The 72,089-nt window shown below is 34.4% G+C and overlaps 1 protein-coding gene across 1 annotated transcript; it reads right to left on the minus strand.

Moving 5' to 3' along the window:
* Positions 1–9,031: 9,031 nt before the first annotated feature.
* Positions 9,032–33,611, minus strand: LOC132556920 (cytochrome P450 3A12-like). The gene is made up of 13 exons (XM_060221376.1): positions 33,559–33,611; positions 29,104–29,200; positions 19,246–19,298; positions 17,676–17,772; positions 16,959–17,078; positions 15,516–15,607; positions 15,021–15,172; positions 14,569–14,681; positions 13,273–13,551; positions 12,894–12,982; positions 12,196–12,333; positions 9,636–9,798; positions 9,032–9,136 (listed from the first exon to the last, which is right to left on the minus strand). The coding sequence occupies exons 1-13, from the start codon at positions 33,609–33,611 to the stop codon at positions 9,032–9,034; spliced, it is 1,551 nt and encodes a 516-aa protein (XP_060077359.1).
* Positions 33,612–72,089: the final 38,478 nt, after the last annotated feature.

A 72,089-nucleotide genomic window follows, 5' to 3' on the forward strand; every position in this document is an offset into this window, starting at 1 on the left:
AGGACTTAAGGAATTTCACAAAATTCCTGTATCACAGAAATTAATAGTAAAAAAAGTAATGATAAAAATAAAAATAAAACAAACAAAAATTAATTCACGAATGTTGAAAATAGCAAATGAGGATTTATTTCACTAACCCCTATGGCATTCCTGTATTTTCATTGCAAAACATGGGAATATGATGATTATTCTAATACGAAGACAACTGAATGTTTTCCTCTGGTTATAAGGCAAATTCAATATCAGGTATCTTCTGTCATCGTCTTGTCGCGAAGAGTGAACAGAAAACTGCGAATTTACTTCATTCACGTTCAGATATTGCGTTAACCTCAGATTTGTAAATTTAATGTATACTGTTCGTGGATTTAAAGTGCTTCATCAAACATGTTAGAGAATTATTACAGATAATTTAAATTTCCGAAAGGTCTTTACAAAGACCGAAGTTTCAGACTGATTTCTAATTCTAAGTTTTTATTTTCTTTACAAATGTATTCATATTTTGTCCTAGTTTTATTAAATGCAAGTTTGAATGAAGAATCTGTTGACATGTCGGTATTTTTTCTTTGTTGTTTTAGTTATGTAGTTGACACAATATCTGTTTCTGAATCTGTATGCTGTTTGGATTTGTCATTTAACACAACATAATAATTCATTGGATTTTTACTTTTGTCAAAGACATGATTCAAACTCTTTATCTTTAATAAAATCAGGGATGGTTTGTTATATTTCAGTTTAAACAAATTGCATAGCATACATCCAATTGAATATCTGTAAAGGCATAATTACATGACGTCATACTATTGTCGAGTAATTGAAAAGCATTGTACGTCGAAGATATATACTTTCTATTCTATTTATAGCATCATCATCAGGATTTCCTGTTCTACCTAATATATCTTAATATTATACTGAAAGTGACGCGCACCTTGCAGAAGGATGCCAATGTTGGCAGTTGAGATTTAACAGATAAATTGTAATGTGGCCCTGTTTCCTTGATCTGCATCTTATCATCTCCAACAAAGAGAATTTGTAAACATATATAAATGAATCAACAGGAAAGACTCTAAGTAATGATAATAATTTGAAAAATCATACATAATCTTGTGATTGAAATATCGTGATCCAATATTTTTTATAAATTTGTGTTGGGCTTTTTTCTTCCTGGACTTATTGTATATGTACAATTACAACGACTTTACTGAACTATGGATTCATATTCGATAGCTGACAGCTAAATAATTCCTACAGGTGATTCCTTGATAAGTTTCACTCACAATCTCAGCGAAAATAGATAGCCAAAGTATCTTACATTTACAAACCCTCTATAACACCATATCTTCCTCTATTTTACAAAATATGTTTCGATATATTTCATTACATCCAAGTAGCTGTACTAATACCTGCAAAATGTCATAACGCAGGGTTTCTTGAGATGCTGGTAGATTATGAAGTTTAAAGAGGAAGTTTTACGATCGCCATAACGAAACAATTGGGCGGTACACTATTTCGTTGTAGAATATGACATGAGATGTGTTTGATGCTCGTTTTTATACTTTGAGTTCAGTTGTTGTTTACCGTGTTCTCATTTCGTAATGCGACATGTATGTCTTGGATTTATGCAGTTTTTTTTATTATGAAACAGACGACGCCTGTCATTCCGGTACACCTGTCTAAATCTGTTCTGTTGACATATTGGTATTTTCTTCATTATTAGCATACTTTTCGAATTCATTACTTATCTTTCAAAAAACTCTCAAAATAAAAAAATCTGATTAAAACTTTCGTTAGTTTTAGAGTTTTGAGGAAAGAAGGAAATCGCGAATAGACATGCATAGCTCGTATGATATGTCGTTGAAAAATTCATTATTTTTCTTGTAAGATTTTGAAAAACCGTGTAAAATGCATTATTTTTTCCTTCAAAATTTTGAAAAGCAGCGAAAATTTGAATCACGGAGAAGAAACATTGCATCATTGTTAGAAATAACAATACAACATATCAAAGTTTTATATATTTTTATTTTACATAGCTGGACAGTACCGAACAAAAAGGTTGACATTGGCATTTTTCTATTCAGTTTACCTTTCTACATGTATACAACAAATTATTCGAACCGTTTATTTACACAAGAATTAAACATATTGATATGTTTCAACATAAAAATGAAATACTGGTCAATCAAGAAAACAATTCAGTATTAATTTGTATTAAATATCTGCAGATCACATCAGGACTGGCCAGTAACTTTGGTTTATTTTTTAATACAAAAATATATCTTTGTCAATATTTCCACTGTATGTAATAAAAGCAATATATCGAATTTATAACAGAATTTTGTAACGTATACACACGTCCTCCGCACTACAGCAGGAAAGTGCGAAAATCATATATTTTATAAGTTTCAATGATTAAAGTGTTTTAAATACCAAAAACTGTAATTTAACATTCGTAAAAATGTACTATTGCTTTGGAATTTATAAGATAAAGATAAAAATGGAACTACTAGGCAGGCATAGGGGGGATGCTTAACATTGCTTGATGATGTAATATAAGAAGTTTAATTTTTGTTTTATTTCATGCAAAAGTTCTAATACAAAAATTGCAAGAGGACCTTAACATGAATTAAAGCACGAAATATGTAGCAAAATTGAGTGAACATTATATGTAGTGTGCTTTCATCTTATACATTGCAGAAACAAGCTGTTAAGAAAAACCACTAAGCTAATTTCGACAAAAGTTAATGTTTTATATATATATGTATATAAACTCATAAACGTACCATATGACCTTGTCTGAACAATCACAGCCAAAATTAATTGTAAAAATTAATAACACTTTCATGTATTTCGTAAATATGTAAAACATGTTTATATCAAAGATATCATACCAATGCATTCCAAAGCAATAAACACGATTAAAGAAACAAGGATCAGTTATTGCTATTTCCTGTTTCTGTCAACGCTTGGCTTAATGTGTAAGAGTTTGATGGGCAAGGTTCTTTGTTTTGTATACATTGTTTACACACATAGGTAAGAAGAATACGGGTTAACATACACGAGAATGCACTTGGCGTCCTTTGTGATGATACTACCTGTTGACGTCATACCTTGCTTGTCTACATGTAATTACATACCAGGACTGACCTGACATTTTTCAGTTCGGATTGTTATATTGACTAAAAAGAAAACAAACAGCATGCATTTTTGAAATATGATTTTGCTAACACAAGAGGAGAATGACTTGCCATTCTCCTCCACTAATTTGACAGCTAATTCAATTTTTCATTATGTTTGACAAATTCTAGTTTTTCTTTTGATAATTTTGTGTGTTTTCGCTTTTTATGTACTTCCTTAACCACTAAGATTTAAAACCTTTTTTTTTGTATAAACAGCAAACAGAACGATCTTTTCAGCACAGATCTGATTGGGTGGTATATGTACTTTATACCTGTGAATTAAATTATGTCAATATATATAAAAAATGATTTGCGTTCAAACCATGTAGTGAAAAAGGGACGGATAGTTCTGTATGAACCATGTCACAAATGTATGTATACTTTGACCATTCATAATATTTCCCATCAGTTTCAGTCTTTCTGTAATGGGTAAACTCATTTTTTCAAAAGGATTTTTACAGAACACATTCAAAAGCAAGGAGTGAATTCATTGTTTATTTTTCATTAAAATGGTTTATTGACACTCAACGTTCAAATTATAACACGAGAGTCAGACGTACAAGAAGTCCAGAATCTCAAAACGTGTTCTTTAAAATAAGGCTGAATGCATTCTTGATGTGTGGTAAAGTTCGTTATTGGGTCTACAGTGTACATATGAATGGATACTCATATCAAAGAGGGATGTATTTTCATTATACATTCTTTTTTATCAAAACTGCATTAATATTGTGTAAATAATTTCATTCAAAATATTTTTACGGAGGACAAACGTGAGAACATTCCAGATGCTAAAATAAAGGGTGTTACTATCCTTCTGTGGTTAGGGGCCTGCTAGAAAAAAATATAACGACTTTAGGCCTTGTTATTAACAAATGGTTTAGGGTATGCAGGAACAAAAATATAAAGCTCTTCGTAATTAAATGGCTCGAATTAAAATGTCGACAAAGAAAGTGAAACGTCATTCGAGTACTAGTGTATCCCTTTAACACTGATCCACTCCTGTCTAGTAGAATTAATCCAAATCCTTATAAACTTAGGACTATTTTAGCTCCAGTCTATCGTTTAATTTCAACAACATGAAAGTGAATATAATTATAAGAGCTTTTTTTATTAATTTTCGAACAAATTCAGTTTAATTATAGGCATTACATTCAAATCGGCGTTACTGTTTAATTTGTTCATGCTAAGATTTCAGCGAGTCATCACTACATTGAATTCTGAATATAAATGGTAGCTGTTTAAAATCAATACTAGCATGATAATATTTCTCCCAAATCGACGAGAATTAAGGTGTTGTATTAAGCCGCATTAGACTGGTTTTGATGAGTCAAATGGATTCTAGATTATTGGCTGGAGGGACACACTATTTACTTACAAAGTATTTCGTACTCAATAGTCATCAATGTTCAAATGTCGCGACAGGAAATTGCTGCTATGAAAAAAATACTACTATCCATATGGAATATATATCAACATGCGACAAATGAGGAAAAACTAACCAATTTAATGACACGTTTTTCAAAATAGTCACGTTGATTAAAATAGATATAGTACAGTCGAACATCGATATCTCGAAGCCGGTCGGACCATTGGAAAACTTATCCTATTATTAGATTTAAATCATATAGAATGTTTAGTGTTCAGACTGGCCGGGATCGACAAATGTTCGAGATAATGAGATTTTAATTATTATTTTTTTTTTTTTCAAAGAAAAAAAAAAAAAAAGTTATCTGACCTTGGCCATTTTGACGTCATACAATAATTAGGACATGGAAGTTTGCAGTATTGATTTGCAATTTAATGCGTCAATCTCGTGACATCAATCACGATATGATGTTCCGTTATATACAAGACAGAATTTTCTATCGGAGTTATTTCATGATTATTGGACACAGTAGTCTACGAAACCATTCGATAAAATGATTATAGAAGGATAAGAAAAATTGAATTCAAAATATGTATATGTTCGCATTAAAAGATAATTAAAAATCAAACAATAGAAAATGTATGTTAATATCAAAATACTTTGAAAATTGAAAACATCATTAATAAAAATATCGGAATGAATGCATATTGTTTCGTTTTATTTTAATTTTGTTTTATTATTTTTTCGAGTAACGAAATTACAGTTACTACAATTGACGGAAAAAGAATAGATATTTAAGTTCGTAAAACTTTACAAAGTTAACTCCGAACTTTTTTGCGTGAAAATCGTTCTTTTTACGAATTTTTATATAATATGAAGTATTTAGATATAAACACGGTTAAAAAGTAAAACTAATGCCTAATATATATTATTATATAAAACATTGACTGTTATTGCACAAGTAAAGAGATTGAGTAAGACAGTGATAGGCTTGTTTTACTATTATCCCGCACAGTTTCCGGAATCATGTCCTTTATATTAGAATACCATTATCGTTCCCGATTAATGGAAAACAAAACAAAAGTATATTACTTATTATCATTTTTGATTAAATTATTATACTTCAAACGGAATGTAATATCGAGCCTTATGTTTAACATTTATTGTATATTTGCCATGGAACCATGTTCTGGAATCCCGTTTTCCGAATTTCTAATGCATCACCATGATGATTTGAAAGTTTTCAGGTATATAATCACAATTCAGATTCTGATTATAAAAGGACAGACTCCAGTAACTGTTGGAAAGATAGATATATTATATTTCTTATCAGTCGTTAAATAGAAAAGGACATGAACGGCTTTATAGATGATCGAATAACGACAGACTATCGCTTGTATGGAAACTACAGTCCAGTGTCTTCATATCATATTTTATGTAAAAATATTATAAACTTAAAGAATATTATTAAAATGTAAAAATAAAAGTTCACAGCTAAATCAAATAGCCGATTGTTTAAAAAGAACACGTATTGATAATCAAGTAGGATATGATTGATACGTCTTATCGATATAGTCTTTATTCTTAACAAAATCCTGCCTTTTCTTAACTTAATATAAAAGGTAGTCGTTTATAAAATTCAAATACGGTCTTTATGTGAAGTGAGAAGAATGGTTACATGAAGAAACTAAATATGTCGTGTGTTGACGTAGAGAGAGAGAGAGAGAGAGAGAGAGAGAGAGAGAGAGAGAGAGAGAGAGAGAGAGAGAGAGAGAGAGAGAGAGAGAGAGAGAGAGAGAGGGGAGGAGGAGGAGAAAACACATTGATGAAGCAAATAACCAAAGATGAAAAGTGTGCAACATGTTTGAGTCGATATAACATCTAAGGGATATATATGTCTTGACAATATAACAAACCCACACCAATTATACCTACTACAATGCATCATAAACATTTTAATACCTCGTTATCTCGAAGTCGGTGGGACCTTGGGAAAACTTCGATTTATCCAATTATTATATTTGAAAGATGTAAACTGTTTAGTGTAATGTTGGAATTATACATGGTCTTCGAGTTAAGAGTTCGAGATAACGAGGTTTCATTGTACATATATTACATAATTACGATAAGTTAATTAACCAAAGCGTGATACAGCACGCTTCCTTGTGTTATTACGCCGAATTTTGAGATCGGCAACACCGATCTAATGCTAACGCAAAAAAGGCTAGGGTTAATTTTCATGTCTATACACATTACGCAGTATTTCGTCAGTATATGACTTTTGTATCATAAAAATCTATCAAATAGTTAAATGTTAAAAAAACAACAATGGTAGACATAAAGCAGTGTTATTCGGTAGATTGTGTACAATACTGTTATAGAAAATAGTTAAGGCTAACAAGAGTTTATTTCTAAGGCTCTCACCTTAACGGGCACCTGTTTCTTCACATCGAGATATTAGTGTAAAATTGTGTATTTTTTACGAAAATCTTAATAGATTTCTTATCCATATCCTCACATTCTAAAAAAAACAAACAAAAAAAAAACGAGAATCCGTACTCTGTCTTCGACCATGGACGTTTAAGTTAGGCTTCATGATAAAAAGTTTCACCATTTACTTTATCATTTCGTCATATTTTGAAACTTGTTTCTGGATGGTTTCATGGGATCAAAGGTTACTCGAAATAATGTCATTCTCGAGGTGTTTTATAAGATAAACCCTCGGAAAATTGACACCTTTAAAATATAATTTTTAAAGAAAAAAAAAAGTTCATTTTAAGGATTCTGTGAAAGATATACCCATCTGATATCAAGCATCTGGTCAAATCGTGAACATTGGAATTATCAAAAAACAAGTTTTACAACAGTCATAGTAGTGAAATCGAATATGGAAAATGGCAAAATAAAAACAGATTGTTTTTCGTAAAGAAAATTAAATTCACACAAGAAGAAACAAGTGCCCGATAAATCACATTACTTTGAAATTCGGTAGATCATATCATAAAAAAGGTTTAATACACATAAAAGATATATATACATATATTGACGATACATGGAATAATTGTAATGAAATAAAACAGAGAATTGCCATGTTGTCACGTAAAGCGACCAATGGCAAAGCCCCCTCCAAACAGCAATATTTTGCTTTGATTCAGTGAAAATAACTTTTGCTGAATCCATGTCTAAATGTTTGCTGTATAAGGCAGACATATTTAGACCTTCTTTGGAGATATCCATGATTTAAGTTGTCTGCAATTTCCGCTTACTTGCAAAGTGAATTCTAATTTCTACATTACATTTCTATTGAATAAAACCATGTGTATTACGTAATACCTGAATTAGTAATGCCTAACCAATGTTAAAGATTCCAAATCGTATAAATTTACATGTCATCTTTTACATTTAACTTTGTCTCAAACTCGGTGTATTTTAGTGTATACAAATACAATATCATATGACAAGCATAGTTTACGTATTTCTCTATTTTTATTTCCAAATCAATAACAATGTTCTCTAGGTAGGGTTGTGATTCTACGGCAAAATTCATTACATACCGTGATATTAATTTCCCGTTTAGAACATTCATTATAAACTCTTATCCTTATTCAACTTTCCCTCGCGAATTCAATTTCAACAGAAAACAGTAATTATCAAAACGTTTCAAATATTAACAGTTAAGAACAAACAATAATTTTACTTAATTTTACTTGGTACATGAAGGGCTGTCCACTTTTTCTCTTATACCAGTCTGAGGACAACCATACAAGGAGACAGATGACGTCGTAGTGACGTAACATACGTATATAGGGATATGTAAATATGATTCGGTAGATTTGAAAAAACAAAATGCTGATTGTACGACAAAGACAATAAGCCAATTCAACATCAATTAAGTCTTATTCAAACCAGCAAACGCAATACTGAACATTGTCCGAACATAGTAATGTTCAGTTCTGCTGACCACGACACCAATCAGTACCAACCAAGCCCTCTATGTCAGCTGGTGTACATAGCAGACACGTTTGGTCCTATAGAACAGTTTCTTTGTAACATTCAAATCGGTAATCCGATCAATAATGATACCCGCCCTCCTCATGAACGGCTGGTGGTAAATGAATGCTCCCCTTATAACGCAAATACGATGCAGTCCATATAGCCTTTTTCTAGTATTGCCTCCCATCTCACAATACTCATTTCGGTAGTTACATAATACAAAATAGCTGATAATTACTGAAGAATAAATGATTACAATGCTCAATACGATTAAACATTTATGCTGATATAATATATCCAGGTATTATTCTGCCTGTTCTACTCGGCTATAGGACATATTCATAAGCAGGTTTTGCCTACAATATGTACCCTACATAGGCCGGACGGACAGTCCGTCCTCTGTCGGTCCGCTATCGGAGCGTGCGTGACTGGGCCTGTCACGTGGGTTCAGAGCGTCAAGAACATCAGTAGTATGTGCTGACGTCATTTCCTATCTGATTTAACCCTGTGATATAACAGGCGGTCCAGTCCGGCGCGGCAAAAGCTTGACGAACACGCCATGACGTGGCGCCAGCATTGGTCGAAGAACAGATGGCAGAGGGTCCTGAAAGGTAAAAGGTGGTGACTGGTTAGGTATATCAGGGCCATAAAGCAGCTAAAATAAAATTGTTATCATCAACGGGATTATACTGCAAAATACACTTGAGATAACACCGCCAACAACACAAAATTTAGGAGACAAGATCTAATGCGGCCAACAAAAATGTTAAAATATTCGTTTTTAAAGTGAACTTTTCTCTTATTTCAATAAATTTCAAATATCTTATATAGCCATCTTATCTTTCGTTATTTGACAATGCTTGATTATGAAATGGATGTGTCAATATATCAGAGAACATGTCGAATTAAGTCTGTTTATCTTTGGCAATGATTTAGTACAATTATACTTCTGTGTTTTAGTCATAGGTATTTGGAATGGTCCCTGATTTTTAAAGAATGAATTGACTTACATGCAATGGCATTTTAGTGTTTCTTTAGTGTAAGTATTTAACGAAAACTGATGTTTTTGTTGAAAGTGGTACTAAAATAATAGTTTTGTTTACCTCTGTTTTGCTGCATGGAACGATGACGTATTTCTGCAGAATTTTCACCAGGGCTAGTTTTACGAGAATAATACCATACTTCATGCCTACACAGATCCTTGGCCCCTGACCAAAGGGGATAAACGTATAGGGGTGCCTTTCCTTTCTGGCGGCGCTGCTGAACCTGCAATGTAATTAATCACAAGTTTGTAATATGCAATTATGTTACATAAATAATGTTTAAATTGTGTGTTTTGCTGGTTTTATTGCCCCGTGAACATCAGGAATCAGATGAGACGGGTTCTCCTCTTAGTGTGTATGCAATCCACAGCAAGTAGGGTAAATTTCTTGCCGAAGGCCACAACCACTATAATACAGGCTATTAAATTTATCAACTTTCTGTGAAACACATAGTTCGACTGAGGAGCGTCAAATGGTGAACGACAAAAAAGAAAAGCAGAACGGAAGATATTTGTAAGATATGAGTGCCCACGCAAAGCAAAACCTGATTTGATGTATGACTAGAGGTCATAATACTATGGGGTAATATTAACCAAATCTGGTGAGAGGTTGTCACGATATGACGTCGTGACGGGATTAAAAGTGATGTGACACGCCGGAACAGGACGGATGGAAAATGCCCATCCATAAAATAGGGATAGGGAAGAGGGCATGGAAAACATAACATTTCAAGCTGTATATGTTATCGGTTTGATTGGTGAGTACTTATTTTGCATCATGACAAAATGGCACCATCTTAAACGAGGCCAACTAAGGGGCAGTTTTTACAGTTCCATTTTAATGTAATATTATGTCACAGGTCCACTGGCCTTGACTTTCCTAATACATGGTGACGGATGTTTTACTAGAAATCCCATTTTACGCTTCACGTTAAGCGTGGTACATCAAATACCAGGTGGTATCCACTTGTGTGTCTGTAACCTTCACCGCATGTTCTATTGATGGCGAAAATTGATTGGATGTCAAGAAGAGGGCTCCATTTAGAGCACAGAAAATGTCGATGAAGAAGAAAGGGCAAAGATACCGATTTTAATTATCTCTCATAATAATGTAATGGGACAACAAGAACAATTCTTATGACCTAGATTAACTGAACAGTTTCATGTTCTCAAGTTATGGAGAGGTGTATATGAGGGAATGTTTACTGTATGTAGGTACTTTTAAACTGGAAACGAGATAAGCTTAATTCTAAAAGGATACACTAATACATCTGGTGAACTAAACGTGTACTTTTACTTATATACAAGATATTCTATTAATAGAACCAAACTTTGTTTGCACTTTATGTAATTATTGTATAGTGTACGTGCTAATTTGCAAAAACGATCGACCGAAATTCTACCTGACTATACTAATGTGTGTAGTGGATGTTGCAAATCAGCAAATAAGTGAGTTCCCGATAACATTGTCTATCGTATCTTATGAATTCACGTGTATCTCACGTGCAGTCTTTGATAAAAAGGACTTTCGTGTTTGTAAACGAAATGATAACGTCTGCGTTAGAAAGCTATGCACTTTTCTTGATAATAAGATAATAAGGAAGTTCTTTTATCATTTATTTACAGACAGTCTTCAAACAAACTCCGAACCAGAGGGTCAATCCCGGCCATGTTACTATTAGAATGGTACTAAAGACAAGCATGAGAATAGCACCTTGCAATACACATTTAGAAATCGGTACAGTAGGGCCGAATTATGAAGTTAACTGTATCATACAGCTGTTTCATTTTTCTTGGACTTGTCAATGATGCTAAGGATCTTCGTATCTTGAAATATGCTTATGTAGATTTGAGCTAAATATCCATGACTGAGAATTTTGATTGCTTTTTTGTTGCTGTTTTGTTTTCTTTTAATTTTTTTCCGTTCTTTTTTCGAAAAGCTAATCAAACCTCCTTGAAATAAATTCGTTTGAATATTATCGTTTTGTTTTCCGTTTGTGTAATTTAGTTCGAAAAATTAGTTTCTTTACACCTGAATAATTCTCTATTCCCTTTACAGTACATGCGGGGATAACATTAAATGAATTCAGCCACGCAGAACCTAGAATGTAAATTCTTTGTAGAATTACTCTATGCATTGTTGCTTAAACTTAATGCGTTGTTACCGAAATATATAGTATATTATGATAGTTTTGTAAATACTTTGACCACCAAACTGTGAAAACTTGACAATTTTGGGTACCTCAAATATCCATTATAAAAAGGGACATTCTCTAAAAATAGCCTATAAATCCTCATTTAATCCAGCAACATGCGCTTTTCCGTGACAGCATCGATGAACAGAAGTGTGATGTGCGTGGTCGCTTTAATATGCATGTATATCTATCTCCTTCCAGAGACAGCAATATTATACAATTGAAGCCTGATGTCGCTGTTTTTAAAAACTGTGATAAATACAAAATGTATCTGGGTCGTACATTAGATAGACAAATAAAGCACGACGTCGTTATTTAGCAATTTTTAATTACATCCGGCTCTTTTCAAGGATAGGAGTCTTCTGCCAATTAAGCATGGGGTCGCTAATTTCAACCGTCAGAATGTGATAAATGACTGAAACTGACCTTTCAGGCATAAACTTTTGAGGCTGTGGAAAGTATTCTTCGTCCTCGTACAGAGTATACGCCATAACTCGAATCATCATGCCCTCTTTAAATTCCACACCATTTATCGTGCAATCCTTTGTACACATCCGGGCAGTTCTGTAAGAGAAGTCGGTCATACACTTAGTCTGATATGTAGTATTATAGCTGTTTTTGATGGATATCCAGTAAAACTCTGAATTCATCTTTCATCTTTTTGTGATAAGTGATTTTTCGTTTTATTTTTATTTTGGTGGTGCATTGGATAAGCCTATTGTGCTATTATCAACAGCATTCTACAACGTTGTGTTCAGCTGAAAGCATCGCATATACACAACGGAAAGTTTTGAATGTTGCTTGACTTTTGGTGTTTGTTAGCCTGGAATGATAGGTATGGCGTAGGTAATTACATTCCATAGATTAAACTACCAGGACGCCGAAATCAGAACGATGTGTCATGATGATGGTACCGTAAGCAGACCAAACGCTCACAGACCAAATAAGAAGATACATTGCATTTTTGTCAGTATTGTACAAATCTTAAAATGATTTTCGGAAAAAGGAACATTAACCTGGTCAAATATTAGCCATTACTTCCTGTACTACATCATGAGTGTCTACTACGTCAATGTATTGTATTTACTACGTCACTGTTCAGTGTTTTACGTCATCATGCTTACCCTGGTGCACACGGATAGAGTCGCAGTGCTTCATTCATGACCATCTCCAAATATTCCATGTTTTTCAGGGCCGCAGCAGTAGGATGTTCCTTAAAAATAAATGGATCGGGCGTGACACGTTGGTGATACAAAAATGAATATCCTGATGAAATGTTCGATTTTCAATTTCAGAATATTTTATTGACATTCCTACAAAAATTTGGACAAAAGGTTAAAACATTTATAATACCTCTCCTAATGAATTGTTATCGGTATGTAATATCTAAGTTTCCAATTGTAAGTTGTTCTTTTAAGGTTGTGTAATTGTCCACGGAACACACAGTATATCTTATTTTTATGTTGTTGATGAACCCTGGAATCATCTGAGAACTATACTTACAGTTAGGCCACACTGTCCGAAGATCTCGTCGAATGCCTTCTGTTGCTCTGCCTGGTTCATAGCTAGGCAATGCACAATGAATTCGAGGCTGGCATTTAGGGTGCCACTACCTCCCCCGATCAATGAATGAAGATGTGCGATTATCTCCTCGTCATCAAGTGAGCGACGTACAAGTTTACCCTCCTCATTACGACACGTGAATGTGCCACGGATGATATGATTGAGGAGGTTGTCAGTCAGGGAGGCCGAGGTCGTGCTCTGCAACAAAACGAGACCATTCTTATCAACAACTTATCGCTTGTGGAGACTTCCAAGGATTTTTCTCAAGAAGTCTGGTTTGTTTGTGCATGACATTTTATCATGATTGCTCTGGATGGCGTGTAACGGGTACCCCATATGTTGTTCAGCAAGTTAACCACCATCTTCAACGAGGAGACTCTGCCTCAAAATGGCCCTGGCTTTCCATGCGGCGATAAACCGCGTAAAGATCAAAGAAAATATAGTACTTACTGTCAACAAATAATTTTCGTGGAGCATTTTTTATTGATTTGATGGGATACTCTTAATCCACGTATATAAATATTTTCTCCTCTTACGATTCGTCAGTTATGTTAGGGACATAAAATATTCAAATCTAGAAGGCGACAGACGAAAGCTCGCAAACCTTTTACATTTCAGAACATTTCTGTTCAAATATTGAGTGGTACTTGTATTAAGATAAAAATGGACCAAAATAATTCCAAAATTACGTGATATATGAAAATTACGAAATTTATCTAATTATGGAGCTGCTGCACTTCCCGTCTAGATTTTGACTTTTATTTTGTTCACTTTAGATTTGTCTTATCTGCCTCTTCAGGCTACCAATTTAGGCCCTTTGCATCACTGACGTATCCTAGAAGGACAAAACAGCTGTATGATGCAGTATCATGGCGAGTCCTAGAAGGACGAAACAGCTGTATGATGTACAATCATTGACGAGTCCTAAAAGGACGAAACAGCTGTATGATGCAGTTTAACTAATTGTTTGCTCTACTGTATCTCATTCTAAGTTACGAAAAGGTGTTATTCACTTGTGTGGCTTTTGTACAATTTTACCTAAATATGGACGTTCAGCCAAAGATTATCTTTACATCAAACAGAATGAAATCTATCAGCAGACTGTTGGAGACGAAAGCTGAAAAGTTTATAATTTCTATTACCGCATATGGCTCTCGTCAACGTAGGTAAAAATTGTTCAGCTAGTATTGATCTCACCGCTTCAATAACCCTAACAGATACAGAGTTAAAAAGTACCTCTTGTCTTGTCATGTGTACAAAATCCCTCATCTTCTCTACGTGTTTCATATGGACACGTCTATGCTTGTAGTCAAAGATTTTCAGGAACGGAGTAAGACTTCCATAAACTCCTACAGAAGATATCAATCAAATGTCTATTTAAACAAGTATAATCAACTTTTAAAAACTGATTCAAACATAAAAACATAATTTTAATGATTTGATCTTATTTCATTTATTCATTCATTTTCTTGTTATTTTTATTGGTTTTCATTTGTTTTTCATTTATTCGTTTATTTATTTTATTTTTATCCCCCCATATATTCAGTTTATAGGTTTAATAATACAACTAAATTCATTGTTTGACTCTACTCTAGCTTGCTCTAAATTTATATTAAAAGGTGATATTCACTTGTGAGTCTTTTGTACAATTTTTACATGCATTTTGTATATCAAAGTTGTACACTTACTAGCAATGCCAGTCAGTTGATTCTCCGTCGAAGCAGCTTTGATAGATTCAGTCATGAACTGATATAAAATGGCGTCAGGGTTTTCTATGCTGTTTACATCATAGTTAAATGCAGATAGGGCGAATGCATCCAAAGTGAATCTGTCTAATAGTCTACAAATAGACCAGGCGATACAGTTATCAAATATACTAAACAGAACTGGAACTGACATGTTTTATATATAGTATGATATAAATGACGTATCTTCCTGGTTTTTAAATCCTCGTAATTGCGATTCCGTGCGATAAAACAAATATCAAAAATAAAAAAAGAAACAAACACACAAAGAAAAAAATAGTACATAAATAATATCAAATACACTATTCAATCTAATAAATGAATACATCATCGATTAATAAACCAGAATTCAACATGTAAGATAAGATATTACGTTTTGTTTTAACATCCAATTGTTTAAAGAGAGAATAGCAGTCTTTTACGGGACATATAACTTACGTGGCGATGTTGAATCCCTCTGGATGGTTCTCAACCAGCTTGGCAAGTTTGGAAAGAAAAATGTCCGAAGTGATCTTCACCTTCTCTACAGCCTACAACATAGATATGATAAATAAATACACTAATACCCTTAGTGACCCGCCAATTTAGAGAGAGCTACACAGTTTATTAATAAAATTTGGTCATACAGTCGTTACACAGTAGTCTTAATAAACTGACAAAATACCTTCATATGGTCTTGCACAATAGTCTTTATTTATGAACAAAATACCGCCATACGGTGTTGCACAGTAGTCTTAATTCATCAATGAAATACGGTCATATGGTCTTGCACAATAGTCTTTATTGATGAACAAAATACCGCCATACGGTGTTGCACAGTAGTCTTAATTCATCAATGAAATACGGTCATATGGTCTTGCACAATAGTCTTTATTTATGAACAAAATACCGCCATACGGTGTTGCACAGTAGTCTTAATTCATCAATGAAATACGGTCATATGGTCTTGCACAATAGTCTTTATTTATGAACAAAATACCGCCATACGGTGTTGCACAGCAGTCTTGATTCATCAATGAAATACGGTCATGCGGTTTAATACAGTTTTCTTATTTAAACAATACAATATCGTTCTTACTGCGTCAGACAGTAATCAAAATCAAACGAAACAAGACGTTCGTATAGCGTGACAGAGTAGTCTTGATTAAACAAAACGATACGGTCGAACAGCGTCACACATACGAATCATCAAAAAAAATACGATCCCGTTGGACCAGGCAATAATCTTAATTTCTCATTAAATACGAACATACATTGTCAGGTATTATTTACGCAATTATAACATTTCCTTTTGGAGGTATATATGTGTCATTGATTCAAAAGACGTGGGGATATGCAACATTGTGAAAGCATTATTTTCTCAGCAGAAAGCATATTTGATTTCCATAAATTCCAATCTCGTTACCTAACGCGTGTAAACGTAAGAGGCGACTAATGTGATGCCATTTACAAATTTAGTATGTTGACGTAATTTCGTGAGTCGTTACTATATTTTATTTTCTTGCCCAATGTTTTTCCCGTTTTAATAGTTCGTTTAGTACCGGTCTTTGTTTTCTGATATGTTGAGAGGTTATTCACCCTTGCCTTTGCTTCCTCCAAACCTGACGAATCATCACCGGACCAGTGTTCTGTTTATTGGACTATTCCATTTTTGGAATTAATTTGGCAATTGTATGCGCCATCTGTTTCACTTAAATTAATTACTCTCATATCAATATCCGAATGTGAAAATGGCAATGTTGATACAAATGTAGTTCCATCACCGTTACACAAACGCATGTGAAATCAAGATCATTGACGATCCTTTAGTTACATACTGGAAGCCATCCCATTCAAACGTTTCCATGTCTAAGGCTATTGAAACATAACGTTTATATATACCTTCTCCATACATGTCCTGTTGAAAGCGGTAGCTACAATTGCCCGTTGATGTTTCCATAATGACCCGGATATAGTGAACAGGTTCAAGTGATCAGGGTAGTAAGTAAACGGGTTGTAAATCTGAAAATAGACACATATTACCATAAAATCTAAAAATAAAGACATATCTCCATAAAATCTAAAAACAGATCTATTTCTATTAAATCTAAAAATAAAGATATATTTCCATAAAATCTATAAATAGAGATTTTTTTCATTAAATCTGAAAATATCTTTATGTTCCCGTCAGAACTATACGAATATATTCCCTAAAGGACTAACTACCATATCGACAAACAACGAGTCACACACCTATCGTATGGTAGATATAGATTTAAAGCAAAAACATTTCAATTATTTTTGTTGTTTTCATTTGTTTTTTTCTGAAGACTGATTTGAAATGCACAATTAACCATAAATTGTTTTCCATGGTTCAATGAAATCACCTATTCTATATATCTAAGTATTTTTGTGCGTCATATTATAACTAAAACATACACGTCCCTCTTAAAACTCTTACTGATGTATTCATTTGTCAAGTCTAAAAATAGCCATCAAAGTTTGGACTCTCCTGACCTAGCGGTCAAAGCGTGTTTCATTGTCCTATGATTACCATAGCGGTCAAACCTTGCTTCACTGACCCGCGATTAGACATAAATATTCCAGACAGTCACCTACCGGTCGGACGTGGAACTTGTCGAAATGCTTGACCAGTATTTCTTTGGTCATTTCGGGATCGTTGACCACGATGCTAGGTCGGAAACCTTCGAAGAACCTGTAACATACATTAGTAAACACCTAGAACAGTTGCTAATATAGATCTAGTGGATGGAATAAGCAGATAACCAGGAGTTAATAAAAGACAGTCGAACTTCGTTATCTCGAAGCTGGATGGACCGTGTAAAAATCGATATATCCGTGTATCGATATAAGTTAGTTAGAATATTCAGTGTGAAATTTGGCCAGACCGATGAAATACGTGATCTTTGAGTTATACGACTTCTGGATACCGCGATTTGACTGTATGTGTTTTCATTAGTATAAATGTAGATGTACCGCCCCAATTACTTTTTTGCGTTAGTCAAATACACTGAATTAGTCTGTTGTAGGATATAGTTTGCAGACTAACACATAGCCATTGCGAGGACTAACTCCTGGTAGATCTTGAACTGGTAAAAACCGGAAATACACTCAATAGATAGAAGTATTTGTCACGTAGAGTAAGTGAAATGAAGGTGTATATATCATTATCATAGTCAAGCATTTCATTGGAACGTATTATAATCAATTACATTTTTATCTTCCTAACATTCCTAATGTAACCACAGCTTTCAGAGATACACATCAAAAGTAGTTTATTTTCATTCGTGCGTAAAATGACTTAAGTTTGCGCTAATCACTGTAAAAGAAATGTTAAATCGCATTGCACCGATGATTTATCAATTTCTAAAAGGCTGTAAATTACTTGTCTTTTTTGTGAAATAAGACTACAGTATGTAAACGTTTGAGAAGTTTTTGTCTTTACTACGCCATACTGTGTGAAAATATATTGAGTAGATCACGTAAAGTTGATAAAGATGTAAAAACCTTTAAAGAAAAGATTCCCAGGAAGTCTTAAAAGTGAGACTTGGGCACGATTTAATTGCTTTACTTTGAAGGTAAAGAAAACCTTATTGACATATATCTATATCTCCAACGTTTCCCACTAGGACACCCTAACCAGTGTACTCACTGATACTAACATGTGCTAACGTAATGGTTTAACTAGTGCCAGCATGTAAGTACGATCAGTTGGTGGGAGGTTGTGTGAGCATTTTAAGTGATTTGTGGAGATAAAAACATTAATTTAGAAAAAGGCGGCAAAACAGTAAGAAAAATTTAAAGCAGTGCAAATATCCAAAAACGTTTTTGAAGAGAAAACATAATAATTTGAAGTCACATTTTTTTAAAGAATGAAAAGTTTTTTTAAAACGCATTACGATATGTATTTACTAAAATGTTGGTCATATTTATGTTCTATATGATATTCGTGTATTTCTGCTTCTACTTAGAATGGGTTTGTACAATATATATCTATATATATATATATATATATACACATATAATGCTTTAACAAAAATACATATTCATCCTCAGCAGCACAGTTTTTGCTCAGGATGTTCCGCTCAATATAATTTCAAATCAATTTAAGGACATGCTACTATCAGATATATTTTTGACATCAGACAAGGTTTAAATATATTCTTACCCGTAAACGTTTCCATATTTTTTTCTGAACTCCTTGAAGACATCCAGCGGGTTCTGAAATAAAAGTCCAGTATTTCAGGAATGGATATTTACAAACAGCATTCGTATTTGTTGTCGATGTTTAAATCTAGAACATTCCAATAGATAATTACATATACCGTACAACCGGTTATTTTCGCAGTGACATATTTTCACGTTTTCGCGGTACGTTAACGAATTTGTTTCAGTGAAACAAGGATATCCGTGTTTATTAGATGCGCTTTCACATGAAGATCGCGATTTTTTGTTCTTGAGAACATTATTCGGTCTTTTTAAAAATTGACCTGTGAAAATTACTGCTTTTACGGTATATATAATGATGGTAAGGGACACTTAAGAAAGAAAATGCAGCATAGAGCGGCATCCACACTTTTGTGAAGATAACCCCGATTGCAGGGTAGCCCCAACTGATAATCTGAAAACAATTTAAACATATATGACAAGTACATTATTAATTACCTCAAACGTTTGGTTCACCTGCGATAATTTGATTCATCTTAAAATCTACCTTGACATTCTTAAAGATTAAATGATATGAATTATACATAGTCCAAATAATTCGTGACAAAACTTTATAATTGTGCACTAAATTTTCTCATGATATCGGAACTAATTTGATTAATAGGTACAAATAGTAATTAGACAGATAAACACTGCACTTTTCAGCTCTACCGGATACAACAGTGGTGAACACAGATGATATTATCATTACAATGTACAGAATACACAGTCCACACCAACTGTGTGAAGGACCATCAGATATAAATGACGTAAAATACAACAAAAAATAACGGAAGAAAGGGTGTGGTCGAACAGAAATTAAAATGGGCGTGGCTGTGCAGTTCTGTAGATAATATGGTGCATATCTTTACTTTGAATGGGACCGATAACACTGAGATATGTCTGTATTCGAGCCTTATCACTCGGGCTAGATTTTGATAAATAGTTCAAGATTGACGATAAAAATCTATAAACAGATGTAATTAATACGCGTTTGTTTATCTAATTTCATGTTTCAGTGCTGTTCCGTCAGTATCATAATTAAGGCGTGGATATTTCCTATGATCACGATAAAATGAAGAAGATTAAAATGCGAGATATTCTAGTAATGAAATAAATACAAGCAATGCATTTTAAGGTTTCAGGACAACACATAATCAATTACTAGTGTAAGTTAGGTTTCAGCTATATCTTACCTTAAAGAATGTGAGCTGAATAAGTACCATCTATACGAGGGTATCTTGGCGATACACCATTATTATCTGTTGTCAGAACACGAAAACAATTACAAAAAGGTAGAGTGTCCCTTGCAGGAAGATTTAACCACAGAACGCTTTGTTAGTTTTCGTGTACACATTTTGTTTAAACTTACCAGTAGATTTCCTTGGCATCAACAATAAAAAGTCATTATGTTATCAAAAAAGAATTATGGAACATACAAGATGGTTTTTGGCAGAAATTACGTACGACAGAAAGTGTAACGCTAAATTATTACAAAATCGGATTAAGCTGAAAAAGTAAGATTTTTTTCTCCTGGTATTTTGAAAATTTCTGGTTAAGTAGATAGCGGTGACAGAAAAGTGTATTTAAACATGTAACCGGAACAGTTGTAATATCACCTTAACATGCCATTACCCGAGATACGTGGAAACAGGTAATCAATGCATTGTTAGCTTAAAAAATCAGGCTTTTAATATCATCATCAAGTTTTGTCGAAATCAAACAGAAGCAAATTTAACCTGATTATGATAGGTATTGTTATTTATCATCATTTCATCCCGTGATACATCGATGTAATCACCTATACCGTTGCCTATACCTATATGGTTGTTGATATACCACGTGACGTCATTTATTGCATTGAAGGTGATACACGTTCCAACCGAGATTAATCCAAACAGTTGGATTTTCCTCCAATGAAAAAACATTTGTCCGTATTAAATTCGGTATATTAAAGTCACTATCTATTTGAATGTTACTATCACTTAATAGTTGAACATAATTGTTCTTATATGTAAAAAGTTTGCGATTTGTCTTCAGTTGCCTTCTAGAAGTCCACATTTTAGGTCTTTAGCATCACTGATGAGTCCTAGAAGGACGAAACAGCTGTATGATGTAGCTTAATTCACTGTTCATTTAAAAAGGCTATTCACTTGTGTATCTTTTGTACAAATTTACAGGAAAACTGATTGGAAATTTCTTCTTTATGTAGTGTGAATTCAAGACATCTAAAAATATATTAGATTGTCGTCGACGTCATGATAAATGCATCAAACGAGCATAAGAAGTATACATGACATAAGATTGTAGTAGTTTATGGGAACAAATGTAAGCTGAATGTTAAAATGTTTATGGTCGCCATAGTGATCTCATGGAGAAATAATCTGTTTCTTTCTGCGATATGAAGCTGGACGTGTTTGATGCTCGTTAGTTTGTCTGTTGGTTCCTTTGTTGTTTACCTTGTTCTTTTTTGAGAACGTGACATTACTTATTTGGATTGACGATTATTGGCGATGAAACAGTAGATTACTACTCTTTCAGAACACCTAGTCTAATTCTCCCTGCATTTTTTGTCAGGAGTCTCCCATGTTTATCTTTCATTTGCTCATACTTTACAATAATTTTATTAAATTTGAGTTTGGATTATGATTATGTTGATATGTTGGTATTTTCAACTTGATTTGTAATGACATACAATCTAACTATGCTCTCGGTTCTGACTTGACTTGACAGTGTGATGATAAACATTCCATATATAACTACCTTGACTGTGTTCCTTAGATTACATCACAGACACGGGTACACGTACACTACGGCAGATAAAATATCAGACTGATCTAAACAATCAAAGTAAAAATCCACTGACACAAGACCATCTCGGATAAATAAATAAATTTTTATAAAAAATCAGGAAAATACCAACATGGCAACCTAAATATAATTCAAACTCAAATTCCATAAAACTTATAAAACAAAACATGAACAAAAGAAAGATTTACATGGAGACTTCTGCAAACATACAAGGAGGATAAGACCAGATGTTCTGGAAGAGTAGGCGTCGTCTGCTTCATCGACGACACCCGCCATGTAGACTTTGGTCAATCCAAGCGAGTAATGTGACGTTCTCAAATAAGAACAAGGTACACAACAACGGAACCAACAGGCAACCAAACGAGCATCATAAAGATATTTAATACGTGTTGTGTTGTTGTAAGCGTGTTTATGTATATCTAAGAGCACATTACCGTTTGATAGAGTAAACCCTTATAAAAGTGCAGCACAAAAAACAATTGAATAGTTTATTTAACACAAATTTGGAAAATAGGATAGAGACAAATAATTTGTTAAACTGCATTATCTAGTTGTTCAAGATCTTATAATTTGCTTTCTATAATATCTATAAAATTAATTTAATTTAAAGTATTAATTCTCTTTATCAACAATCGATTATTTAGGAATTAAGATACAATTATATTCAATATGGTCCGACCAGACCAAAATGAAACCATTTTCAAACCTGAAATATCACTATGTGCAATGCTTTCCACACACATGTATAGTTTAATTTTCAGAAGATATATATAAGTATTGATAAAAAGTCCTTAATTATGAATCATACATACATGTACTTAATTTTAAAGGTATTACTTATGTATTGTCCATGATGCACTCCATTTTGATTCTTTTTCAGACAGTCATATTACTTAGGTAGATTGGTATCAGATAATAAGTATCTACAAGAATAAGTTTTGATATAATCGTGCATTTCAATTAGGTATTAATGGAACGAAAGGCATGTGAAATGGATAACAAACGATTTTAAAGATAAGCTGACAGGTAAGAAATTACAGGTACATTAACACGTATTGTGGAGATTTACCTTATCGTATTGCAAAATTGACTTCAGCTTAGCAACATTTGCAAGCTTTATAACACTAACAGATAATCTTAAATCATTAAAATGGATATTATTTCACAAAATTCATTTAATAGTGTTTTACGTTAACTTCTGTTCATTTTGAGTTTCACATTGAATATGTTTCATTTTCAGTTTGAACTATTTCATAGCAGCATATCTTTTGTCATTTATGTGGGATTAAGCTAGCAGTGTTCGATATTTAAAATCTACAAAAATGAATATTGGTGTTAACGTATACTATACTGCTTATTATCTTATAATGAGAGATATCAGCTACCTGTTAGGTGTACTAGTACGTGTCGGAATGTCCCAACAGATTGTCGTTACGATAGATTTGTTAACGAGCACAAGGAATATGATTTGATACCCAACTTGTAACGATTATCTATCAATGTAACATAAATTTCTGTTAACTGAAAGAAAATTATCCATTCAACCATATTTCGTGGCAATAACGTGTATTCATGCACAACCCAATAAAACTAATTATATCATATCATGAATATTTCTTAACAATAAAATTTCTTTCAGAAACAAATTTCTATCAATCCTAATATCTATTATTACCAAATATGATCCGATGTTATTTCGCGATAATTTTGACGCCTTTCACATCAATTGTCTGAATAATTTTATCAAAAAGAAATTGACGTTTCGATTTATTAGCTGTGTAATAAGAAGCGAGTCTCCCGAAGATTGTGACCTGATTATAACTATGATATTTCAGGGACGATCATGACTAATTCTCTTAGCCTGTTTCAAAGGAGACATCACGGAGGGTGGCAAATCTGGGTAATGGACGCCTCCGTGTCAAATTTTACATAAGACAAATATGTGAATAGCACCATTGATATGCATTTAAAATCAGATACAGTAAGGTAATATGATAAACTGCATCGTACAAATGTTTTGTCTTTCATGGACTCGTCAGAGATGTTAAGGGCTTAACTGTTTTTTTTTAAATTCTTTGTGTCGTTTGAAGACCAAAATTGACCGAAAGAAATTTCAAACTGAGGTGCAAATGAAATTAAATGAATTAACGACTTTGATCAGTTTATTATCGCATGAACTTCAGGTAAGACATTGCAAATGTTTTCTGTTATATAAATATATACTTCGGTACTATAATATCCACGAGAATGATAACATATGGCGTTTTTTAATATGAGTTGCAGCCATCCACCAAGTGTATTTGGAGCCAACACATCCAATTCGACCGCAATAGAAAACTATGCAGATAATGTGTGTACGCAGTGCTCTATCAAAAAGTCATAATCCAATGACTTTGGAAACTTTTCTTAAAATCCTATCGAATTGATTGTACCCAATCACGTGGATTTTTTTTTAAATCTTTGTGTTCAGTTTCCGTCCGTATAAAGACCCTCTCCTTAACAATACATACACCCTCCCCCAACCAATACCCCGCGCGCGTAGTCATACGGAAAAACATCATTATCAATGTATATCGATATCATTTGACAGCTTTGAAAAGACAAAGTTTACATTGAATGGAAAACATTAAAAAATATATTATTTGTCAGGATAAAGTATTCATTCCGCATATTTGAAGATATCACACCAAGGTTATTTATATAACGGTCATTTAAAGTAAATAGCGTGTACTTTTATAAAACCACGTGGCTGTTTACTGTGATGAGGGTCAATGACAGCTTGTTTGGTCAGCAATGAAAATTCAGTGAAGTTTTACAGTCTGTTGATAATTCCAAGTAAATGTCTCAATAGGTTTATTAGCTCTCGATTTGTTGACAGTTATTGAATATAAATCATTATAGCAAGATACACTACATTAATATTAACGACGTTCATCAAGTTCATATGGATACTAGTCTTTGGCTGTTGGTGTGTGGCGTCAAATGTAGATTTTATCTACGAGGGGTGCATCTGGGAATAAAAATATTTATAACTGCAATTTGTAAACAGGTTCAAAGAAAAGGTAGAAGAAAACCAATATTGGTATAAAAACATATTTAGCAATGCAAATAAAACGGATGTGACAAACAGTGTTTTGTTTGTATTTTAGTTAAGCGATGATTTCATAATTACACGGGTTCAGTGTATATGCGAAAGTGCATAGCAATTAAATCTAGTTTTATGGGGCTGAAGATGTGTTGTTATGATATAGGAAACACAATGTATTGTAATAAAGTAACATTTTGTTATGTTCAAGTTCAAATTATAGCTTGCGGTTAATGGATAGTTTACAAAATTATCACGTTTTCTTGACAAAATCATACATCTACACTTATAACACATGTACATATCACAAGAATGGCATTTTAAAAGCGACCTTTGTTTTTAGAATGAACTAAGAAATAATTATCGTAAAAATTTGCATAGCACTTTTAGCGGTAAGTGGAAATGTATGTTTCCGTGATCATAAACCAGCTTGTTAAAGTGTAGTGATATCATTATAACACATGTACAGGTAAAGGTCATTCCGCTAAAGTACACCTGTTCGCCTACCTGTGTTCTTACCTGGTCGCACCTGTAGAGAGATGTCAATGTTTCGATATACAGGAGTACTCTAACGTTATTTGTACTTTTAGCCACACCCTTGTCGTAGTCCTGACCACGCTTACTTAAGGTCACCTAAATCATTGTAGCCTACGTGTGGGAGGTAGTGAACAACAGAGTTTGTATAATAGCTTTAATAGTACATTGAAATGATCCTTATTTTATCAATTATTCTACTAAATATAATCTTATGTTGTGTTTTTTCTTCAAAAAATAACATTAATTTATTTCTTTCAGTTCAATAAATGCAGAAATAGAAAGAAGAATTGAAAAAAAAATAATAATAAAAAAAAAAATGTAAACAAAACCGTAAATCATAATCAAATACCATAAAAGGTTAATGGGACTGAACGAATTAGTTACACGTATAAAGTACAAGGAGAACAGGCCAGTTTGTATCCCAAGACTTCTACCCTCGCTGTATCTAATTATTCTAATCATGGTATGTTACTGATGATAGGCTCCGCTTACAGACAAGACCCAATTTATCCAACATATAATAACGAACCTCGCTGGTCGAATGATTGTGAATTAGAACATCACAAAACTTAAAATACCGCTCTTTACAAAACATTATGGGTGATATTTACTAAGACCAAGTGTTCCGGAAGGACACTTTCTTCTGCGTCATGTAAATCTTGGTCAATCCAAATAATGTCAGGTTCTCTAATGAAAACACGATAATTTCAAGCAAAAACACCCAGCTAACTGACATCGATCTATATGGCATGTGCCGTCGATGAAGCAGAGGACGCTTTCCTTTCCGGAATACCTTTATTCTCTTTGGAGTTTTTCATGACTCTCCGTGTAAATCTTTTTTGGTTGGTATTTTCGTAAGATTCACGAATATAGGTTTGAATTTAAACTATGTTGACGTGAGAGTATGTTTTGTGGTCGTTTTCCCGAATGGAATATTTCCAATGAGAACATGGTGGTGACCATTTATCCACTACTTCTTTATACATATTCTACATTGCAATTCGGTTTCATCGTTATTCTCTATAAAAACGACCGAATAATGTTATCATGCAATACGTATCAGATTAAATTCATGGGAATATATTTCTAGTTTAGCACTATAATCATTATTTTCATTGTCGCTTATGTCCGTTCTGATTCAAGTCTAAGAATATGTATGCCGAATAATTTCATTTTCCGTCTGATCAATTAGAACACCTGATTTCTTTTTTTATGGTTATTATTTTGTAAGATTTTTTATCGAACTTCGCCGTTAAAGTTTTTTTTAAAAAACTGGTTGAAATTGGTATAATGATTCTCTTGTGTAGTTATGCTACATTCGAACACGTGCACGATCGTGCAAAATCAGCCGTTACCAATATAATGTATGGCTATTGTATCAACGGGTCTGTTTCCATGTTTAGACTAGACCAACCCCGCCCATTAACAGATGTACTTATCACAAGGGTCGCGCTGACCTGACTTTCATTAGATTAACAACTGGTTAACTTCATATAACTAAATCTAATTTTCCAAAAATATGTATTATTTAAAATTATCCCAAATTTTCCGTTTCTTTCATTTGTGATATATATAATATTTGTCTTCAATCACATTACTTAATATGACCTCATTTTGAAAAGATATTTGTATTTTTACAATGGTATTAAGTTTGTCATACATTTAAAAAATCAATCCGATGATATAAATATATGAATTTTAATTCCTTCACTAGCTGATCAATATCCTATTGTCATTATCCAGGTGACCGTATTATCGATACCTACACCAGCACCAGAAAAATGTCCCCTCAACACGATGGTAGACTCTAAAAGGAATGTATGTACGATATGAATTAGTCTTGTATTTATATAAACATCACGTGTATAAAAACGTTTTTTATAACAACGGCTCAATGTTGTCTCATGTACCAGGTTGTGCTACTCTCCGCTTTGTAACAACAATTCTGTGTTGTCTCTATTTCTATTCTGTAAATGATTCTTGGGAAATGTTATGTGTGCTTGTCTTGTATTTTGTACTTCTGAGAACAACTTTACTTATCATGTATTTTGTTATGTTGTATCTAAATGAATGGTGTAAAGTTTTGTTATGTGTGTGTGGAAGGTGGGTGAGTTTGTATGTTTTTTCTCATTTTTTAATACTTTTATAATAATAGCAGTTTATTTCGATGTGATTCATTGAACACTAATTTCTAAACATAAAATAAAATTGCCTGAAGTAGATGTTCGTGAAAGCGAAAAGTACAATAAATGAAATCCTCAATGACTATATTAAAACTACATTTTCCCATTCTTTCCTTCATTAACTGAGAATCCGACGTCCTGGTTGATTTGTATTCCAGACTTTGACAGATTCCTACTATCGAAGGATACCATCTGTTTTCAATATCCTTATTGTACAATCCTTGAACCATTATTGCTTTATCAATCTGTGTTGTTCGGAGTCCTGTCCTGTGTTTGTGAGTAATATATGTTTTGTTTACTGCGATGATAACAGATAAATTATCACGGATATTAATAATTACGTGTGTAAGCGAGAACAACACCTTCCTATTGTTCTGGTGATGTCACAATACACAACCGGAAGACCTGTCACTCCCTAATGTTGTTGTATTACATTGTAAATGGTTAAGGGGTCGGCTTATTATTGTTGTTGTGGGTTACGTGGTGTTAGAGTTAAACCTGAAGGTAACAATTAATTAATCATCTTACGTCAGAGTTACCACAATCCGTCATGTCTGAGTGAATACAACCACAATCTCATAGATTTTTTTTAAATATTTACTTGATATTTCAACTCTGGGCGCAGTTGTCTTACATAATAATTGAATAAAAATTACAGTGATATTTCGTAATTGCGACTTTTCACAGACTATGAGGAATTAGAATTTAATTAATTTTGAATCCGGTGTTCCAATCTAAAAACACTGATAGCAGATTTGATAACAGCGGAATATTTATGCATCTTCTTTTTGATACACTGAAAAGCAATCACGATATTTTTTCGGACGAAAGATAGTTAAAATTTTAAAATACTATTTTTAAAATGTTAAGTACTAGTGGTAAATATCACCTTTGAAATTTTATGATAAAAAGACGTGTTAGGAAAAACGTGATACTTTTTAATTCCCTTTCCTTGCCAACTCCTGTAAATATCGATTATGGTAGTGAAATATCGATACCATAAACATCATCTATGTGAGTTGACGACACACATTATACAAACAGTACTCTGATCGTTTAATGAAGAATCTAGGATTATTTGATATGAATAATAATCTCCTGGGGAAAATTTAAAACCATGATATGATATTTGTTAGTTAGATGTGTACTTGATGGAGAAAGAAAAACGCTGAATAAACAAACATATATGATTTTTTGTACTTACTCTGTCTTTGAATTCCTTTAGATTGCCGATTATCCACTTTGGCTTGGGTCCAGGCAAGTTGGTTTTGTCAAAAACCGAGTAGATCCTTTGTAGATATCTAATAAAATAAACAACATCTTAGAACAAGATATCATATATATCAAAGCTTGATAATGTTCGAGTTTGTAGATATTTATAACATAATATCTGATACATAGAATTGGATATTCTTATTTCGATACATCTGTTAAATTAGAAGACTGATTATTTGCAAAATCAAATATTCGTGTCTATTTATGCTTAAAGTTACTTGCTCTCTTACAGACTGCCAGAAGCAATACATGGAATATGAAATACGATAGTCATGAAGTTCAACCGTAGGAATTCGAATTCTGCCGAGTTTTGGGAATGCTAATCAAAATATCCACAACAGTGTATGATATTTGTGCTACAAGTCTACATCATGAATAATTGCATAATTCGAGAAATCATTTTAAAAAGCGAAGGCATTTTCAGGACAAACTATTTAAGTTTTTCAAGCGATCGAAAAGAGACGTATTTCTAATCTTATAAGTAATGTACTCTTTCTATTACCGAATACTGCATATTTTTGAAATATGATTTAAAATTAATCGTTATATGTTGAACGACATTTGTTTTGTAAATTGTTCATTGTTATAGTTCAACACTTGAAACGTTGAGTTGGGTTAGTAACATTAAAAGCAGCTACTTAAAATTTGTAGTAGGTCAGTTAAGTCATTATCGGAGATTGTCATTTAAACCATATATTATTTCTTTTTCTTTTATATTGTTTTATCCGTTTATTCTATTTCTATAGTAAATTGATGTCTGATTTGATTTTCAAACACTCTTGAATTAAAAAGTTTCAGAGAATCTTTGAATATAGATAACAAGTTATTCCTTAATACACGTATTCACACATTTGTGCATGTATGATGATTTACCATTATTTATAACCTGTTACGATTCTAGTATGAAATTTAATCAATATTTATACGAAGAAAAGCATATGGAAATTTGAAACTGTTTCTTTGTTCGAAGCATGACCTTGCACCGGCTGTGCAAGTTCTTCACCTTAAACAAAATTCGGAATTCGTATTCCAAAATATAATTCAAGTGTCCTTTCGCAGCTGATTAAAATTACAAATATACATCTATGTTTAAATATTTGAAAAATGGTAAAAGATGGAATTCTTTATACGAGATCAAATGAGATATGCTGTGACGAGCATTACTGGATGTGAAAAACAGTTTTACTTTTTCTTACTTTGTTCCCTGAAATACATCCTATTAGTCGTCCATCAGCTTTGCATGTTTACAAATTCGAATATACAAAGAGGACAGTTTTGATTCCAAAAGAAATTACAGGAAAACCATGACTTCAATAAATTAATCCATTCGTAACCATTTTCCATTTCTTAGCATGTTTGACAGTATTTGGAAATATCACATTCAAAAGTCGGCTTGATTTATTGACTTTGGTAGCGTTTATTATATCAGCCGATATGTGTATTCTACTGTACGTAAGTCGTAATAGAACTGGTCAGTGGGTCAAGTATTTGTACTTTTAGAACAATACACGGTCATGCAGGTTACACTGTTGTACTTATAGAAGTTCTGTATGTATATAGCTTACAATACACCTCACCAATAAAGGTGACATGATTTTGACATTATAGAACAAATCTGCTACAATATAGGTAAATCTGATGGATATTCGGTCACATATCTTACCTTTATTCATAATTGGAATGTTTTACCAATATCTTTTACTTTTTGTTTGTATTTTTTTACATTTCTATGAACAAAAAATTTTATACACATTTGTTGTTGATGTTGATATTATTGAATTCGAGATTATTTAAATGTTTGTACTTATGTTGTATTGTAATAAAATACTTTATTTACTTATTGTTTATGTAGGTTAAACAAATATTGATACAAACTAAACATAGATATAAAGTACAGAAAGATCACATAACATGCCTTATACTTTATTTCGTCAATAATCAGGAATATTTATATAAATGTCCGGTTATTTTGTTTTGTTTTTCGGGAAATTTTTTTTTCTTTCCTTTTTTGTTTTTTCCCTTTCCGTTTTTGTTTTGTTTTTGTTTTTTTAGCGATAATCAATCATTTAACAATGCTATATCTGGCTTTTAATCTGTGTTGAAAGATAAATGTGCGTGATGAAGGTATTTAAACCAGTCAAATATGTACGTTCTTTCATATCGAGCCAAAAACAAAGAAATGATAATGACAAGAAAGAATAATAATAAAAAATAATGAAAAGTACTGATCATAATCATGTATGAGTGAACCGTTTTATGTATAATGAATCCGATTTCGGATAACTAATACTAAATGTTCTGTACAATACTTGGCTGAGTACTTAACTCTGTAGTTTTTGTATGGGATATTAATTCAAACTTTAAATAATGTGATGTAGTTTTATATTTGTGTCAAAAGGAAGCAAGACATCTTCATACATTGGTTTGTCTTGCATTACATGAGAAGTTGGGTCATGTTTAGTCGAAAGGACGGATCTTGCTTTTAATTCTTAAGTGTTTTTGTTGGGTTGTTCTTGTGTTCACACGGTTGATGACTACAGATTAACTTCACACGTCATTGACAATAAGCGGATCGTGTGATAGAACGCTTAGTATCACTATCAGAACTCGCCTACAACCGGAAACGTTTGGACATAGATATGGCCGGTTTAAGTAACAGATTGTGTAGCAAAACAAAATTCCACAGCGTCAACACATGGCTAATTTATACATCAAAATACAAGAAAGGGATCTATAAAAGAAAAGAGGAGAACTTGTGAATTTCGGGCTAAATGAAACTTAATATTTTTATCTGAAAATCTTTAAAATGGAGGAAAATGTATATGAATTGATATTGGGTTTTTTTTTGTCCTTCCTCTTAATCGTTGTACACATGATTACAGAAGAAAATGTTTCACATGAGTGAAAAATATCTGGTAAACGTTTCCTTTCATCATGTGTTGAATTGTTTACATGCTACCACAACAACGAGCGATAACAAATTTAGTCACGAAAACCAAATACTGTCCGGAGCCATTTAATATAACCATACTTTTTGTTTTTAAAATGAATATTTTACTGTATTTTGCACCTAAAAAGCGAATGAGTCTATAATAATGGATTTAAATTTCAACATTCCAAATCTTTTTTTTTTTTTTTTTTTACTTTATTTTTATCATTTATTCAGCTAAACATTATGATACTTTCACCGGCATATTAATGAAATATTTATCAAACATCGCCCCAATGACAGGTAAATATATATATTAATATACGAAAGATTTACATTTTAAGCCTGAACAAAAGCTAAGCATTACCAAGTGAATGTTTTGCCTGTATTCTATTAAGCGTGTGTCAAGCTATGATTAGATATATATTTATAGTGTCTCGCTGACAGATCAGTCAAACTATACACTGTGAAGTATTTTATGAACAGGTGTTCAACATACACTGCTCAATAGCTCTATAACATAGCCAAGCTCCTCCTGTAAACTTTAAATATGTAAAGTATTCAAACTATTGTGTATTACCTGTAACTGATCAGTGCTATCGGGATACACTAGAGAATAGATCGCGAATGAAGACACCGCGATTGTAATAATTACACAGCTAAAACACGATAACAACAACATATGTTGTTTTCAGTTAAATAATTTTGTTTATGAAAAAAATATTGGTGGATGCAAAAATGCGTTTATGCTGGTTACATCACTGACAGGGCCAGTGTATTTTATGTCACGTTATGGTATGTGGTAGTAAATACTTGTTAAATGTGATAAAACATATATTTCAAAATTGTTTTGTGTCACGCTAAGCCTTGTATTGTAATTAACACATCAGGTCAGGATTTCATCTTCTGATTATATTCGGCGATGGCGGCGATGGTATTTCATAAAATATTTATTTAAGTTTTTTATAACATTGGTTCATATCATTTTCCCCTAAAATGATGAAAAGGATATGTATATTACTGCCGGGGTTAAGGAGTAAATATTGTGTTATATATATATATTTACTTTTCACCGAATTAAGTTTATTTTACATTATGATATTTGCAATAAGATAATTTATTTACATTTGTTTTCTAGTAAATTTATATTTTTTTAAATTGAAATTTCAAATAATTTTGAATTGACGTATACAGTGAAGCATTTTGCAGCATATGAAGAAAGTAAAAAGTGAGTACGAGTACAACAGAGTAATTACTTACGTAAGATATGCTAATTACCTTTAATTAAAAATCGTTAATGATGATAAGAATATTTAAATAACAGACGTATTGTAAACAAACAATGAAAATATGGACCGTATATGATTATAAGCGATAAAGCCGCGACACCATGCACATTTTCATACCTAGGACATATACAAAAAACAAAACATAGCATTTAAATTGTTGACCTACCTGTATAATAATACAAGCACTATCAAGACAAGTGACAATGCCACAGCGCCCATGGTGTCAGGTAAGCAGATACAGCTCTGATGTTTAAGTAGATTTAAGGTGTCGAGGTGCAGGTACAGAGGTCCGTTAAGTGTTGCCGAGTATTCCTGGGTCTGCCTCTACCCCGCTGTTAAAGGGCGGTAGTATTGTCCTAACGTATACTATCACCGCTTAGCAGTTCAGTTAGTCAAAGGTCGTGTTCACGTGTGGAGGAGATAACGCGTGCGTTACATGTAATCAAACTGATGGAGGTGATGACCAATAATTGACCAGGAGTTTATAAAGAGATGACCACTAGTGGACACGTGTGCGTCTTTATCTGTGCAAAGTTTTTTTTTCTGTGAGCTGTTGTTGATTTGAATATCCTGATCTTGGTTTTTATAAATGTTGTGGAATTTTATCAGTTCATTAAACGGTGAGTTGAGTTATAATACAGTTCTATTCTTCCGGCAAGATGTTCTGTTCAAATGTCTTGTATTTCCTTTCTTCTCTTGAGAAGTTTCTATCATTCAGTAAATTAATTCGTTTCAGGTAGTATTTAAAATCCTCGGTACTGATAGGATGAACCCTTGTAGAGGATGATGTCCTTCCTTTAGGCTTTCCCCGGATGAGTCGTTCCACAGTTCCAAACACTTTCTTTCAAACTGTTGGTTTTTATCTCTCCACTTTCAATTGATCAATTTCTGGAAATTACAAACAAATTGCATGTGCTATTTCTTTTCATAAAATGCTGTAAAATGTCTTAAGTTTCTTGAGTCCATAAACTGTTTTAAAAACTAACTGCAAAAAATCAAAAGATTTTCAGATAAAATGCTGATCAAACTAGATAAAGTTAAATCCATCAAAATTCAAACAGAAACATTTGAAGATCTTGTGAGAATGCTTGTTGTTAAGTATTTAACTTCTAAACAATTCACAACCTTCAGATATAAGACAGGTGTGGATAGTATGCAAGATAATATTAATATGCCACACTCTTGTCCAAGTTGGTGTATTTGAATGTTCTGTTTGGTTGTAAGTTTGAGGTATGTACTATAGAGTTTCTGATTGGTGAAGACCTGCCGGTGTTAATTGCCGTGTACCTAAACAGACATAGATAGTAGGCGGGTTATAACACAAAAACCAGGTAATCACTCGAAACACACAGGTAAGCTGTGCCGGTATACACTGGTTCTATTGTACACCAGGCCTTCGTGAGCTCCACTATTACTACTAGAACACATGTTTAACTTAAATTTTAAAATGTTTCTTTTTCTATATCAATGTTATTCACACCAATTGACAGAGGAATGTAGTGATTGTATAAGTACACAGGCACATATTTACCAATACACATTTTTCACTGTTCGGATTATTGATAGACAGCAATATTAAGTTTAAGTAACGTTTAATTGAGGTTGATATTTATTTTTCTATACCTTTTTCAACACAATGTTTACCGATATGTTTTTTATAGGCAAATATTGCATGACCTACCTGTGTAGTATTTCTCACTATCGCTGATATATATCTCTCCATTTTGTGCTTCAATGATAAATCCCTTTAAATCCCATTGACATTTCTGACAAATTTCCTCTATTCATGTTATGCATTTTCACGTTCGATGTGAAATATGTTGCCGAGCGGTGTTTTCTCATTATTCAAACCGGTGCAATGAAACATAAAGCGATTTTAGCGAACATTTTGTGCAATATCAAGGGGTTACGTATTGTCACAGCTTTTTTAGCCCACGTTACAATTGTTTTATTGTGAATCCATCAGAATTATTGATAATCTAAATTGGTTGTCGGCTTGAAATTGAACCATGACTTTATGAATCACTTTCTAAATTTCTTCTTTTTATAAAAAAAATACACATAGATAACCCTCTAGTGTGCACTTATTACATGAATGACATACGTGTGGAATAAATCGCTAAATCATATTAGTCATGCCTGAATGAATCTGAAAATACCTATCGTTTAATGGTAGAAGAAGATGCGGTTTCATTCACTTTCCCTACAGAATATCTACAAGTAAGACAATTTTTATCTAAATATGCCACGGAGACTTGGTAAAAACATGGCCGTTATATTTTTTCTCCAGACAACCCGACCTTCGATATCTGTTTTAACAGTCCCATTAAATCTGAACCGATCCTAACAGGAAGTTTTGTTTTATCCAAATGTTAAAAACATAGATTTTTGTTCTCCGATTTCGCAGTTCTTCGCCTGAATTTAATCCGAATTTTCGAAAAGCTCCTGAATATGCGACACGACGGTGGCACTAGCTCATCCAAAATGGAACAAGTCAGCAGATCTGACGGTATATTTCAAAAACATCACACATGAATATTTACATTTCATACAGAACCACTACATAGTGTTATCACGTAGAAGTGAGGTGTATTTTCCAGAAGGCGAATATTTATATTCTATTTCATCAGAATATAACAACTGGAAATTAACATAGCTGTTAGGAATTTGTCAAAAAACATTTTTCCAGACATTTTTAACATTCCCTTTGCCATATTCGAATTAATTAATTCAAGAGAATTCGTTTCAGAAAAATTTAAGTTCTAATAATACCTGTGCCAAAACATTCACACAAAATGTATTGTCACTTAATCCATGTAAACACAACTCTATATTTCCCACATAAATATTTCTCCGGCTTCCGTTAAATGAATCTGTTCCAAAATACCATACAATACAGTATTGATATTTTGCACGTGGATATATTTTTCTGTTAATCCAGAAATCCTATTTTTCACAAGACAAATAAACTTAATATATTTCACACCGTGTATATATAATAAGAGTTTGGAACAACATATGTTCCGATCAGGAAAGTCCTGTACTCTCCACAAGGAGAGACATGTTCCCGTCGCTACTGTTTCATGTCCCTCTCTATATTCTGATCTCGTTCCGAAGTGATATCATATCCTAGAAAGACCGTACCGATTTAATCAATACTATATGTGCTGGCCTTGAACTGTCTCCCCGACCATAGATTGATGTGTAATCGACAGGGAGCCCTGGGATTTCTCGGTTCAATAATTAATCTTAATTATGTAAAAAAAAACATCCCTGTCTCGACAAATGAATAATTTCTAATCTCTGTATCATTTTGAATTCTTATAAATATTTTCTGAAAGAAATACCAAAATTGTTATAGATCTATTTTCCTATTTTGATAAATCATGTTAAGATGCTAATGCTGAAATACCTCGCGTTGATCTGATTCCGGGAAGGCAGGACTGGTCGTGCCGTCTGGTGGTCAGTGATAATGGCTTTAAGCTATGGTACTCGTGACGTCTATTGACCAGTAACTAGCCCCTAGGTACCCGTCCTAGCCCTGCAAAAACACAAAATACAGACTTGATGTTAATGTCAAAATTCCCTGAAGACAAAACATGAGAATATAGACAAATATATTGTAGGTCATATATAAGTGTGTTTATGTAAAATATATTTTCTAGTTCATGTACGTAAACATGGCGTTCATTTGTTAGGTTACTATATTGACAATCCTTGTAAGGGCGGATAGTGACTAGCATTAATGCGTACACTTAATGCCTTAAATCGCATGTGTACAGCATTTGATCATTAGACATCGAATTACTTTTATGTACACAGTACTTGATTTTATGACAACAATCATTGCATTTTCATAACTATATTTACCAGTAAAGTGTGCTTGCAGTATAAACGTGGGCACATGTTGGATTTATTTTCGTTTGTTTTGACCTGGTAAGCGAATGAACGTTTAATAGGTTACATAATTTGATGAACTAGCGCATATTATTAGTGTTATTTTATCTATTTTAATGGGAAACCTATATTTACTAATTTAATGGATTAAAATTTAATAGACAAATGCATATTATTTAATGAAGTATATCTGTTTTAATGGGATACCTGAATTTACTCATTTAAAGGATTAAAATTTAATAGACATATGCATATAATTTAATGAAGTAGTATGTCTTAATGGGATACCTATTTTTACTCATTTAATGGGTTATAGTTTAATGAACTGATATATGTAATTTAATGGAATTATGTATGTTTTAATGATAAACTTATTTACTCATTTGATTTGTTCATAATTTAATGGACTGGTGTGGGTTATTTAATTGGGTATTATCTGTTGCAAAAGGATAAGAAAACGATTATCTAATGGGTTAGTAGTGTATAATGTTTGTCTCTGAAGATCAGAAAAAGACAATTACTTTGGTCAGCATTCTTGTTAGGACTGCTGGGCCCTAACGACCGTGGCGGGAACCATTTCTATAAACAGTCTATTGTCTATGTATCAATATTATCATACTGCAACACAAAAGGTCGATCACCATAAAACCTTGACCTTGACCACTGTTGCTATACATTTTGCATCCAAAGTGATAGAGTCTGTGTAACATTACAATTTATGGTCAAGATGACCAACTAAGGTTGGCCGAAATTATTGCACGTGAGAGATGATTTGTGAATGTTTACAGGTGCGATATCAATAAAGCCTTTCAAAAGACGAATGTTAAAAACAACAGGAACCGCTGAGGTATTAAAACATTGGGAATGACGGTATGGAAAAATGAGGGAAAAAACACAGACTGAGAGACCAGACATGTGAAAATGGAACGTTAATATTAAAAAAAACGAAACAGAGAGAACCACATTCTGGTCCTCCACACTGATCAGCATGAGACCTCATGTGTTTGTATATCCCGTCCCAAACCCAGGATTTTCTAAAGCGCATCACATTGAAACAACCTTACAAAAAACACCCAAAATGATAAGACATTGGACTAAAATCACTCCGCATGATAGTCCCTTTAACAACAAACACAACAATCAAAGCAGACTGTTCCAAGGCCGAGGTCAGAAGTCTGAAGAATATCGGGTTCCACCTCCAGCTCGTACACAGCGATTTTATCGTCTTGTGAGATACTCAATGCTGTTGTATATATCAACACTGAATATAAAGGGAAAGCTAAATTTACATAAAGGTTGACATGGTCGTAGATAGTTGAATTCGGATACTAAGACGAAATAAAGTATCTTAGCACTTTTATGTATAAATAATGTGCTTGTATATTTTATATCTAGATATTTCTACCGTAGGTTATTGTGTTTATCTTAAATTAAATTAATATTTTTAACAATTCTGCAGACTCTCAGACAAATTAAAAGGCGATTACAATTTAACTTTGACACTCTAATTTTACACTTTCCCTAGAGTTTTAATTCATAAACAAAATTAAGCTTTATAATTATGGTAGATATGTTTGATTTGTTTAGTTTCCAACTAGCGGTGATAAGATAATGTAAGATTTTAGAAGAGTAATTCTTTTTAAAAAAAACTATAGGCTGGTGGTGAGTCTACTCCAATCTATGTCAGTAGATTCTAACCTCATTACCGCTTACTGAAAGCAGTTCTGGATGGTATCAATCTCCGTGATAGTCATGAAATCAAAACAATTCTTGGATGTATTAAGATATGCAAGAGAAATAGAATATCTAAATTGTACGACAGATAAAATTGATGAAACGGCGCTTGAAAATAAAATTCAATAGTCTTTAAATATATATTTCTGTAAATAAGTATTGTACAAAACTTGAAAGCGATAGATACTCTTTTAAAAATAAACACAAAATATTATGGATCATTTAATACAGGAAAATATTGAACATCAGGCACACAAGAAATCAATGGATGTATTTAGAATAAGTCCACCGGTTTTTTTCGCATTTATTTTGAAACCAGATTGAATTCTTCTCAGGCGCCTCCTATAATTCAAATCTAGGCCCTTAACATCACTGACGATCCCAAGAAGGACGAAACAGCTGCATGATCCAGTTAAATTCAGTATGTTGCACTTCGGTATTTAATTCTAAATGTATTTGTATTACTTAAAATTGTTCACTTGTGCGTATCTGTACAATTTTATCAGTGCAAAAAGTGTAAGATCTCAGAAAAGTAGAAATATCACGGCCGACCCAGTAAAAGCTAAATATAGAACCACGTGGCGCTAATCCCTTAATTTACTTCAGTTTTTTCTCTGAATCTGTGCCATTATTCACTACAATTTGTTTGTGGAACAAAGGGATTTCTTAGGGACTAAAACTTCCAAGAGCAGGCCTTATTGCCCAGATAAATATACCTTACCATCCGTTGCTAAATTTTCTGCTTTATTTTATTTTTGTTTTTTTGTTTTTTATTCATTTATCTATTTTCAAAGTCTTTTACCATTTTATAATTGAATAAATATTTTCAACTTATACAAGAAATGGAGTATTTATGCTTTTGTTGTAAATACGATATCTTCTATTACTCAAAGGTAAATATATCATATCTATAAAATTTATTTTCTAATTAGAATATAAGAAGTTTAACACAGATGACGCGTCTCTCCCTTCCTTCCAAAGCAGGACAAATACTCATAATACAAACACAAACAGCCCGTATTAAATTGTTTGGCTTTGAATCTACCCGACAGAGATATCGAAACATGTTAATAAGTAAAACAGCCACGAAGTAAAACAGATGAAAATATTTATTTCAATATCTTATTCCATGAAAAAATCGACTGACCCTTTACACAAGAAACAAACACATGTGATTTATTGTTATTTGTTCATATGTGAAAAACGATATTTTATACAAGTTCACCGATTCGTATGTCTTAAAACGTGTCGCTGGAATTATAGACGGCAGTGAACTGAACAATGAAGATACAATCAGAATTATTATCTGGTGCTTCATGTACAGAGAATATTGTAACTTTTATTTCCTATTTCTTGTCCATAAAGTGTTTCCCTATTTACTTGCGGAGCTTCCGTCTGTGTGTATAATCTCTCATGCTTGCTGTCACAACCTTGTATTTACTTCCATCGTATGCATTGAAGATGGCATATGGCTGTCATCACTATTGACTTAATTGTTGCTTCTGTCGTCTGCATTGAAGTCGGTCTTTGGTTGTCGTCACGACCTAATTCATTCTTCTGTCGTCTGCATTGAAGTCGGTTTTTGGTTGTCGTCACGACCTAATTCATTCTTCTGTCGTCTGCATTGAAGTCGGTTTTTGGTTGTCGTCACGACCTAATTCATTCTTCTGTCGTCTTCGATGAAGAGTTTTTGGTTGTCGTCACGACCTAATTTACGGAATTTAAAGCCCTTGAAAATGCCAGGGCTATATGAGGACTGGTTTTAACGTCAGCGAGGAAAAGACGCCGGTGACAAAGAACAACACTGAATGTGTATAAACAGTATTCATCTTCTCTGGATAATTTTAAAAATATTATCAAATTCGATCAATTTGTATTTATATAAGACAATTCCCACCCCATATTCAACATCTTTCCGAGGCCCTCCGAGAAATAATTCGCCGAACATACTCCAAATATGGGCTTAACGTGTTGTAGCAGTGTAATAAAATTATGTTGTATTTTTGTTGTTTTTGGTTTGTTTATGTTTGATTTACGTCCTATAAACAACCAGGGTCATTTACGGAAGTGACAGGTTTGGTCGGTGGAGGAAAACTGGGCTTCCTAGAGAAAAAACACCGACCTGCGGCCAATACCTGGAGGGGCACCACGTAGGTTTCGAACCCGTGACCCAGAGGTGGAGGGCTAGTAACAAAGATTCTGAGAGACTTGAATCACTTGACCACCGCGCCGGTATGTTTGCTGAATCACATGCCATAATGTTTGTTTATAGAAATTATAAGACACATTAACACTGTCTCCGTCGGCGTGGCAACACTGAACCAGGAACTTTTGTAATGTTGCATTGTACCATGAAATATCAATAATACATATTTAAAAACTCGTCCAAGGCCGTACTTCACAGCTTGATAGACTTGATTGATTGGTCTGACTGAGATATATTCACAAAATGTGGAGCTGAAAATAAACCTGAATGGAGATATATCCCCGACACCACCAATAAACAGGAACACGCAAATCCAACGATATCATCCTCGTGATAAAGAAAAAAGGCCACAAAACGAAAGTGAAGGAGAAAATCTATTTTAAGCGCCAGAGAATTGGGTCAAGTCATTTAATGCCTCGTAATCTCTACAATTTTAAACCTAAATATTCTAAATAGGCATTCTTGTAAACATTGTTTTATTAATGATATCAATGTTAACAAATACTCGAGGCATTTGGTCAAACTATGACGTAATAAGCCTCTAAGACACTTGATCTCAAAGATTTATGACTTATGTTGTATATCAGTTAATTTGTCCAAAATAAACCTAACTGACCTCTGACTAAAACTTTCTTTTATCTTCCATGCTATTTGTTTCTCTCACCTTATCTTCTCCAGGCACTGACCGAGTTATCGTCCTGAAAAACGTTATAGTGATTTCAGACCAAATACACGTACTACAAACAGATATAGATGGCATCCACTGGATAGCTTTAACAAACCCTAAATGACAAATATAAACGATAATATAGGCATAATAATATTTAATATACACCACCGCCACATGTAGCGCAGACTGCACGGCAATAGACGTCGCATCATATCTTGTTGAAATGGAAAAAAATCTAACTGATGCTATTTGAAGTTTATTTTTCGTTTGAGTATCATTCTTAATTAGTTCGACAGATTGAATATTCACCAAAATAATAAATGCTCTTTTGAAAAGTTATCTTTTTTCTTTAGAAATATGTTGTGACTGCTAGCATCAAAACATGTAATGAAATGAATTTTTATATCAATCATTTATAATTTAGAATCTTTGTAAATGCTCGTTGAAGCATGAAACACGCTAAAAGGATCAAACAATGTCTGTTTGCTATTTTCTTGAGTCAGAGCGTTAACGCTTTCAAACACTTGGAACCCGGAAAACTTACCACAGAAGTATTTTTAAAGTATGATAAGAAACCGGGGTCCATGCAAAAAAAAAAAAATGTTACGCGAAAACACAAGGTCACTGACATACTAGAAACAGCTAGTACGAGCCAAGCGATATCAGCGGGGTGTTTCAAGGTTGATATATAGGGCTAGCTCTGAAGTGTGGATATATGTGTTTATGGCGGGGAAATATTGAGGTTAATAGAAAAGGAGCTTGTTAAAAACATTAACAAAGGCTGATTTTCATAAAAAGTATTCTGAAATCGCGGAATTTGGAATCTTCAAAAAGAAAAAGGCATTACTATAATCATATGATGCCTGAACGTCCGTTATCTGTGAAGTTGAATTAAATATCTATGGATGTTTCGAGGTCGTTATTCTAAAGTATTGTACAGCACCTCTATAATGGAAGGTAACAGATCACAACACAATGTCTACCATTTTGCCAAATCTTCTACAGAAATGAAAAGACAACATTAATATACTGCATACACTGGTGTAATTCCTCTTTAATTATACACTATCATTTTTCAAACTGGGTTATGTCCCCTTACATATTTATACATTTGTATCTTGTTTACAGACATAATGTCTATTTTAAAACCACAACATGTTTACAACAAGACTGCAGGTAAAAAGAAAACATGTTTTCTTCCACAGAATACAAGGCTATGACGGAGATAAAAAAGGAACAACATGGCTGACATGGATGTAAGGTGTCAGACAGAAGGACTATTGTCGCCATTTTTTTCCAATATCTAAATATAGAAATACCAATTTTGGTCAACTTATCGTTTTTGCGATACTCAACAGTACTTAAGCATTAAAGTGTTGTTATTTATAGCTGGATAAAGGATGACACTTGATATCAAGGTCATCACGTGAACAATGACGTCACTGACAACACCAGGCATGGCTCGGGTTCGGTTGTTGAACGTCCTATCAACAGATAAGGTCATTTCAGGAAAATGCTAGTGGCAGACCTATACTTGTCAGATTTTAAAATAACAGAAATTAAGTTCTTTTTATAATCATGCATGTTAAGATGTTTTTAAGACTGAAAGAGGTTGCTTTCTCCTTTCTTCTTTATCTCTCCCGAAAATAGCCATTATTTCTTTCATTTTTTTTACATATAGATATTTTTTATAAAGACAGATAAACGTCCAGTCAGTGTGTTTGCTTGTTCGGCTGTTTAACAGTCTGAGTCGATTTGAGAACGGTCTTCCCGTAAATAGTGACTTCCATACTGAACATCATACGGGAAATCCGTCGCATGTTATTCAGAGATAGTTCGGCAAAGCTTTTTGTCCAAGGTTACAACCACTACAGCTTAGGACTTACAAGACTGGCTACAATCTCCGATGCTTTCGTAAAGAGTTGCTCATATTTTCTACTTGCTTATCTCCCCTTGATTTGAAACTCGTATCAGATATGTCCAAGAGACCAAAATGATAAAGCTAATTCTATTTATAATCTAAATAATCTAGAGACATGGACCACGTCTGCCAGATATATCACTTTCCTGAGATATGGATTTCTTAATATCAAGTTAACCAGGCGTTGAAATACAAGTCATGAGATGACACGATGAGGTGAACACATATATCCGTTAAACCAAGCTTTATCAGCTTACTGATGTATTAGGATATTTTTGTAATTATCCTAACATCACAATTTTTAGGTTTGAATTTTTTATACCTGTGTCGGAGGCAATGTCACGTGGACGTCCGATGACCTCATTACTACGTACGTTAGTAACAGTACAATTCCCTTGATCATTATAATCAAAATGGTAATTCCAATTAGAACAAGTGTCACTATGACAATAGGATAATTATGAGAATCACCATAACTATAGGCATCTATGTCGCAATAATATTAATAAAAATCATAATAACAATTATAATAATATTGATAATCACCATGGCAATAAACATCATCATGATAATAAACATCACCATGACAATATGAGTGATCATGACAATAAACATCATCATGGCAATAAACATCACCATGACAATAAACACCACCCAGACAATAAGCATCATCATGATAATAAACATCACCATGACAATATGCGTGATCATGACAATAAACATCACCATGACAATATGCGTGATCATGACAATAAACATCATCATGGCAATAAACATCACCATGACAATAAACACCACCAAGACAATAAGCATCATCATGATAATAAACATCACCATGACAATATGCGTGATCATGACAATAAACATCACCATGACAATATGCGTGATCATGACAATAAACATCACCATGATAAAAACCATCATCTCGATAAAAAAACATCATTGTATCTATAAATATCATCATGATAATAAGTACACAGTGACCTACTTTTAGAGTCAAACTTAACTTCAGAAAACGGAGGTTGAAATTACACTGATTTATTCCGGTATTCCGGTTAGTGTTTAAAGTTGGATGAATGACTAATAGTGTGAAATTAGTGTCTATTAAAGCTAAACGAAGATAGAAACAAAAAAACCCACTTGTATATGTGGAAAGAAGTGAAAATGAGCTTTAAATGAAAACGAACTGTCGTATATTGTGACAAATGTTAGAAAAAACCGAGTTCAGAGGTCATCTTCCGATAGCAGTGGAATCAGTTCTGTAAGTAACACATACGTTACCCATACTTGACACGGTTGTACTCGGATCGTTACAGCGTCAGGTTGGGAAATTACAGGGTTTTGTAAAATTCAACCAAGATTAACAAAAAAAAGCGGATCCTCCATTACTATTTTCGAGTATTCTTGATTTGGCGAATGAAAGAGTGCTTCTCAATACTGCTACTGGTCAAACCAGAAATAGACGCAATTTCCACACGGAACATTTAATTCGGAAATGAATTCCTATGTTTACTTATAAGGCGGATCAATCAAAATTCGTCGAAATTACGCGGTTTGCAGTATAACGGTTTCCGTAGTTCGCAGGTAGGCTTACTATGGGCGCTTTTGATAAACACGGGCGCCAGTCCGCGGTTCGATCGAAAACTTTGTGTATGGGTATATCAAAACCCATTGTTGGCTCTGAAGGGTTTACAAGAGGGCGTGGTTAGTACAAACCGACTAAAATCGTCCAATATAAATATACTGTTCCTGAATGACACTGCAGATATTTTGGGCTAGTTTTCCTACCGAACAGGGTCGCGGGCACTTTTACCATAGGTGACCGTGTAACAGCCATAAAATGTAGGAATTATTTGTATATATTGGTTCTATAGTAATATATATCCCCAGGCCTACATGTGTCTTTATTAAACGTACATGTCAAGGTAATAAATATGACCTTCGTTTCTAAGGGACGAGAGGGCAAAGGTCACATGTTATGTCGGAATCTCTAGAACCCTCAGGTGATATTTTTAAAAGAATTTTCTCCCTTTTCTATCACCGTGTCTGCATAGTTTTTTTCACAAACAAATCATATCTAATATCTAGAAACGACTCTCATCTGGTTTAGATAACTGAAACCTTACATTCGTTGTCAATTTCTCGTGATGACGTCATTAATGTTGGCCAGACCAGACAGGTAAAAGTACAGGTGATGTGTTGACCGCTAAATTGTAAACATAACCAAACTAGCGCGTGCACTTTTCAGATATCATAAATTTGTATCATGAATAGGCTACAGCTATACATATGTATGTCAAATAGACACGTTTGTCCATGGCACGCGCACTTTTACCGGAAAGTATATATCATGCATGTCACCATCCAGATATGAAGAATACAATTTTGATTAAAATTATTATGACTGTCACGTGGTATACAAAACCTGGTAAGGATACCTTCGCCATTATTTACTACCTGTTCACGTGTACTCTTATGAAAGTGTCAGATTTCTTACTTCATGTATAACATACCTGAGTGACAGGTACCCTACCAACTCGAATATCTTTCTGTAAAATATTATGTTTATTGAAAGAAGAAATCTGATCCTAAATGTATGTAGTGATTAATTGTATGTAGCTATGTAAAGCTGTAATGATGACGATGATGACGAAGAAGAAAAAGAAGAAGAAGAAGAAGATGATGATGATGATGATGATGATGATGATGATGATGATGATGATGATGATGATGATGATGATGATGATGATGATGATGATGATTCGATGAGTATTTAATTTTCTCTTCCAGTATTGGCAATTAATTCTTTCTAAAGATTTTTTTTATCTGGTCCAATATCTTACGTTAGTACAAATTTTACCTGCTTATAACTAAAAGATTCCTACATTGTACATTTCAAAAGACTTACTTCAAATCCTAAAACAAAACAAAAAATGAGAGGAAAATGTAGAGAGAGGAAGGGTTTACACGGAGATCATTAAAATATACAAAGGGTATACGACCAGGTGCTCCAACAGGGTAAGCGCCTTCTGCTTAATCGAGTAAATCCGTCAATGTAGTAATGTCAAGTTATGGAAATGAGAGCCGAGGTTATGATCTGTCAAATAGTTACTGCAGTACAGGGAGAGTGGGTCAGACTTTTAAATGGTCTGCTTTAATACTTGTTGGTTGTTTGCGTGGTGGAATTGTTTGGTCGTAAACAATCAATATTAACTTAAAGCAGGATCTATTAGCAGTAGCTGGTTTCTTCCTCATTGAACAAAATGGGAAGTTACGTCACGTGACATAAAGAGTAATTATAGTAAAATGTCTTGCCCCATCACGTTACCACGTCAGCTTAGATCGGCAAATTTCTCAGATTTGTGAAATACACAAACTGGTAGAGTTAGTGAGCGCCGAACAACACACTACTTTGGAACTTAAACGGAGGTTACGTAGACTAAAGACTAAAGTCTAATAGAATTAGCTGTAGCGGTCCCTCTTGTTAGGGACCTTGTCGTTTAACACAGGTGGTCTCTGATACAGGTTCCTTAATTTGTTCATAATATTGTCTCATATTTAGTTTTTAATGTAATAGACAAACGTCCTTTTGCATTCGCTTGACATCAAATAACAAAATTATCTCTCAACAGATGTGTTCATATGGTGGTCGTTTGAAAGAGTTTGCGTGCCGGTGGTCTCGATTCAGGCGGTCTCAAGTAAAACTATACAAGTAAAGCTATATAGGTAAAACTATACTGGTAAAACTATACAGGTAAAACTGTACAGATAAAACTATACTGGTAAAACTATACATGAGAAATTAAACAGGTAGAATTATACAGGTAGAATTATACAGGTAAAATTATACAGGTAAAACTATATATGTAAAACTGAACAGGTAAAACTATACAGGTAACACTAGAGATAAAACTATATAGGTAAAACTGAACAGGTAAAACTATATAGGTAAAACTGAACAGGTAAAACTATATAGGTAAAACTGTAGAGATAAAACTATACAGGTAAACTATACAGGTAAAACTGAACAGGTAAAACTATACAGGTAAAACTATACAGGTAACACTATACAGGTAAAACTATACCGTTAAAACTATACAGGTAAAACTGAACAGGTAAAATAGATGCCAATTACGATAAAATTTCGGTAGTTATAAATACAGAACAAGATGGCGACATTTCAGTGGATTTTCATACTGATGACTTCTGACGATCCAACAGCGTCTGAGACTACCTCGATATCTAGATTTGTCACGTGGCATTTTAAAAATATAAAGTCGACTTTAGTCTAGTGGCCCAAATTACGAGATAATTCTTCGGTTTCTCATACATGCAAATTTGTCCAGATTCCACAGTGTCCAACACCTACAAAGGATATCTCCTTTATATTTTCCTGACCTTTGTATTTCATAGCGGCGTATCCTGTGAAGAGGTGTCAGTTGTGTATACAAAGATAAATATGTCTTTCCTATCAAAAAAGTTCAAAAGTGGTATTTAGTTGTCTAGTCCGGTATGGAAACGTATAATGCTTACCGCGGTTTGACGGCCATTTGGTTTTTTTTTTGTTCATTTTTTTTTCAAGTGATTTAGCATATGATATTCAAACATGGTGTTTATCAATGGAGAGCTACAAGGACGCCAGTAATTCATGTGATTACTACCGAGATGCACGTTACCATTTACACACCTGTGTAGACTGTAATCAACGAACGAAATCAATTACTACAGACCGTGACATATCACCACAACCGGTGTCATTGTTTTGACCAGACACGTCTCTGACACATGAAGGGCCAAGAGAGTTTCGTTTATGATATAACAAAGCAATGAAATTCAATGTGGTTTTTTTGGCTGCTTTACCTGAAACAATTTATATTTTTTTCATACAAGGACATTACAGAGAACTAAAGCAGGCACGAGATCGATTAATTTGACCATAAGGTTGGATACGACATGTCAGGTTGGACGATCTAGCAGTTTATGTAAAGATACTTTTCAATTATGTATCATTTGACAATAAAACACGGCATTCTAGTGTTATACGGACGTGCTAATTTATCTATAAAATGTTTCCTGTTGTAAATCTCTTATATATACTGGCCGGCTTAACTTTCCGCGGTGAGAGCACATGTGCACATGCACATAAGTAAGACGGTATTAACATCAGTTATATTCTAACAAGTGAGGCAATTCGGTACAGCGGACAAATTTTTAAATAAAAACGAGACTTAGTGACAAATGTTTACACGAAACAAGCCTCTCGTAAATAATCTGAATTGCCATGTTCATGCCGTTTCATAAGACAGAAATGTTTGAAATAATGTGGAGACGATCTCGTTTTTACTCGTTAGAGTCATGTTTAAAATGGTTGTCTTGAACGGAATGGAGACTTAACAATTCTTAGTGATTAAGGCCTCTGACTATCATTAGACCTCCAACTCTGGGTCGTGGGTTCGAGTCCTAGGTTGGGCACTCACCAGGTACTGGCCTAAGTTTTTTGTTTTTGTTTTGTTTTGCTTTTTTTCGGGAACTACGACCACTCAAACTTAGCAAGTCCCTTAATGGGCCCGGCTATTTATAGGTACGTTAAACAACAATAAATGAATTATTCATAGCAGCATTTGAATGCGACATGCTCTCGTAAAGTCGCATATTAGCACGTTCTCATGTAACAAGAAAAATATATCCTCAACTTCTTTACTTGAGTTTTCATTGTAGAAACCTTTTGTCACCCTTTGATGTGCTTCAGAACAAATAAAAGATTACATTTTTAAATTTTTTTTACTATCTTTCCAAATTTTCATCGCCCTAGTTAATGTGTTGGTTTCACACCCAATGGATGACTTCGTTAGGTGTTGTAGAGTATGATATATATATATTCCGACCTTACAGGACAATAAAATGGTGTATACATTATGTTTACTGTCACAATGTCTAATTATTGGGTGATGGCAACACCAGGTGCAAACATCGCTGAGTAGAGGACAATTTATATATGTTACTGCGCGTGACAGTCAATGACCATTGTGACGTCAATATGGTCACTGACAATGTATTCCCACGTCTATTAAATGTCAGTATGTCCTGGTCAGCGACAACATGAATCCAGTAGGGTTTATTTTCAAATCTGTTACACATACGTACAACCTCGTCTCTATTTTAGATCACTATCATTATATAGAATAAGAGATTTGAGTGTGACGTTTCGATGACTACAGGGTCACCTTCATCAGACAAATGACCAGTGGAAGCGTAAGGACAATGACGTACATAGTGAACGAGATGTAAGGAACCAACCAAATGTTTCTGCTATGCTATAATTCTAAGTACACCAAGGTCAAAACTAATGTGACGAGTTGGTAAAAGTAAACAATGGTCGTTTGTTGGCTGAAGGTGGCCGTGTAGTCAACAAAACGTCAAATTAAAATATTCCACTGGTTGTGTCAGACGGACATTTTATTCTATTGACATAACAAATCTGAAGAAAATGTTCCGAATTACTACCATTACATACGTGTGGTCCTGTATATCTATATAAACGATTTGAAACTGACAGATTCTAATTGTGTCATACAGATAAGTAAATAGATAGTGGAGCTGGTCGATGAAGCTTGTTAATATGGTCTATTTCATACAGCCGACAGAGCGTGCTTCTCACCGCACCGGAAACAGAATTCGATTCATGCCAAGGCGACCAACAGGAGTGAACTTGTCCCTATCGCCTTGACAACGGTCAGGGCCGTGAGGATGAAGATGATTATCAAAGAAAACACAAACATTAGATAGAATACGTAGAAAAAAAATGTAGGATGCTTACTTTTGGAATTGGAACAACAAATCTATTTAAATTCAATATTCCCTTAGCAGCAGACAGAAAACAATCCGTGGTTTTTACACGGGTCATCTTTGTTTCGCCTCCTGTGATTTAGTACCGTGAGATAAGGCAATTTTTGTGTATATGATGTCTCATTGGGAGAGTGAGGGTTCGAGTGTATGGTATGGGGGTAATTTAGTTGCCTTTCACGGACGTGTTGGTTTGTGTTTCCCAAGGCGCTGAGAAACAAACCGCTATATGTTGACATCCAGATCTCTTCTGCTTTGAATAGCATGCGACGAGACTCCCGTATGTTGTTCAATGAGGGTGTAATAAACTGCTACAGCACACCGCCTCAAAATGACTGTGAGCAAACACATCAATGAGCGACCATTTAAAATAATATTCCCAAAAATAGAAATTAAGAAAAAGCCATGTACTATATAAAAAAACACCAGACATTGGAATTACATTTGTACTGGTCTAAAGGGTATTCACCTAGTCAAGAGATTAAAAAATCGATTCAATATTTGTCTAATTCTTGACACGACAATGTCGGGCCATTAAACCACTCGATGTACTTTTAACACGTTTAAAATCTTAAGTACATCATAAAAATAGGTACAATGATTTATGGAGTGGGTATGTATGAGTGGATTGAGGATGATAAAAGACAAACGCTCGGATTCCTAGTTATTGTAGTGTATGTACAAAAGTACTCCATTTTATATCCGAGTCTGACTAGCGGTGATCTTTTCACACAAACTGTATTTAATTCAGTCTTAGAGCTAACAGTTCTCCCTAATATTTATACTTTGTTTTGAAAATATATTTCATTTATAAATATTGAAGTATTATAAACAGTAAACAAAAAAAAAAACTTACAAACAATTACAATAACTTACACGTATGTTGTATCTACCTCTATATATTAATAATCAGCAATAGAAATAAAACCGGATATTCATACATATACAATCGAACTACTTTATCTCGAAATCGACAGACCATTAGAAAACTTCGAGATAACCTGTATTCTATTCAAGCGGGTTTGAGTGTTTGTTGTAAGTCAGGTAAGGGTCAACTAAATGTTAAACGGTGTCTTCGGGTTATACGAGTTCGAGATAACGAGGTTCGGCTATTTTTAGTCTACGGAGAGTGAAAATAACGTAACGTGTCTTCGGGTTATACGAGTTCGAGATAACGAGGTTCGGCTATTTTTAGTCTACGGAGAGTGAAAATAACGTACAAGCTGAAGTAATGACTTCTGACTTACAAAATTGTTAGAAAATTATTTGTATTTTATACTGATAATTATTTGAATTTTCTGTCCGTCAGATTGCAGCGTTTTTAAACGAACGTGCTTAATCGTTTAAATATTCTATCGTCCTTCTTTGTTAGTTTGATCTTCTGAAGGATGTACTTGAAATTAATTACCTATAATGGTATATTAAGTAAGGACAGTTTTCATTTTGTATTTTTTTTTCTGGTGATCCTGGAACTTCTTAACCTCGTTTTCATACTTATCATCTTTATTCATTTAAAAAAAACAACATTGTTATTTTATTTATTTGGTGAAGTAACGGAAGAGTATTGGAAAAAGGTATTGTAACGTCCCGACAAATGTTATATCAGAACTTTCATTTGTACATTCTGAGAGCCTGGATAAATCTAATGGATAAATGGAACACAAGAACATTTGATAAAAATAATGTAAGAATCTTAAATGAAAAGTATCATAAGAGTTTTGTAGATGTAATGATAGCTTGATAATGTAATGTCGGAGTCTTTATAATGTAATGTCACAGTCTTTATAATGTAATGTCGGAGTCTTTATAATGTAATGTCGGAGTCTTTATAATGTAATGTCAGAGTCTTTATAATGTAATGTCGGAGTCTTTATAATGTAATGTCAGAGTCTTGATAATGTAATGTCATGAGTCTTTTTATAATGTAATGTCAGAGTCTTTATAATGTAATGTCACAGTCTTTATAATGTAATGTCACAGTCATTATAATGTAATGTCACAGTCTTTATAATGTAATGTCAGAGTCTTTATAATGTAATGTCACAGTCTTTATAATGTAATGTCACAGTCTTTATAATATAATGTCACAGTCTTTATAATGTAATGTCGGAGTCTTTATAATGTAATGTCAGAGTCTTTATAATGTAATGTCAGAGTCTTTATAATGTAATGTCAGAGTCTTTATAATGTAATGTCACAGTCTTTATAATATAATGTCAGAGTCTTTATAATGTAATGTCAGAGTCTTTATAATGTAATGTCAGAGTCTTTATAATGTAATGTCACAGTCTTTATAATGTAATGTCAGAGGAGTCTTTTATCATGTAATGTCAGAGTCTTTATGATATAATGTCAATGTCTTTATAATGTAATGTCAGAGTCTTTATAATGAAATGTCAGAGTCTTATAATATAATGTCAGAGTCTTTATAATGTAATGTCAGAGTCTTTATAATGTAATGTCAGAGTCTTTATAATATAATGACACAGTCTTTATAATGTAATGTCAGAGTCTTTATGATGTAATGTCAGAGTCTTTATAATATAATGACACAGTCTTTATAATGTATTTTCAGAGTCTTTATAATGTAATGTCAGAGTCTATATAACGGGCGTAAGATTCTTGGAAAGGTAACTTAAAAGTCTTGAAAATGCAATGAAAGACTGTTGAAAATTTAATGCAAGTGTCCTGGAAATGTAACGTAAGAGCTGAATATATATTGGAAAGTATAGAATAAGTAACGAAACTCTTGATAATGTAATGAAAAAAGTCTTATAATAGGCAATGTGAGCGAACGTAATATCACTCTTTATCATTAACCTTATTAGTGTTTGTATCCCTATCAAAGGGAAACAATTGCACCTGTCTAAAGGGAGAAAATAACTTCTTTATTGAAGGGAAATAATTGCACAGTACTAAAAGGGAGACAATTATCCTTACTAAAGAGAGACAATTCAACCTCTACTAACGGGAGACAACTGCATTTTACTAAAGGGAGACAACTCAATCCTTACTAAAGGGAGACAACTACACGTAATTAAAGGGATATAAACATACATGGCCAAAGGCTGATTGAAGGGAGATAATTTTACCTTACTAAAGGGACACAATTCTATTATGTTAAAGGGAGATAATTATAACACCAAATTTAAAAGCTTTGCCAAATATTTGGCCGAGGTTTTGGCTTACGTGCAGCTAAAGTCCTTTAAAATGGCGGTCGGAGCTCATCCACCCTTAAGTATAACCGATATAAGTACACTGACCTCTACCTCAATACCAGCACCCTTCATTGCGGATGTTTGTACTTTACGATAAACAACTGTCATCTTACCTCGAAGTAAATCAAAACCAAAGTGCTTACCCCGGGTAAACATAAGGTGAACTTTAGGACATAAATCAACAGGTCCCTCAGATACCCAGGGAAACTTTCGACAAAAGTGTTTCGACATTAAAACTCACCCCAATTAAACGTATGTTTTATGACCGAATAAGCAATTAGATTCGTTCTCATCTTTAAAGTGCAAAATATTGATGCGCATGAGCAAAGTGGAAAAACAGTGTTAATTTATATATGATAAAACGTTTAAGATAGGCAGATAGATATTAAAATGAATGTATGTTTCTCCCTTTTTTCAATATAATAACAGATCTCATATGTACTTTTACCAACATAAAATATGTACCCTTACTTGCTCGTAAAATATCCCATTCGCGTTTATACCTGGTAGATCTACGAGGCTTAAAGTACACACATGCGCACCGGATTAATTTCACGCCGCGAGACTCTGATTATTTCTGGCTGGCGTGTAGTACATTAGTATAGTATCAACTGTATCGGTGTTATTTCCTATCAAGCTAATAACACACACAAACAGATAACAGCTAGATGACAAAAGGTCAAACGAAATTTGTCACGCAACTGTTTTTTATTCCTTCAAAAGAACGCGAGCTTTTCTTTCTGCTACATATTTTGCTGGTTGTAGACTTCAGATTATGCAAACAGGGCAAGTTTTATTTTCCTATTTCAGTAGTCAGCGGAGTGTCTACTTTTTCCGCTGTTTCTCACATATCTTACCGCTCCTTTGAAATGATAAATATGTTTCTAGTCACATTTATTCAAGCATGGTATATAAATAAAATGAATTAAAATGCTTGAAGTTCATGTTCACTTTTATGATTTTTACATCAAAGGACTATATACTGCCATTATATTCCGTTGTAAACATGATTTTTTTTCAAATCGTTTAAAAGACAATTGAAAATAAGAAATGACAGTTAGCAATTGAGGCAAAAATATCGGCACTGAATATTGGTGTGAAGATTAGACTCTTTTAAACCGGAAGTGTGTGAGAAAGCGGAAGTGGGAACTTAGACTGTATGTTAAAATTAGGGTAGGTAAAGTGGTTCATTAGGAAAATCCAATAAAGCTCATATGATAGAGACGATATTAATATTTCTTAATTTTAAGGATTACGAATGGAAAAGGGGAAAAGGGGTGATGTTTGGGAAACGGAAGTACAGGTACGAGATCAAGTGAGTTACGAATGACAGTTTAGATGTTGGGATATGATGAGGGTAAAGAGGATTAGAATGGCTTTGGACAAGTCGGCACGAAGGTCAACTAGGGGTCGGGATAGAAAAGAGATGGATTGGGAGGTTAAAGCAAGGGTTCCGAATGGAAGAAATGGAATGTTCAAGAGTTGTATGGGATTATATAGGCAGGTTTAACGGGGTCGATTGGCATGAGAGGAGCATAGGGTGTATTCGGGTGGGGGTGGGAGGGAGAGGAGAGAGGTTATCGCGAGGGTAACTACCAAACATTAGTGCTGGACGGTAGTAATTTATTGAAGTTTGAGAACCGTGAGAGGTTTTTAAATACAAACTTGACAGAGGAGAGGTCCCTGTCGCGACGATGATTGTAGGACAAATAACTGACGAGAATGTCGATGACAATGACTCTATAGATGACTGTCTTTACCGGAGAGAGATTAGAATGCTTAACATATTGTCCGCGTCTAATTAACGTGTATTAATTACCAAATATAATTACGGTGATCTGAAAGATAGATCGAGCCTCTCGTGCCGCTACCGCTGTTACTCGCCGCTGGAGGGCGCCCCACACAGGTTTGGAGAGAGATCTTACAATTCACAAGTAACGTGTTGCTTGACTAACGAGACCTTAGAAGATACTAGCCGCGTGCCTTACGTGGTGGTGACAGAGGTGGGGGTACGATTATTTCTGGACGGCTGAATATACTGCACTGGATTTGTAGTGATTCCGTACACACAAACCGAGAGTTCAAAGGTTAAATCCCGAATTATGTATGTCATTATTAGATATTAGGCGGGTATGTGTACTATGCAGAGGGACAAAAAAACCCGTATGTAACGGGGGTATAGAGGGGGAGAGGACAGTGGGGAAGACAGAATGAAGTATCGTAGAGAGAGGAATAAGGACGGCGGACGGCGAAGTTGGGAGGGCAGAGGGGCGGCTATGATGTGAGTCAGGGGGGAGTGAAGGGGATATAAAAGGATAGAGTGAAGGTAGAAAAAGAGGTAAAACGAGAGATGTAAAATTTGAGAGAGAGGAGGATACAGAGGAAGGAGGGCAAGAGAATCAAGTGGATGGTAAGAAGGAAGGTAAACGGGGTGTAAAAATGTCGACACATAGAGGATTTATACGGGGTAAGGATGGAGAGTTAAACGAGACAGAAAGGAATGTGGGAGATTGTAAGAGGAAGAGAAGGGATGTTGGAGGTTCAAAGCGGTGTCTTGGGGAGAGGAAAAGAAATGAAAAGGAAGAGAAAACGGGAAATTTTGAAGCAGAAATGATAGGAAAGGGGATACAGAGGGGATGTTTAATTATAAATATAAAACACAAAATTTCTAAATTTCAGTTTTTTATAAAGTATTTTTTCTACAATTGCATTATTTCCCCTGATAGAGAATTTAAAATGCCTAATTAACAAAGCATCAAATTTAGACAGTAAAATGTTTTTTTATCAGAGACAACAATATATTTCTATATCTACGTCAATAAAACAAGGCTTTAGCTCTTCTCTATCTAAAGATAAATATATCTTTTTGAATCGTACTTTCCACAAACCAAAAATAAACATACACAATGTACATATAAAGGATGTACTTTAAATTGATCTATACCTCGAATCAATAATCGATCTGATCAGTATTGATCTGTGTCGATTGGGTGTCAAGGTTCGTCAAACTGACGTGGATAATCTATTCACGGTGACACGCCCCCTGCACAGTAAATAAGGTTATGTGAGTCGAAGTTTTATCCCCTAGTAAAACATAAAAAGGGACAAAGTATGCGGTCAACATGACAGATGAATGGGGAGGGGGAAATTATCTACATTCTGTATAGTTCACGGGGGCTTTAGCCATATTTGTTGATATTAAATGGGATATAATTGTTCGTGGTTTAATAGGGGAAGGTTCGTAAATATTTGGGACATAATTCGGCACACGATAAAACAAGATAGCGTAAGATTTGTAAATGAGATACAAATGTTTGCTAAACTTCAAGATATTATCTCTCTTTGAAAAAAGAGAGAACAATTTCACACAAAGGATTTATTTTTGAAAGGAGTATTGTTTACCAAATACTGAATCGCAAATTTCAACTTTTAAAACAAAGTTAACATGACAAAATCATTGCGTCTTGATTTGGGATGAAAAATTACTACATTTGAAAACTGATGAAATAAATTTTTATTGTATAAATGATTAATCAAACATAACTGCGCCAACGTCTGCCGATTAAAGTTCATTTAAGAGAATATTCATTAAAAGATTGTCCCCTTCACTGATATTGGACAGTTTGCTTATAAAAGTTTATGATTCTCCAGAAACGAGAAACAGAATAGTCTGAACTCTCGTAGTTGTTTGCTGGATAAGATACTCTACCCTAATCGCTTTGAATGACATGCGATGTGCCTCCCGAATGTTGTTCAATGAGGTTGCCACCATCTATTACAAATCCTGCCTGAAAATGACCCTGACTCATGGGGCGATAAACAAAACAAACAGAAAATTTCAAATTGACAGATTAGGATTCACGGAGATTGCTGTGTCTGGTTTAGAGTCTAAGTGGCATACAGGTTTTAATGAGGATTAAGTGTGAAAAGATAAATAAAGACAAATAACGGGAAAGAAGAGAAGGTTGGAGGAAGATGAGGAGGCGGAAACGAGGTACATGTAGCAAAATATGAGGAAATTTGAACTGGGTTTGGTGGCGCAGTGTAGATATTTCGGAAGGCGATTTGTTTGTTTGAATGTTAATTTTATTTATTTTACAACAATTGAAAAACAATCTGCCACTTAATATTAATCACTCTTTCTGGCCAGTATGGCACGGTAAGGATCCTGTTGTGGAAAGAAAACAGGAATCGAACCCAAGTCGCCGAGGTAAAACGCAAAGGAATATGTTTATTTGGTTGGTGTTTTGGCCCCAACAGCCATGCCAATTTAGAAGATGGTACGTAGTATATGTACGTAGTAACTGGTGTTACCTCACGGAACGTCATGTGGAAGGCCCGTCTAATGTTAACCGGATAAATTGTGGCTTACCAGAGGACAAAGCCATGACAACACAGATCGGATCAAAGGTCAAATCCAAAGATCGGTCTGTTTCCCAGTTTATGAGAAATACGGACCGCCTCGCTTGGGGATTGAAACAGACAGAACCACTACTGATTGAGCTGTCTTTACAAAGAGAGGTTGGGGCTTAGGCTGGAGGACTATTTAAAATTGGTCGGGAGAGAGAAAAGAAGTATATAAAAACAGGTCTTTTCATGGCGAAAGGTAGCTAGAAAGGAGAGTGTTCTTTAGAATGGGCTACGCCACAATATTAGAAGAATGAGAAAAGATGTTTTCACAAAAGTATGAAAAAATATTCAAGTCTTGAAGTTCAATTAAGATGTAGGGATCGGAAGTGAACTCAGAGAAAGTAAACACGAAAGATGATCGCGATAAAGACTTCCAATACTTTTACTACAAACTGTCAATATATGCCGATAGCTCAACACACGATTGTCACCTTCATCACGTAGACAAGAGTCTGTACCAAAGTAATAAAAAAAGAGATATTTTGTAGATAAAGAGATAGTAAACAGGTATGAAAATGTTTAGGGACGTAGCTATCATATTAACATTTAAACCCATTCTACACTCGTCAGTAAAATTCCACGCTACAATACAGACGATCTTTTCTATCTGGAGACGGAAATCTGCGTGATTTAGCTCCATAAGATCATTCAAACGTTTTAGGGACCCTGATTAGTCAATTTTTGTTCCCTTGCCTTCAAGGCGTTTCTTGATATCCAGTATTTTTATATAGGAAAGTGTTTGGATATTCGATTTCGCTAAAAGTGCACGAGGAAGACAAAGGTCTATTGTGCTTAAAAAATACTGTCATTTTAGTGCCGTAATGGGATGTCTATGTAGTTTAATCTTTTATTCTATCTCGTAACTCTTAATAGTGAAGCACGTAGTAATCTTCACTGAGGGGCTCTATGTCTGTAAGGTCATACAGAACACACGGTAGTACATACGACACAACAATGCTGTACTGAGGCACACGGCAGTACATACGACAAAACAATGCTGTACTGGGGCACACGGTAGTACATACGGCACAACAATGCTGTACTTGGGCGCACGGTAGTACATACGACACAACAATGCTGTGCTGGGGCACACGGTAGTACATACGACACAACAACTCCATACAGGGACACACGGTGATCAAAACGGACCACCAGCACAATAAGTCATACAGGGACACACACAAAAGTCTTAACTGTACAGCCACACAATACTGTCATACAGGGACACACGCTAGCCTTAACAACCTATCGACAAAATAACTCCATACAGGGCCAAACTGTAGTCGACACAATAACGTCATACAGGATCACACGGCCATCTTGATGGTACAGTCAAACAACAACGTCATAGTGTGACACACGGTAGTCTACAGATCCACCACCACACTGAAGTCAGACAGAGTCACACGGTAGACATAACGACCCACAAACACACTAGAGTCAGAAAGAGTCACACGGCAGACTTAACGACCCACCAACACACTGAAGTCAGACAGAGTCACACGGTAGTCTAAACAACCCACCAACACACTAAAGTCAGACAGAGTCACACGGTAGGCTTAACGACCCACCAACACACTAGAGTCAGACAGAGTCACACGGTAGTCTTAACGACCAACAAACACACTGAAGTCAGACAGAGTCACACGGTGGACTTAATGACCCACCAACACACCTAAATCAGAGTCACACGGTAAAATTAACGACCCACCAACACACTTAAGTCAGAGTCACACGGTAGACTTAACGACCCACTCACACACTGAAGTCAGACAGAGTCACACGGTAGACTTAACGACCCACCAACACACTTAAGTCAGAGTCACACGGTAGATTTAACGACCCACCAACACACTGAAGTCAGACAGAGTCACACGGTAGGCTTAACGACCCACCAACACACTGAAGTCAGACAGAGTCACACGGTAGACTTAACGACCCACCAACACACCGAAGTCAGACTGAGTCACACGGTAGACTTAACGACCCACAAACACACTGAAGTCAGACAGAGTCACACGGTAGACTTAACGACCCACCAACACACTGAAGTCAGAGTCACACGGTAGACTTAACGACCCACACACTGAAGTCAGACAAATTCACACACACACGGTAGACTTAACGACCTACCAACACACTGAAGTCAGACAGAGTCACACGGTAGTCTAATCAACCCACCAACACACTGAAGTCAGACAGAGTCACACGGTAGAGTTAACGACCAAAAAACACACTGAAGTCAGACAGTCACACGGTAGACTTAACGACCCACCAACACACTAGAGTCAGACAGAGTCACACGGTAGTCTTAACGACCAACAAACACACTGAAGTCAGACAGAGTCACACGGTAGTCTAAACAACCCCCCAACACACTTAAGTCAGAGTCACACGGTAGACTTAACGACCCACCAACACACTGAAGTCAGACAGAGTCACACGGTAGACTTTACGACCCACCAACACACTAGAGTCAGACAGAGTCACACGGTAGACTTAACGATCGATCTACACTTTGATGTCACAATGGGCCACGTGAACGACCAAATCACTTAATCATGTCAGTTAAAGCACCTTTGAAATTTTGAATGTCAATTAACGTGAATCAAACGGCAGGAAAGAGACAGTTTTGATGGGTTTGAATCTTGTTGTGATAACATTTTATAGATACACGAAGTAAACACCCAAGTAATTTCCTGAAATCTGCCATACCTTTGAAAAAAAATGTCTTCACATGATGAGAAAATCTGTCTATGTTGAATTATAACTGGAGGAGATAATCCTACTGAAATAGCTTTGTAACTTAGGTGTTGAAAAACATGTTATATCACCACCATGGAGGGTCATGGGTGCAATTCTCTCACAGATGGACACATCGTATAACTGTTATCTTATTTCGCGATTTTCGTTTAAAACGATCTAATTACATTCTAATGAATAAAGTTTGCTTTTTGGATGTAAAGACGTCCATACACATGTCCAATTATTTCACATTCTTAATTTTCGCGGTCACTTTATTGTACCGCGAAATAGCGAAAATATAAACCCAACCCCCCAACCCCCTCCCCCCCTGAAAATAACTAGATATACGATAATTTTCCGAAATCATTTTACCTTTTTTTCTCACCTCTTTGTGAGTGCATATTTTATTTCCTGAGTTAGAAATTACTTTGTGAACTGATGTTGAACTGATGTTGAACCTCATTAACTCGAACTCTTATAACTCGAAGACAATGTATAATAAGTATTTGGTCGGTTTCGACCGAACTTACTTGGATAACTCGAAACTTTCTAACTGTCTCGCCGACTTCGAGATAACGAGGTTCCACTATATATAGTCATTAAATTATTCGAGACAAAAGTTTAGCGAGTACTGACAAAGACTCCTAACGAATGGAAAACGTAAAGAACCCAGAATCAGACACATGCATGCACATCGTTTTTCAAGATTCCACTTATTACAATGTTATTGTATATATCAATTCGCAATCTAAAGTTACATCCCTGCGTACCCAACAGACGATAAGATGTCTTCCAGTGGACAATATTTTTCTAAATACTATAAATTCCTATCTGTGTATTTGACGTTTTTCTTAAATTTTTTACTATACCAAAATTTATTAAAGTTTTACACGATTTCATTTGAGTTTGATTTTTGAACCCTATTCCCGTTCCCACTCTAGCCTCCATAGGGTTTCTACATTTTAAATCTCTAGCTTCACCGAATTATCATTGTTAAGTTCATATGAACTTTCGAAACACTTAAAAAACGATGGATTTTGTAATAAATCATCTTAACAGTGGCTTATTTATTCAATTTTTCAGATATTCACCGAGGTGTTGAACATTTGTACAGGGCTATGTTAATGTCGGGTAAACATTATTTCATTTTCAACATATGTTTGAGTTATTCTATGACGATGACTCATATACTTACTGTATTTTTCTTCCTTCTGCATTTTCTTTAGTAAATTTATTGCTGGTCATCAAATCTGGGTACAGGAACTTAACAACATTTGCTGAGACGATAATTATTTCTCAAGAAGTATTTAAATCTTTAAATACTTGAAAAAATCAGGGACGTATAATAAAATTGCTTTAAGCGGCCGTGAATAAATGTAATGTACGACATCAATAAATAATAAATAAAAGGCTGTTTTTCCTGTGACAGACCAACTAAAACCGATATAATAGAGATATCAACACACAGACTATCTATATCTATATCAGGCCGTCCAAGAAATCACAAACCTGGTCGTAATGTACAGCTTTCCTTTTTATAGAGAAGTCCTCTAAATGGCAAGATGTATTGACAAGTAGCTTTGCAGAGAGAAGTGTCGTTACTTCTTGAGAGTTGTCTCCCTTGTAACAGACATAACATGATATCGCTTTCACTAACAAGTCGTGTGGCTAAACTCCATTTTTATCGAATGGAAGATTAATTCTATTATGCCCCGTTGCCCCATTTCCTTTTTCTATCATGCCCCCCACGCCTACCCCTACCCTGATCAGTGATGTGTGGGTGAGGGGACAAGGGTTGGGGAGGGAACAAGGGTTTAATGTCCTTCATTTCTACAAAACTTTGTAATACTAGAAAAAATTTCGACGATTCGTTTATGGAAAAGCCAAGAAAGCATCATGCACGATACTGAGTCTTAAGTCAATCAAGAATATAGGAGACCAAATGTAATGAAAACACTACTGTGATATTTATTTATTTATTTATCTATCTATTTATTAAGTGAATAGACGAAAGGTCTTGGTCCTGAGATATTCGTTAATTAATTAATTTATTTATTTATTAATTTATTCATTCATTCATTCATTCATTCATTCATTCATTCATTCATTCATTCATTCATTCATTTATTCGGTCATTCATTCATTTCTAAGTGAACAATAAGGAGGTTGTGATGAGACGAAGAGAGAAAAGGTGATGAAATTTTTATGAAAAGATGAAATTAAGTAAAAGTAGTGAAAAATAAAGACATCGGTTTGTGTTTATAAAAACCTGATACACTAAAACGAAAACTTTAACATGTCTGTTTCTGTAATTATATAACTAAATGGTGATATTTTGTTGTGATTATTATTAAACTGCTGTTATAGTTCTAGTGAGATGATGTTATCTGTTTCAAAACCCGACGTAAAATTAAAAACAATATTGTATTCTGTTTCGTCGATCTGAAAACTTTTCCCAGCGGCAGGCAGGTGTCAATGTGACTAAGTAAGGTGATACGAGTTATCTCCCTTATATTAGTATTGCTGTAGTTTCTCTTTGAATGTTAGTTACATCGTATACATAAACAGGTGGTAGATGTAGACAGGAGGTAGATATAGACAGGTGGTATATATAGACAGGTGGTAGATATAGACAGGTGGTAGATATAGACAGGTGATAGATATAGACAGGTGGTAGATATAGACAGGTGATAGATATAGACAGGTGGTAGATATAGACAGGTGATAAGACAGGTGATAGATATAGACAGGTGATAGATATAGACAGGTGGTAGATACAGACAGGTGGTAGATATAGACAGGAGGTAGATATAGACAGGTGATAGATATAGACAGGTGGTAGATATAGACAGGTGGTAGATATAGACAGGTGGTAGATATAGACAGGTGATAGATATAGACAGGTGGTAGATATAGACAGGTGATAGATATAGACAGGTGGTAGATATAGACAGGTGATAAGACAGGTGATAGATATAGACAGGTGATAGATATAGACAGGTGGTAGATACAGACAGGTGGTAGATATAGACAGGAGGTAGATATAGACAGGTGATAGATATAGACAGGTGGTAGATATAGACAGGTGGTAGATATAGACAGGTGGTAGATATAGACAGGTGATAGATATAGACAGGTGGTAGATATAGACAGGTGGTAGATATAGACAGGTGGTAGATATAGACAGGAGGTAGATATAGACAGGTGGTAGATATAGACAGGTGGTAGATATAGACAGGTGGTAGATATAGACAGGTGGTAGATATAGACAGGTGGTAGATATAGACAGGTGGTAGATATAGACAGGTGGTAGATATAGACAGGAGGTAGATATAGACAGGTGGTAGATATAGACAGGTGGTAGATATAGACAGGAGGTAGATATAGACAGGTGGTAGATATAGACAGGTGGTAGATATAGACAGGTGGTAGATATAGACAGGTGGTAGATATAGACAGGAGGTAGATATAGACAGGTGGTAGATATAGACAGGTGGTAGATACAGACAGGTGGTAGATATAGACAGGAGGTAGATATAGACAGGTTGTAGATATAGACAGGAGGTAGATATAGACAGGTGGTAGATATAGACAGGTGGTAGATATAGACAGGTGGTAGATATAGACAGGAGGTAGATATAGACAGGTGGTAGATATAGACAGGAGGTAGATATAGACAGGTGATAGGTATAGACAGGTGGTAGATACAGACAGGTGGTAGATACAGACAGGTGGTAGATATAGACAGGTGGTAGATATAGACAGGTGATAGATATAGACAGGTGGTAGATACAGACAGGTGGTAGATATAGACAGGTGGTAGTTATAGACAGGTGGTAGATATAGACAGGTGGTAGATATAGACAGGAGGTAGTTATAGACAGGAGGTAGTTATAGACAGGAGGTAGTTATAGACAGGAGGTAGATATACACAGGAGGTAGATATAGACAGGTGATATATATATAGACAGGTGGTAGATATAGACAGGAGGTAGATATAGACAGTATATATAGACAGGAGGTAGATATAGACAGGAGGTATATATAGACAGGTGTTAGTTATAGACAGGTGGTAGCTATAGACAGGTGGTAATTATAGACAAGTGGTAGTGTCATGTGATGTTTTGATAAGGGTAAGAGAGAAGTATAATATCATATATAACCTTGATGATAATTAAGAATATGTCATCCTCATTGGACTATTTTTATATTCAAAGTAATATTTTTTCGTGATTTTCGTCATTTCTTCCGCTTATAACATAAATAACATTACTGATTACATATACGACACATGTAGCCCAGGATTTTGTTCTGATGTTGACTCGTTTTTATTTTACACAAAATAGAGTGAGTAAACATATCTTAATCATGTTTCCTAACAAAATATTAACTGATAGAAACAAAAAATTAATCGAAACTGCCTCATTGTCAACTGTTTCGTCCTTCTAGGACTCGTCAGTGATGCTACATCATACAGCTGTTTCGTCCTTCGAGGACTCGTCAGTGATGCTACATCATACAGCTGTTTCGTCCTTCTAGGACTCGTCAGTGATGCTACATCATACAGCTGTTTCGTCCTTCGAGGACTCGTCAGTGATGCTACATTATACAACTGTTTCGTCCTTCTAGGACCCATCAGTGATGCTACATCATACAACTGTTTCGTCCTTCTGGGACCCGTCAGTGATGTTACGTCATACAACTGTTTCGTCGTTCTAGGACTCGTCAGTGATGCTACATCATACAGCTGTTTCGTCCTTCTAGGACTCGTCAGTGATGCTACATCATACAACTGTTTCGTCCTTCTACGACCCGTCAGTGATGCTACATCATACAGCTGTTTCGTCCTTCTAGGACCCGTCAGCGATGTTACATCATACAGCTGTTTCGTCCTTCTAGGACTCGTCAGTGATGCTACATCATACAGCTGTTTCGTCCTTCTAGGACTCGTCAGTGATGCTACATCATACAGCTGTTTCTTCCTTCTAGGACTCGTCAGTGATGCTACATCATACAACTGTTTCGTCCTTCTACGACCCGTCAGTGATGCTATATCATACAGCTGTTTCGTCCTTCTAGGACCCGTCAGCGATGTTACATCATACAGCTGTTTCGTCCTTCTAGGACTCGTCAGTGATGCTACATCATACAGCTGTTTCGTCCTTCTAGGACTTGTCAGTGATGCTAAGGGCCTTTAGTGTTGAAGCCTAGGAGACAGCTGACGCGTCGTATATCAGTACCATAGTATACGGTCGTTCTGACGATTGAAAATCAAAATTGGTCGAAATAAGTACCGAGAAGCGGATGTGGAGGTCAGGCAGATTGCACTTCACATCCCCGGGAGGTATTCTAACCCCGAAATTCAAAAATAATTTAAGTTTGTATCGGTTTTTCCGGCTACATTTCAATGAGAAAGAAATTTAAAAGGATTGTAACCGCTATATTCGCGAGTTTTTCATGTGTTATTTTATTTGAATCATAGATAAAGAGAAAGAAGAGTTATTTCCTGTGTAAAATGATTTGGAGTAGTCTCCCTTCCACTATATCATATGGAAGAATCAATTAAGGATGATGAGTGTTAAAGAGTTTTTAATTATCTCTCGTAAATCAATAAATTTACCGAGTAGCCATCCAAAATTACTTTCTTTCGATAACACTCATAAGTTCAAAAATACGTTATTAATAGCAATATATATATATATATATCTGTATATTTCACTGAAAAAATATTTTCAAATAAATTGGAGTAGTCTCCCTTATCATATGAAAGTCGTACAACGATCAATCGGAGAGCTCGTGAACAGTTTTAATTCTATTTCAAATTCTGAAATGATTAAATCTTTATCAAAACTTTGAAATCACAAGAAAACATATGTTACCACAAAATGTTAACATTTCCAACCTTATTGGAAACTTCATTGTATTGTCTGTATTTTAGTGAACTTCTGAAGCTACTTCCACTGACATTTCATACGCCAATAAAATATGTTTAAAATAAAACGAGATACACCGTCGTTTTTATTAAAAAAAATCTTACTCTCTTCAATTAGAGGGAATCGCCCAAAGGCATAATCTGTTAAAAACTGAAATTAAAATACCAAATAGAGTGAATCATGTATCCTCGTCAACGGCAGAGAATTAGTTCATAGCGGCTGAAAATACTTATAGTACACTCAGACATCCAAAATTGTGACCTATCTCTGCTTAATAAAAACACCGACAAGGTCTTACCCTAAGCTTAATATCTGCACGTGTACAGAAAAACATACTGCTGCACTATTGATAACTTGAAGTTCATGTCTTATTCAAGTTTTTTTTTTCAAAATCCGATTGCTCTTCATTTCGTATGACGGTGCATGTATTTGTTAGAGTAGTTGTCAAATGCTATGCAATATTTTTTTTATATAAAAGACATCAAATAATTAGATTTACACGAAATAAGCAAATGGCAACGTAATATTTCCAGATATCCTTCATAAGATTGCGTGTTGATTCGACAAAATCACTTTCAGCGTAACTATGTTATAGCTGAATGAACGAGATAAGTAAAGGTATTTGATATATCTATGACAGAAAATTTGGTAGTGTTAACCGCAAAAAAGAATACTTCGAGATAAAGAAGGTATATATATATGCAAACCAAAAAAGTTGTAAGTAGTGTGAATCTGAAGAACGAAAACGAAACAATCCTTCGAGATAGATGAAACATTCGATATGTCGAAGTCAAAATATTCAGAAATGTATTGTTGTGACATATCGTATAAAAACTTCGAGATAAATGAAATATTCAATACATCGATGGCGTGATTCTCTAAAATACAAATACCAATACTTCGAGTTAACAAAATATTCCACATATCGAGGTTTAGTGATATAAAGAGTATCTATGGTATTTAGATCGAAAATGATTTTGACTTGAAAAAGTATTCAATATAACTTTTGACTATATATCAGTATAAATAGGTCAGTTAGTAAACAGGAAGTGACGTCACGCCTTCATCTTAAATTTCGTTAACAAGGCTAGCTGTAGTGATGATTTTGTAAACAGCCCATTAAGGATAATTTGAAAACTTTTTTTTAAGTTTTTGATTTCTTATATTGTGAATTGAAAAATACGATAATGAAAAGGAATTGACCGTAAATGTGACATTGACAAATGACAATAAAATAACCAAGTTAAATTTTAATGTTAACGTGATTGCTGGAGAATTGTCTCCATTACGTATTCTTAGAATTATCAGCTTTTTTCTTTTTTCTAACAAATCTAAAGATCTAGTTGAATTTGAATTAAAATGTATAAGTATTATCATTTAATCCGTTTGATCAGTGATTAAAAGTCTTACCTTATTTCGCTCTTGAATCTGTTCACTTTTCACAGTAAAATTCTTATATGAAAACCAGAGCAATGCTTTTCTTTTTATAAATCATATGATCGTTGATTAGTTGTACACATGCACTCTTGTACCGTGGGATCTGTGCATCAACCAATCAAATCAAGCGTACCTATGAAGGTAACCAATCATAAACATCGTATCTACATAGATAACTAATTACAATCGCTCTTTTTACCGTTATGATGACGACTGTCTTTGCATCAAGCGAAATAGCCAATCAGAAGCTTTGAGGGGCGGGGCAGATTATTTTGTCGTATATTGAACGAGGGGTTACGTGTACTTTCCTGTGCTCGCTATAAGCGTGCGAATGATAGTGACTTCGACTCCGTGAGCGTTTTACAAGCGTACTACCGAGATTGCGGATTAGATTGTTGGCTTTGACCAGGTCAAACAAGAATCGGGAGTCTGGTTTAACAGACGCGTGTACAATCGTGGAACACTGGACAGTTTAAGCGATAAACGTTATTGCTGGGATAACTCATTGTACCGATGCATACAAAACGAGCTGTATGTTAAGCGTACATGTGACTCCGTCGGTCGATATCATTTGCACTTTAAGCCGGGATGCTGACTGTATGGTGCATGTATCTTGATTACACGTAGTGTAGAGTATAGGTATGGAGGTGACGTGCGCGTGTAGAATATTATGATATACAGGTAAATATACAGGTAATTTGCTGAAGTCGTGCAACGTTAGATTTAAAAATGGAATTTGTTTGTTTGTAAATCATGTTATGTTATTTGTACTGTTAGCAGAGACTGTTGGATTTCGTCTGTATAAGAACTACGGAACGTCAGCCTGATGCATTGCTCTGTTTTCTTTCTCTCTTTCTTTCTTTCCCTTGTCTTGTTTGTTAGTTTGTGTCTTTGGTTTTCTAAGTATGTGATATTATCACAATTAAAAATGTGAATACAAAATTTGTGAAAAAAATGTAATAAAAAACAGACGACAAAAAAAACAAAAAACAACAAAAAAAAAAAAACAAAAACAAAAAAAAAAAAAAAAAAAAAAAAAAAAAAAAAAAAACAAAAACAAAAAAAACAAAAAAAACAAAAAAAACTTGAGTACTCGTGTTAATACAACAACTGTTTGACCTGTTACATAAGTATATGAAAAGTAAATCTTATGGCTATAGATGGATATTGAATAACTTGAATGAACTCGTGTGTGTGGTATAGATATGGATAAACCTTCAACAATCCACCTTTGGAATGATCTCCCTGCTGCTATTAAAAATAATCCCTCTCTTTCAAAATTAAAATTGTATTTAAGTGCCAATGCTACTTCAGTGCCAACATATTATTTTGCTGGAACTAGACTTGGTCAAATCTACCATGCTAGATTGCGTATGGAATGTAGTTCCCTAAATGACCATTTATTTAAGAAAAAAATTGTTGAATCTCCGTTGTGTAGTTGTAGGTTATCAAATGAAACTGTCGAACATTATCTTTTATATTGTACCAAATATAGTAACATTAGACAAGACTGTTTTGCTACTTTACCTTTACAAATAACCTTGGATACTTTACTTTATGGAAACACTAACTTACCGAGAAATACCAACGAAATAGTATTTCAAAGTGTTCAAAATTACATTTTACGCACTAAAAGATTTGAATGATTGTTACATTATTTTTGTATGATAATTAAATATTTATATACATATAGTATCAGTATCGGCGCGTCACCAGCTGGTTGAATATCAATCCGACATACGTCTACTTACTAACTCCTTTCCTTGATCCCCTACTCTCTCTACCCCTCTACTCTGAACTGATAACATGATTTCTCTTGTTTTTCGATATCCATATGACGTTATTTCTTTAAACATTAATAAATGCTTACAGTGCTGTTAAGTAGAATCACATCAAGGAGACAGATTTATATAAGTGTTCATCACTTGTTTCTGAATCCTTTTCTTTTGTATACCTAAGTACTCTGTAATATGTTATGTAATAAGAAAGAAATAAAGTTTAAACTAAACAGATTGATAAAGTCAAATACTATTTCATGGTTTCACTGTACATACGGACACACGTAGATTGATATACTCAAATAAACTCAAGGGATCGGGATGTAGGTGTGAACACAGGTACATAGGTAAAGTAATGTGAATGAGGATAATGGATTTAACTATAGGTATGGATGGACATTCTGTTAGAAGATATAGGTAAGGGTAATTGAATAAAAATCAAATCATTTACAGTAAGGATTCCATTTACGATGTTTGCTTAAATGGTCACCTCTGTGTCATGTATAACTATCTCAAGAGACAGAATTTCCAAAGTTTATAATGAGTCTTTGCAGAGAGCAGATCTGTAAAAATCTTTTCCAGAAAGTTGAAATAGGCGTATCTACCTAACAAACGGGTGACTGATTATTTTCTCCTAAACTTCTTTGCAAGTTATGATTATGGACCGGTTACATCGCAACAACGCCAATAGTCCACAAAATTTATAACAAAAATGATGACGTCATCATGATGAGATCAAGGCTTTCGAACAAAAACCTGCAGTTGAGCTGATTTTTCATAAATATTGTGAACACAAGTATCTTTTCTTTAGCATATACAGGGATAAAACAAGTAAATAAATCAACGTTTAAACATTTTTTTTTCAGAATAAAGTTCAGTTACATATCATCATACATACATACATACATACATACATACATACATACATACATACATACATACATACATACATACATACATACATACATACATACATACATACAGACATACAGACAGACAGACAGACACTAACACACGTGCACGCACGCACGCTCGCACGCTCTCACCCAACCACCCCCCAGCCCCCGCCCCCACCCCACCCCACCCCACCCCACCCCACCCCACCCCACCCCACCCACCCCACCCCACCCCACCCCCCACCCCCCGCCCCCACCCACGCACACACACACACAAGCATAAATACAAGGGTATATATATTTTGAATTTATACATGAACATCATACATTTTGGGTTGATATACCAGTATTTTGTACTCTTAGACGAATTGGCTCGAATTCTTTGCTCATCTGTGTATTTGATATATGTTATTACAATGTGAAGCTGTATAGGTGTAATTAAAGACAAATCTTTATAATCTTATATCACGTGTAAAACAGGTCAGTCAGAGCTATATTAAGGTAAGGGCGTAAACAGAGGAAGCGTTTTTAGATCGATAACATTTGTACTTTTAGCTGCTAAGGCTGATATAGCTCTCCGCATCCTAGAGATATCACACGTTACAAATGTGAATGTGAGAATATGTGTGTGTCAGACAGACGTTAATACAGGTGTATTCACGTGTGGATTAACACGGTGTAGATACACGCCCATGATGAAGATAAGAAAAAAAACCCTTTTGTTATTTTGCACTTCTTTTGAAACAAATTATATCACAAGATTGCCGTGTTATTTATAGAATTTTAAATCTCGCGTTATACATGTGTCGTAATGTCAGCAGAAATTAATAAAATGACGTCACATAATGATACGTTAAGTGATGACGTAACAATGGAACAACATGACACATAAAAAGCCAAAACGATTTTGAAAAACTGCATGAAAAAAATGCAAAATTTGCACTAATGATTACGTAAATGATACCGGATGGGCAATTGATCATATACCTTTTTCACGTCCGTTCTGAGA

Source organism: Ylistrum balloti, unplaced genomic scaffold, assembly GCF_031769215.1.
Source record: "Ylistrum balloti isolate Yb309-2 unplaced genomic scaffold, AGI_CSIRO_Ybal_v1 Utg370602, whole genome shotgun sequence".
Taxonomy (NCBI): Eukaryota; Metazoa; Mollusca; class Bivalvia; order Pectinida; family Pectinidae; genus Ylistrum; species Ylistrum balloti.

Excerpts from the sequence above, each read along its gene's own strand:
- LOC132556920 (XM_060221376.1), bottom strand. The coding sequence starts at position 33,611 with ATGGGCGCTGTGGCATTGTCACTTGTCTTGATAGTGCTTGTATTATTA. Across the intron at positions 29,201-33,558 it reads GTGCTTGTATTATTATACAG|ATATCTACAAAGGATCTACT; the intron begins GTAGGTCAACAA and ends TTATTTTATTAG. Across the intron at positions 15,608-16,958 it reads ACAGGACATGTATGGAGAAG|GCTGTAGAGAAGGTGAAGAT; the intron begins GTATATATAAAC and ends TCTATGTTGTAG.